The sequence below is a fragment of the Grammomys surdaster genome, unplaced genomic scaffold (assembly GCF_004785775.1).
Source record: "Grammomys surdaster isolate TR1022 unplaced genomic scaffold, NIH_TR_1.0 130, whole genome shotgun sequence".
Lineage (NCBI taxonomy): Eukaryota > Metazoa > Chordata > Mammalia > Rodentia > Muridae > Grammomys > Grammomys surdaster.
In genome coordinates, this window is record NW_021604588.1 from 7,867,740 (window position 1) to 7,928,687 (window position 60,948).

Below are 60,948 nucleotides of genomic sequence, written 5' to 3' on the forward strand. Positions count from 1 at the left end.
TGCCCCTCTCCTTCCCTATCTCCTTCCTTCCCTTCCTCCTTTCCTTCCTTTGACAGGGTTTTACTATGCATCCCAGACTGACTATGGACTCATGGTAATCTTCCTGCCAAAGCCTCTAAGTGCTAGGATCACATACACTTCTTACGTAACTAACAGAGGGCACGGAAGGCACAGTGGAGGGGTGTCTGGAGTATGGCAGACCCTCAGCAGAACTTTAAGAAAATGACAAAGGCTTCATGGTTAAGGTGGGGACTGTTGATTGTAGTGTGAGAAAATTCTTTCTTTTGCTTCCAGTGACTGTTTTCTTGTAGCAAGTGTGTCCCAGTTCACTTTAAAACTGAACCAGTTCCTGGGTCAAATGAACAATAATGTTCGGCACTGCGGGTTTAAATCTAGTGCTGGCTGCTCTGAGAGAGAATGTTCTAATTTTTCCCCCTGTTCAGATCAAGACATTGTGCACCTCTGAGAGTAAGAATACACATCTTTGAAAAGCTCATGTCTATTGGATAGAAGGCATGGCAAGAGGAAAATTTCTCATCTTACTGCAGTTCCCAGCTCCTGTAGCAAGAGAGATTATACCCAGGGATAGAGAAGCAAGCTAACGCTCCAGCTCGTGAACAGAAACAGCTCTTTAAAAAGCCAAGGAGGAAAAGAAAGAAAACACATACGTTTTTTATAACAGTATTTTTGGTTATTTAAAATAACGCTTAAATTTTAATATATTTTGACCATATTGCCCTTCCCCCAAGTCCTTCTAGATCCTCTCCAACTTGCCCAACTTTAATTTATTTTTCAAAGATATATATATATATATATATATATATATATATATATATATATATATCCCCAGACAAGAAAATAAAATAAAGCTATACCAAAGAAGAAAAAAATCACCAAACTTTAACCAAATAAAAACACACAGAAAACTGTGGAGTCCATTATATGTTGGCAATTACATATGCATACCCAGAACATAGTCTGTCCTGGAGTGGTTGCATATCCAGTGTTACTCTATTGGAGAAAACTGGTTTCCCCTCTCTCAGCAGGTATAAGTGGAAGTTCAGATGCCAACCTTTATTCTAGAGGTTGGGTTTTCATTCACTCACTCATTCATTCATTCATTCATTCATTCATTCATTCATTTTATTAAAAAAACAAAAAAACAAAAGAAAACATAATAAGGTAAAAAACTATCAGTTCAGAGTAGGACAAGACAAATCATCAGAAGGAAAAGATCCCAAGAGAAGGCACAAGAATCAGACCCATTCGTTCATTCACTCAGGAATCTTATAAAAACACTAAACAGGTAGCCATAATATATATATACAGAGGACCTGGTTTAGACCTGGGCAGGCCCTGTGCATGCTGCCTCAGTCTCTGTAAGTTCAGATGAGCTTTGCTCATGTTGATGTAATAGCTTGTTTTCCTGATGTCCCCCACCTCCTCTGGTGCTTACACTTTTTTCACCTCCTTTTCTACAGAGTTTCCTGTACCCTGAGGGGGAGGGATTAAATGGAAGAGACATTTCACTTATGGCTGAGTGTCCCAAGGTCTCTAACTGTCTGCACAGTGCTTGGCTGTGGCTCTCTGCATTTGTTCCCAAGTGCTGCAGGAGGAAGTTCTGATGATGGCTGATCATGGCACTGGCCTATGAGTATAGCAGAATAGCATTAGGAGTCATTTTATTGCTACATTTCTTTTAATTTTTTAGACCAGTGTTATCTGGTTTTCCTCTAGGTCCCTGAGCTATTTAGTCTCAAGCTCTTGGTCACCCAAGCAGTGTCAGGCATGGTTTGCCTCTTATGGAGTGAGCCTTAAGTCAATCAGTTATTGGTCGGTTACTCCCACAAGCTTTGTGCCATCACTACCTTAGTATATCTAGCATGCCACACCGTTATAGATAAAGGGTGTGTGGCTGTTTTGGTGTTTACATTTCTCCTTTGGCAGCTGCAAAGCACCTTCCTATACCAAAGACACTAGAACATAGGGGTGGAGACAGTATGTAGGCCCCAGTTCAACTTTTTCATATGTACTGAATTATGTAGGTGTTGTCTTCAGTAACAGGGCCTTGTTGTCAGTTTGTGGAGAACAACCTAGTCATGGCAACAGCCTGAATTGTTTGGGGATTCTTGTGGGGAGAAAATATGTTTTTATAAGGAGAGATAAACAAGCTATTGGAGATAAGCAGCTCCATACTTGTCTTCCTGCTGCTGGCCTGCTTCAGGAGCTGTCGATCTGGAGATGTCAAATATCTTGAAGGTGAATTTGTCAACGAACATGTGAGGGGTATGTGTGTTTGTGTGCGTGTGTGTGTGTGTGTGTGTGTGTGCACATGCTATGGTTTAAAGATTGTTTGTGTGTGTTTCTCCTGTCATCAAAAGATTTATATATAAGAAAAGGAAAAGAGGGGAGAGGGAAAGGGAAGGAGAAGAGAGGAGAAGAAAGGAAGGAGAAAGGAGAGGGGAGGGGAGGGGAGGAGAGGAGAGGGGAAGGGAGGGGAGGGAAGGGAAGGGAAGGGGAGGGAGGGGAGGGGAGAGAGGGGAGGAGAGGAGAGGAGAGAGATTTCTTTTATACCCAGCTCTTCCGCAAAGTCAGCAGAAACTGGTTCTGCCCTGAATCTTGTTTCTGCTGGGGGAGTCTCAAATAGCATCTATTACCTCTCTCCTGCCTCCCAAGCTACTAGGCCAGAACTGATAGGCTGTGCTCCTATCTGCTCCTCACTGCTGCTTTTAGCTCATTCTCACTCCTTTTACCTAATACGTCCCAGCTTTGAATCTCATCATCCTTATCATCATCCCTGCCTCTTCTTGTTGCAGACCTCTTTCAACCCCATGGTCACTCTCCTTATGTCTCAGAGACTTTTCAGCTCACGATTCACTGCTACTCTCTAAGAAAATGCGTCTTCGTTCCTGGCGATTTCAGCTCCATATTGATGATGCACTGAACACTGCCTTCACTAGTCTTTGGTGTCCTCCTCCTCCAGTGGATTCATGTTAACCCCACCTCTGCTAGTCTTCTCATGGTCAACCTCTGGTCCTGTCCCTTCCAAGATGCACAGCCATATGTCACCTCAAACATCCCATGCCCAGCTGTCAATCTGCTCCTTCCAGTTCACTCCCTGTAGTTCCCCTCTGCATCAAAGACTTCGCCCACTAGGACCTGTTCCATTAATTCTATCAATTACTCTTTGTCCTTCATCCCTTCAAGCTCTGACTTGCTTCATCCTCTTCTAGAGCCATGGTCTATCATAATGAAAACTCTCTTGTGCACAGCCTCAACTTCTTGTTTCTTCTTCAGCCCAAATTCAGTCACGAGTGCTGACAGGAATTGCTTTACCTGAAGAGCTCTGAATTTCAAATGGACCTAGAACTACTGCAATCCCACGCCCATGCCCTCTTAGTCTCCTAGATGGTAATTTCCTCAAACTTCCAGTGCCTTTCTTCATTCTTCTTCTCAAGTGATGAAAAATAGAAACAACTGGAAGATAAATTCTATTGGCTCCTATCCTTTCGAATGATGATTTACCAGCTTCTGAGGCATGTTCTCTTCTTGGTCCAGTGTTTCTGCAAGTGGACCACCCCATCTCCTAAGACTAACACCTTCATATGTACAACTAGTTCCTTCTTCCTGTCAGCTCTTCCCTCCCGTTGGATCGTTCCGTTGCACACAATCGTAGTATCCTCCCAAGCACATTGTCTCTTACTTTTCTTCCCTGTCACCATTGATGAAAATAATTCTCCCAGTTACTGAAGCCAAAACACATGTGGTCATTGATTTTTGTTTTTTGTTTGTTTTTTTTTCTTTTTTGAGATTTTAATATACACATTATCTTCAGCAGTATAATAAAAGCTCATTTGATAACATAATAAACAGTACTCCAATCAACCTTCTCAAGCTCAAAGGATGGAACCTGTCAATTCATATTTTGCTTCAAGTATTACAAACTCCATTCTTGTCAACATTGGGATTTTAATCTTGCCTAAGGTTGTTGTATTTCTCATGCAGATAAACTCTGCCCAGTGACTGAATCTGACAAATCAAGAATGCAAGCCTATCATCTGAAAAGTTCTTCAACAAAGTCCATGTGCTCACTCTTACATTTTATTTCTTTGGGTGCCTGCTGCCTGAAACTGTTAAAAGATGACTAACATAGTGGTGTGCTCAAATACATATTAGAGAAAATCATGTTGAGAGACTTAACATTTTCCAAAATCATTAGATTTATAATTGAATGATTTGGGCACATGTTTTAGGACTGTAGGGGCTGTAGATACTTTCAATGACTTCAGTCAAAAAGGAGTCCCCAGTGAGGAGGTAAGCTGGTATATGATGCTAAGATGGCAGTTATTCTGCATTCTTTCCAAGTTTTCTAATAACTTTCCCATTCTCCTTTTTAAAGTTTGTCCATTTACTGGATAAAAATATGGGACCCAAGTTTTGTAATATTGGCTTGAATGCTATGTCTAACAAAGATAATACAAGTAAATAACCAGATTTTTTTTTGCTTGTTTTCTGTTATTTTTACAGGGTCTCCTTGTAGGCCAAGCTAGTTTAAACTTTCCATGTAACCAAGGCTCACCATGAACTCTTGATCTCCACCTCCAAAGTAATAGGTAGTGGGTTTCAGACCCCGAACAAGGGACTGAGATGCATATTTTACCACCAAAACAGGCTTGGACACCAGGTTCTCCCAGCATCCCTCAGTTCAAGTATACCCTACTCCCTAACCCTGAACTTTCCAGCCCAGGTTGGGATGCCCTTCCCCATTTTGGTGTTATGGTCAAGTTTTCCCTACCCCTTACCCTGTGTGTGTGCATATCTCACTGTCCCTCTGTCTCTGTCTCTCGCCTCTTATCTGTCATCTCTCTGTGTGCACACTTTCTCTTTTTTTCTTTCCCCTCCCCTCTCTCCTTCCCTATGGCAACTTCACTGGCCTAGGTCCTTGGGGCCATCTTCCCAATAAACCTGCCTTCATACTTTTGATTTGGCTTGAATTGGCTCATTTAGCCAGAAGAGTAATAACTTACCAATAGGGTTACAAGTATGCACTACCAGGTTAATTGAATTTATAATCGAAAATTTTAAGATGGTATCTTAAAAACACCAGGAAACACCTGGTACCTTAAGATGATATCTGCCTATACAAATCTATAAGTACAAGAAAGCTTGTCTATCATACACCAAGGCACTAGATTCAACCCCGACTACCACAAAGGAAATACAAAATAACCTTGATTTTAAAGATGGTATTTTTTAAAGACCTTTTATTGATGCCCTACAACCTAGAAGAAAAATGGCTTCTTCATGTCTCCTCTGGAGTGCACATAGGATTTAAAAGTGTCTAAACCACACACATAGAAACCATAAACTACAAATTTATTTTCTTAGAGAGCCTGGTTACTTTTTTAAAGTATGGGTTTGCTAAAAGTTATTCTTACATGGTTGAAACTTTTTAAATTATTTCTAATATTAATAATTAATTAGTTTCTATTCTTAAGTATTAATAAAAAGTCTTTACAAAGCATCACTTTGCCTACTGCATTGGGTGTAGTTCCTGGGAGGAGAACTACATATTCTCCTAATTGTAAAAATACTCACCTCAAACAGCAAACACAAGAGCATAACAATAAGTTTGTACAATGGATGGAAAGTTTCAGGCCACATAGACCTAAAGTTGCAGTTACACTCAGTAGGACTTCCTCAAAATCTAGTGTCTATTGTGGGATAAATTCAGTTTTCTTCTTTCCTCAGAGGTTTCAAATAGCTGAGATAGGAAACTGAACATGATGGCTGGCTTTAATCTTTCCTCTCCAAATATTTTTCTTGATCTCAGTCTCTAACTACATACATTCAATACGGTTCAATGGATTTGTAATGAGCTTGCAAAATGAAGGGAATTTTCTCACTCATCTGCTTGAAATATTGGCTCGAGTTCATCTTTTTAAACAAAAATTAAGCTCCAAAAATGAGCACAAGTTCAGCTACTAAATCTCCTCTAAAGATCTTCCTAACCAGTGGTCCCATGATTTGGGTCATCCTGAGGCCTGTGCACCTAGCCCCACATGATCATTCTTGACTTCTCTTTCTTTCACACCAAATATACAGCCTACCAAGGAATGTGCTGGTTTTACTTTCAAAACCCAGTTGCTCCTCAGCTGTCCTGCTACTGTATATGAGTCTAAGCAAATAACATCTAGTATCTAGATTAAGACAGTGGTCTCCTACCTGGCCCCCATACGGCTACCTTTACTGCCCCATGCAGTAAGCAAAGTGATGTGTGAGCATAAGCCCACCATGTTAGCTCTCTCCACAAAGACCCACAGTGTTTGCCTCACTTTCTCAGAGTCAACACAGAGGCTGACAAGGCCTTTCCCTACTCATTTTCCCATCCTCATCCTTCCCCCTCTGACTCGCTCCAGCTCTGCTAGTCATCTATTTTGTTACAGACACTCCCTTTCCTTCTTACTCCTGGGAAAGTCTAGAACATTCTCTATGAGGCTTCTCACCACTTCTCCCTCTTCAGGAAACATTCTTCCTTCAGATGCCCATGACGGCCATGAGCCTTGTGCTTTCCCCTCCCTGTTAAGGTTTTGTGTTTTCCAAAATATTAGTTTCTTGGGGACATTTTACTTAACCTCACCACTTAAAACTGTACTGTCACAGTGCTTGCTGTTCTTCTTTACTATGTCTTTCCTCATAACCCTCACCTTCTAATACCCTGCACAACTTCAAGTTTTGCCTCTCCCCTACAGACACCATAAAGAAATAAAAAGAAAATTGATGGATTCATATCTATATTACCAGTGCCTAGTAAGTAGTTATCATATAACAGACATCCAAATTTTTGATAAATACTCTTAACAGCTCAGTTAGGTGATCTATAGTATCTTGACCAGTAGCTATACTCACCACTTTATCACCAATAGTCTATATTATAGACATATTATATCTATATTATATAATATGTATATAGATATAGATATATTATATCTATATTATAGATAATAGTCTATATTATCTTGTACCTGATCTAGCAGTACCACAAGCTTCTTAGTAGCCAATCACAATTCCTTGGCATCCTTCCACAGCACAAATCATAAAGACGGCCTTCCACGTCATCATAGTTTCCTCTCCTGTTGCTGTGATAAAAATATTCTGACCAAAGCAATTTTAGTGAAAAAAGGCCTATTTGGCTCAAAATTCCAGCTTACAATTTCATCACTGCAGGAGAGTCAAAGAGACGAGAACCTGAAGCAACTCATCATGTCACATCCATGGTCAAGAGTAAAGAAAAATTAACATTTAATAATTAACTAATATATGCGTGTTAGTGCTCAGCTAGCATGTTAGTACTCAGCTAGCTCCCTTCACTTACATAATCCAGGTCTCACTTTCTAGAAAATGATCCCACCAATCAGTGAGTAGGTCCTCCCATGTCAGTTAAGCCAGTTAAGAAAATCCCTCACCAGTATGTCCATAGGCCAACCGAACCCAGGCAATTCTTCACTGAAACTCCCCAAGTGATTCTACATAGTGTCAAGCCTACAAGAGAAACTAACCATCATACACATTGCATGTCTACGGACCTGATCTGTACTGTAGATATTGTCCTGACTACAGAGCCCTTACAAACCTAAGAGATAACCAGATGATTTTGTTTTAAGACAGTAGGTTTCGATGTCACTTATTACATAGCAAAAGCCTGTTAGCACATCCTTACAACATGACTTTCAGAAATTATGAACAATTCCCTTCTTAGTGAGTTAGATCTTCAACACTTCCCACTGATTTAGTCATCAATAAAATAGTTCAATCTACTATATATCTCCATCAGTTGAATAGGCCACCTATATAGCAGATGTATAGATAATAAAATGCACAACACATTATAAGAAGTGAAGCATATTCTTTGCTCACATAATAGTACATGGAAAGTGAGTGGTTTTCTCAGGGTTTCCATTGCTGTGATAAAACATCAGCTTGGGGAGGAAAGGGTGTATTTCAGCTTTAACTCACAGGTCCTACTCCATTTCTTAGGAAAGTCAGTGTAGGAACTCGAGATGAGAACATGGAGGCAGAAGATGATGCAGAGGCCATGGAGGAGTGCTGCTTACATGCTTGCTCCTCCTATCTTGCTAGTTTGTTTTCTCATGTACTTCAGGACCACCTGCCTAAGGGGTAGCATCACCCACAGTAATTTGTGTCCTCCTACATCAACCATTACTAAAGAAGTTGCCATACAGGCTTGCCTATGACCCAGTCTTACAAAGGTATTTTCACAGCAGAGGTTCCCTCCTCTCAGATGACTCTAGCTATGTCAAATTGCCAAAAATAAAATAAAAATAAAAAATAAAATTGTTCAGCACTGTGATCTTCCGTGCAGTGTATAGAATAGTCTAAGAGATACATGGCTGTCTTCAACATGTAGTTTCCAAACTCACCATGAAAGTTTTCTTTATTCTAACTGACCAAAAGAGGAAATAAACATTCAGGAGCACACTGAGAAAGTTTATATGGGATAATCCTAAAAGTGACCAATCATTTCATAAACATTCCATTATTAGAACTAACTAGATCACATGACCATAATCCACCAGTAAGGGACACTGGGAAGTGTAGTCAGCTATGTATCCAGGAAGTAAGATTGCCAGAGCTTTGAAAAGTGTAAAATAGGGAATTCTATTTAAAAGAAAATAACATTTATGTTGAATATTCATACATGTTATGAATATTCATATTTGTTGAATGTTCAAATAAAGAGGAATGAGGTCCCACTATGTAGGAGGATTTGCGGCAGCAGCCTCTACGTAAACACTGGGGGCTATGCAGCTGCAAAGGCATCTCCTTCAGGATAGCATACGAGGGAGACAGCTACAAGTCCTAATTGAGGACTGCCTGAGAGACCAAGGATTGCTGATGCAGACAATGCCAGCCAATCAGGAGCTGCCATTTAGAAGAGATGCTTTCTTGGGACCAATGGGGCACAGGTGGAGGGTATTAAAGGAGCTTGCCGCAGCATTCAGATGAGCTTGCTACAGCATTTCTCACCTGCTCTTGGAGTCTGTGTCATTGACTCTGTGCTACCTCACCTCCAACCCCCAAGGGCAGGTGGGGTTAGGCAGCAAGTAGTCTAGGGCACAGACAGCACCCCTACATATCCTTTATTCAAAACTTTACATATTAGTGTGTGCGTCTAAGTGTGTGTGTGTATGTGTGTTCCCGCATGAGTTGATTGTACCACATGCATGTAGGAGGTCACAGAGACCGGAAGAGGATATCAGATCACTTGGAAGTGGAGTTCCAGGTAGTTCTAGCCATGTGGGTGCTAGGAACTAAACTCGGTTTCTCTACAAAAGCAGTATTTTTTACATGAACCAACTCTTCAACCCCCTCACTACATATTTTTAATATCTCTGTATAAATTACTTTTTTATTGTCAACAGCAAAATACCTATCCAAAGCAAATTAAGAAAGAGAGGGTTTTTCTGGGTCCACAGTTGAGGATACAGCCCATCTTGGGAGGATGGACTGATAACAGGAGCATGAGGCAGCTGTTCCCATTGCACACACGGTTAGGAGCAGAGCAAGATGAAGGTAGGTACTCAGCTGTCTCCCTCGTATGCTATCCAAGACTCCAGCCAATGGAGTAATGGTATCTACATTTTCGTTCAGTCTTCTACCCCAACTAACCTCTAGAAATTGCTTCATACACATGCCCAGATGTTTGTCTCCTAGGCAATTCTCGATTAGTAGTTCTCAAACTGCTGACTGTGACTCCTTTGAAAGGGTCCTTTAACTTTCAAAGGCGTCACCTAAAGCCATTGGAAAAGACAGACATGTTCATTATGATTCATAACAGTAGCAAAATTACAGTTATAAAGAAGTAATAAAAATAATGTTATGGTTGGGGGTCACCACAACATGAGGAGCTGTGTTAAAGGGTTGCAGCATTAGGAAGGTTGAGAACCACTGGTCTAGATCCTGTCAAGCTGGCAACATTTACCACCACAATATCCCAGTCTTTTGACAGCATCTGGTACAGTTTGAATGGATCTTACAAAAGCTCGTGTTTGGACACTTAATCTTCAATGCTAATGATGTTGAGATGTGCAAGCCTTAGGAGGCAATTAGGTCATGAGAACAGAGCCCTTGTGAATGGATTATGCTATTATCATGGGAGTGGGCTCATTATTAAAAAATAAGTTTGTCACCAATTCATATTCAGGCCTCTGTCGCCATCTCACTGTTCAGCGTAAGATGACACAGTTAGAAGGCCCTTGACAAATTAGGGGAATCTTAGTACTGACTGCCCAGCCTTCAGAACTGTAAGGAATAGATGTTGACTATTTATAAATCACACAGGCTGTATTACTCCGTTACAGCCGCTCAAACCAGATTAGGAGAGCACCCATTTCAGAATGCTCAAGACTAGTAATGACTCAAAATCAGCAAGATTGCAGAGTGCACCAGTGAAATCACACAGGAATGGAAAGATCTGCTTATAAAACACAAATGCAACAAACCACGGAGAAAGGTAAGCAATGGCATCTCTAGTCCAGCTAAAGATAAGGACCACTTCTGGAAGGATTTATAACTTATTCACAGAAAAGCACCATTTAAACATCACAAGTGGATTCATTTGGTGGTTATTTGTTGACCTCCTTTACTCTCTGGCAAAATGTCTGACCTCATATGATGCAGAGGGGAGATAGAGGATGGTAGAGAGAACAGGTGTGAAGACCCCTCAAACTTTCCACCTGGAAGCTATCAACCCTCTTCGATGACTACTTCCCCTACCACGATAATAATTTTAACATCACGTTATTTCCAGGAACAGTAGTGAATCTGACCATTTCCATTTATTCACAACCTCCCAGCCTACCAGATGACTCCAACTAAGCCAGAAGTAACTGGTGACTAACTCAGGAAACATTGAATGTGATTGCTTGATTGACCAGGTCATAAAACTACCAGTTTGGATAAATAGAATTGAAAGTTTCCTTGTATAAAGGTTTAGCCTTGCCTCTCAAAAGCATTTCAGAATGTTCCTCATTATTAAAGGAAAGGTTAATTATTGGGAGAAATGAGGAAATAAAAAAATGTGACGATCAAGAAGTCTGACCAGGGTTCTACTGGAGACTTCACTTTGGCAAAACACCTCAATGCTATGTTTATTTTCTGAATTTAGCTAAACTTGACACTCTGGAGAGGCAGCCTATGTATGTATAAAGGTATCAAACAATGCAGTTTCTATTTTCATATCGTTTCCCACATTTCTGTTTTATTATAATTCTATTTCTGTAGCTCTAAAACCTAACTATGATGTGAGACTATTCTGGGGGTGTTCAATTTTTCTTTCTTTCCAACAGGACACACATTACCATCCATTTGCCTTGAGAGGCCAGAGTCAGAAAGAGGTAATGACTTCACTGAAGGAGGAATCCAGGACAAGCTTCTTTGTAGATTTCTTTTTTAATCTCCAGGCTCCTCCTCTTCCAGACCTATGCTATGGAAATGAAGCACAGAGGGCCATCATAATGCAGAAGACAAGTTGAGAGAAGTGTCAAAGGTCAGAGGTACCTTAGAAACAAAGTCAGGATTGAAAAGATAGGATTTTGGTGAGCACTTTAAGAGATGCTCAGTCCTACGTGGGGTGTGGGAATTCTATTTGTCTCATCTGTTCTTCTAGGGCAGACTTTAAAATAAAACCTCGGAACAAAAAAAATTAAATGTTCCATTAATAGCATAGCTTTCATAAATATTGCCTCCTGAAAACTCCGTCTATTTGCACATCCACAGCATCTCCTGTGGGTGTTTATTTTGCTGTTTGGAAGTAGTAGCCAACTCCATGTGACTCAGAGAGAGAGAGAGAGAGAGAGAGAGAGAGAGAGAGAGAGAGAGAGACATATGACAGTCCACCATCTCCATCCTGCTACTCAACCACAAAGGGACATCTGTTTGTTTGTTTGTTTTTTCCAGTTAAACTACAATGTAGCAAGAATGAAATTTGGCCAAATATGTTTGGTCTTCTCAGCTGACTCCAATCAATTCCAAGCTGCCTACCAAGCTAACATATATCTCAAATAATGTGAAATCTGCGGTGTCTACAGAGCACTGACTTCTGGACTGGGCCCAGTGAGCTCAAGCCAGAAATGTCAGCGTGCATCCCAGTGTTTTAGTGTCCCAGATGGGATCATTTCCACTAATATTCACCCAAAGAAACTGGATGATATTATGTTAATTTTCACTTTATCTAGGCCAGTGGTTCTCAACTGTGGGTCATGACCCCTTTGGGGAGGTCACATATCAGATATATATCAGACATATAAGATGTTTACACATGGGCTGGAGAGATAGCTCAGAAGTTAAGAGCACAGACTGCTCTTCCAGAGGTCCTGAGTTCAATTCCCAGCAACTACATGGTGGCTCACAACCATCTGTAATGGGATATGATGCCCTCTTCTGGTGTGTCTGAAAACAGCTACAGGGTACTCATATACATAAATTAATTTTAAAAAGATAATATCTACATGTGATTCATAACAGTAGCAAAATTACAGTTATAAACTAGCACCAAAGTAATTTATTTGTTGTGAAACTCACCATGACATGAAGAACTGTATTAAAGGGTTGCAGAACCACTGACCTAGACTACCAACATTTATGCAAGTCTTTTGGTGCTAAACACTATTTCTAAACTTTGGAATGTGTGACAATTACCTGAGGAAGAGACTATCACCATCTTTGTCTTTCTTCTTCTTCTTCTTCTTCTTCTTCTTCTTCTTCTTCTTCTTCTTCTTCTTCTCCTCCTCCTCCTCCTCCTCCTCCTCCTCCTCCTCCTCCTCCTCTTCTTTTCTTCTTCTTCCTCTTCCTCTTCTTTCTTCTTTCTTCTTTCTTCTTTTTCCTTTTTTCTTTCTTCTTTCTCCTTTCTTCTTTCTTCTTCGCTTCACAAATCAAAGGATGAAAACTGCCTGGCATGCCACATATTCTTAAGAAACCAAATGTCCTCTAGGGGATAGTCATGCTCTATCTTGAAATTATTTAGCTTTCTGGGTAATTTAAGTATTAAGTATTCAGTAATTAAGCAGCTTAGTATTTAAGTATAGGTATTACTAAAATACTAAGCCTATGCCCATACTAACCTTATGCAGACCACTTGTCAAAAGCATTAATTAGGCTCACTCACTGGGACATCCCTTCTGCATCAGTGGTACTTCAAAGCATCCACAGAAAAAGTCACACAGAAACATCACCAGCCTTGGGCTCTGCTACATATTCTCTCATGTCGACTTAACAAGGCAGTAAAAATACTCTTGTTTTTTCTCACTTACTCGAAAAGCATTTAGGAATCTTCAGAATTTCATGCCTAATATCATTGGGCACAAAAAGAATAAGAAATATAGATACTAACTCAAAGGCTGCACTGCGATAGCTTACCTTCATTTTGAAAGTTATCCCTAAACCTGAATAACAACTCAATAGAATGGTAGGTGCCTGGAGACTGAGTTTCCAATGCAAACCTCCATCCTTCCTCATGTTCCTGTTCATAGCCCCTATCACAGGTCCCTTTTGTAGAAAGATACTTTGCATCTTACATTCCTTTCTTATACTGACATAGAGATCTGTAAACCACACGTATCTTTCTTTGTAAGCAGATGGCAAGCCTTTGAGGGAGAGAGTGGTGGCTGTGCCTTGCCCATGTCAACTTCACTCCTTATTCTTTTTATGTATCCTAAAGGTCCTAAAGAAATATTATTGGATCAGTAAAAATGAATGTGGTATTCACGGTGTCTGCATTGCTTTGTGGAGTCCACCCATCTTCAGTCACTATGATTCCCCCTCTCACAGCATAAGACGTGGCCTGCATACTTAGCAGGGTCTCCAGAACAGCTGCTGAAGCAAATGGGATGTGAGCAGTTTACACTGGTAATCAGTACTGTACCTCCCCTCCTTGAAGAAAAGTATCTATTCTGCATCTTCACAAGCCACATTTGCAAAACCTTTCTGAGCTCTTCAAATCCTTTCTGTCCCTCTCTCTCTCTCTCTCTCTCTCTCTCTCTCTCTCTCTCTCTCTCTCTCTCTCTTTCTCTCAACTTCTCATTGATTTTTTGTGAAATTAGTAACATAGAGTTAGTCAGCCCACCAGAGCCACTGGGTCAGCTTTCTACCCCTGTCCCAGCAAGGACAGGACAAGGGCAGCTCTCCTGCTCTGGTGCCCTAAGCACTAGCTTTGCAGTGCCCACAACATCAGGACCAGCTCTATACTTCCCTGATGAGGTGCAGGCCCACTCTCCAGGGTGCTGAAGTTTTTGAGAGGTGGGGCCAGCTCTTCTATCCTGCTAAAGTGAGAAGCAGGGCCATATCTTCCATCCCTATGCCACCAGGGCCAGATATACTGTGCTGCCCATGTGAGGTACTCTTAACACTGAAATAATAGAGGGTTGTTCCCACTTTACTATTGGGAAAATTGAGAACGACAAGCAGCCACTGACCTGCCTACCTAGTAACTTATACTAGACTTTTTTCTCTCCACTCTGCTCTTCTCCCTAAGAGACTGACCCACATAGCCACTATCAGCATCTCTCGACTATTCACCAGCTTTTTCCGAGACCCCATACTGCCAGGAGCCAAACCCATGAGATTGCCTGCTGTTCTAAGAGAACCTCATGAATTTACCTGCTGTTCTGGAAAGCCTAGTCAGACAAGGTTAAGAAAGGACGTTCTCAGGTCTCAGGTCCCAGGAACTTGAAGGATGTCTGGTATTTCCTGGAAGCCAGATATGACAGTGGGATGGTCTTGGGCAATGAGGATTCAATAGTGGGGTATCCCTAAGCAATGACCCTTGCCTAAATTTCCCGTTTTGCTGTATCTTTATAACCTGTCTTCTGAAATTAAAGTTGCAGAGCTTGATCAGAACCCCAGACTTGCTCTCCTCCTTTGTGACTCTTGTCCCTTCATTCTTTCACCCCCTTCCCTAGGGTCTCGTCAAATCCCCGCAGGCCAGGGCACCATACCATTCCTTGTTGACTCCCCAGAACTTATCTTTGTGAATACTCTTTCAACTAAGTACTCTTTAATTGCCCATAAAAGATATACTGTCTGTCTTGCTGGAATCCCGAGAGCTATGTGTTAGTCTTGATTCTGCCTTCTAGCTCTTCCCCCATCGTTTGACCTCCAACTCCAAATACTTGCTAGTCCTGATACCAAATTAGAAGAAAGAACCATCTTCTCATTACACCCCACAGCTCCTGCTAATTGATACATGTAAAGGGCTGAAAAATTCCAGGAAAATCTCCCAGAATCAAGGCTGCTCCACTCTGCCAGTGAGCTCAGACGTCTGTACCTGCAGACAGCTCCAGCTTTCTCTCAGTAAACAAGTCTGCTCCAGCTGCTGCTGGGACATTAGTGGAAGCCAGACAATGCAATGACTCATCAGAGAGGCAGAAAGTCACTTGACCCCCCTGTGAGTCAGACAGATTCTGCTGTCAACAAAGCACTGATCTGAATAAAAACTAAACCAACCCTTTGCCTCATGTGAGTCCCTGGCAATCAAGTAGTTAAAAAAAAATACTGAGACTAAAAGCCTATGGGATGTCCTCCCCTACCTCCTCCACTCCCCCCCCCAAATACCCAGTCCTTCAAGTCCTCCAAGCTTCCTTTGTTATCCTCCTTTTCTCCCCAACTACCAAAAAATAAAAAAAGGATGTTTCTGAAAATGAATCAGATAGGGAATCACAAGGGCTGCACTTCCGAGATAAGGAGCAGAGGGCACCAGCCTGCCTGCCAGCCACTTTGCTTTAATCATTTTGTGGTACTTGGTACCCACGCCTCTGAAGCTTTGCTTCTCCATCTTTCCATTTTAGCTTTAACAAGAAACTCAATTTGAGAGACAAGTACCCTCAGCTGGCTTTTCATCCAGCTTCATCCTTAGTTCCTTCCTCTCTTGGTTAAGCCTCCTTCAGCTTTTGCAAATTTAACAGCCTTACCACTGACCTAGCCTTGCAAGCTTTTGAGTGTGAGAGTCACATAATATGTTGAGCATAGAATGTTCAACGAGATAACACTGTGCATATGTCAGGTGTCTATCATATACTGGGGCTTTTGCTTATCCATTGAATTGTCTTAATAACTCTGGCAGATAGCACATATGTGTATACTTTACCGAAGAGGACAGGCCCAGACAAGGTTTAGCTATAGTCATATGGTTAACAGTAAAAAGAAATTTCAGTTCAGGCTTACCTACCTATACACTCAGCTATTATTCCACTTCTGCGCATGTTTAATCACTTAAATTTCAGATATCTACAGCTATAAATAGAACCCTTCATCACAAATTAATACACCCCATTATTTTTGACACTTAGGCTTAGCACTTATTTACTGAGCACATACTGTACACTGATTGCTGTGCAGAACACCAGGAGCACAAAACTGGAACAAAACTTTCTTCTTCCAGAAAGCTCCTGTTCTGATTAGAGGAGAAGCTAACCAATTTCTTTTAAAGCGACTGGTTTCCTTTGGGACCTGGGATCGTATAAAATATTATCTGACCATCAAAGCTGAGGGACATCTGTTTCTTACTCTAAGACCCAAACCCATGGACAGTTGTAGGTGCACTTTTGGAAAAATTGGGAAAGGAAAGATGAAGAGGTCAGTACAATAACCTGACCAGAGCTTAAGGATACAAAAGTTTGAAAGAGAAACTATTTCCAAAAGTCTGGGGCATAAGTTACTGCTCCTCATAGCAGGGATCATTCATTAAACAAACATTTCTTGAACGCAGGTGGGCTATAAATAGTGCAAAGGGAAGAGAGTCAGACAAGTAACTCAATGTTTATAGCTCAACAGGAGAAAATCATAGCAGTGATTGTAACATCCCACGAGAAGACAAGAGAGGAGAATTCATGAATGGGGGTAGTACGGAAAGATCAAGGTATGATAGGAAGGAGATAGTAAGTAGTTCAAGTGAGGATTAGCCAAGGGAGGTAGGTGGGAAGAAATTTCCAGAAAAAAAAAAAACGGACATGGGTTATGTACAGGAATGGAAGTAAAAAGAACCTCAAGACCTTGCGTGGGAACCATTGAACATGTACCTAAGTTTACACCATTAAAGTCAGCCAGAGATGTAGCCTTTTTAATTCAATGCTTCTAAGTAATACAGTTGTGGTAGAAAATTAAAAAATAAAAAAGGGAAATTTGTTGAAAGTCATATTCCCATGCCTATCCCCAGCCTCCCTCTCCCCACACCCTCCCTCTCCTCTCACCCCACACTCCCATCCTCATCCCTTAGAGGGATACAAAGGGTGCTTATGCTTCCTCAGAACATGGACCCCAGGGCTCTGTGTGCTCTCAAGATTCATGCAGTCTTCATCATCACGTTCCTTGGGGAAATAAATTGTGCATTGCAATATTTTAGAAGAATGACTTTCTTGGGTTGCTGTTATTGGTGGTTAGTCTTCATGAATGGGCTGCCTCTGGGATGCAGTGTACTTCCATCTTATGAACAAGGAAGCAAGACTTGAAAAGGTCAGGGGATGACTTAGTTCTCCACTTCAGAGAAGAGGTCCTACCATTCACCTGATGACTAGAGCTGGAAATGCAAGGCTTTCTCTCCTCATCTCCAGTCAATCACCAACTCTTTTTGAATCAAAGCGTCTATTTTTCAAATTCATCCTCTTCTCTTCACCTCCATTACCAGCCCTGTGCTCTCACTCTCCCTCACATGGTCAATATTACAATATTGTGCTCTCTCTCTCTCTCTCTCTCTCTCTCTCTCTCTCTCTCTCTCTCTCTCCTCTTCAGGCTGTTTGTTGCCTCTACTCTGTTCTCCATTCTGCTGCTGGAATGATTTAACACATAAATCTTGGGTGTTTTTCTGCCTCAAAATTCTTCATGGTTCTCGGTTTCTAAGAATAGGTATAAATATATAGATACAATATAGATATATAACATATAAATGTAGACATTAGACATGTTTGTATGGCTGGTCCCCAGACACATTTATTAGCCTCTCACCACAAATAATGCTACAAAACAAAAATTCAATTTTCTAGAACTCTCCAGCTCTTTCACATTCTGGGTCTTTGCCAAGCTAATTTGTCCAGAATATTCACCCTTCTCAGCTAACAGCTTGTCCTCCAAATCATGTACTTGATTTTCTAGAAACGCCTTCTTGTCTCCCCCAAGCAGAGACAGACCCTTTTTTCCTATGAGTTGCCTAGATCTCCGACGGTTTAAATGTCTGTTCCCCCAATTCATATGTCAGAGAGGGGTGACTGGCAGAGTCCTTGCACTAAGATTAATTCATTCATAACACAATGAGTTACCAAGAGTGGGGACTTTATTATAAAATAAACTCTCTCTAACATAGCTGTTCTGTCTTGATGCTACACCCTGTGTCAGACTTCAGGACTGCAGAGTGTCATGAAGAAGAGCAAAGGCAGACTCTCACAGACTTGAGAACTGTGATAAATCAACTTGTTTTCTTGATAAATAACCCAGGAAGAAATGTTCTTTTATATCAATAGACAATATAAAGACACTATCCATATTACAACTGTCATCTCTGTATCTAATGGTTTGTGTTTCTCTGTCTTAAACTTCATCTTCTTTCCATGTAAAAACTGCTCTCTCTCTCTCCCTCTAATTTCAGGTCCACAGTCCTTAAGACAGCATTGATGATGTAATAGGACGGTCTGTGCTTCTGAGTATTTATTACATGAATGACTCTAAATCCCAAGCTCTTTTTATCCATTGTTTCAGGTTGTCTCCCTAAATACCAGTATTATCCCGAGTACAGTTCCACAAGGCTCATAAACATGAAAAGAATTACTTGTATTATGAATATATGGTCTAATCTCAATATGAATCAGGAAAGGTTCTGTGGAGACCATTATAGAAAACTGCAACCAATCAAAATGTAGAATTATAGAGTCAGTCCCAACTCATGTAAAGCACAACTCCTGCACTTAAGGCTCAGGCATCACTTCAAAAAAAAAAAAAAAGACTTTAGGAGCCAGAGAAACAGAGCCAGAACCTATACTCATAAATTTTCACCAATATGACTGCCTAAGTATGAACTGGTAAGGACAACACTGACAGACAAACTTGCATGGACAGGGAAAGCCCACCAGGCTTCAGCCTTACAGAGAACGGCAGACAACTGAGGGCTGGAGAAACAGGCTTTCCTAGGGAAAAGCACACCAACTGATTATCTGATACCAAATGGTCATCGCTGAGTAACATTATATAGACTAAGCAAGTATTTAGGTATTTAGAACATACATAGATAGATAGATAGATAGATAGATAGGCAGACAGACAGACAGACAGACAGACACACACACACAAACATACATGCAACAACAGTTAATGAAAAAAGAAGCAATAAATAAATTTGAAAAAAGTAAAGAGAGGTATTTTAGAGTGTCTGGAGAAAGAAAGAACAATGTACCTCTATTTTGATCTCAAAAAATTCCCATTGAAATATAACTTTTTAATATGTAAAATAAATAAATACTTCTCTTAAGGAAAGAAAGAAAGTGAAAGGAAAGAAAGGAAAAGAAAAGGAAGGTCCTCTATGACCCCAGTCATTATGAGGGTGCAGGGAACTTTCAGGAAAAGCAAAATTAGTTGACTCAGAAATTAAGGCAAATTTTACCAACTTCCCAACTTTGCTTTCAGCAGGACGAGACTCAAATATATGTAAGTGGACTTTTAAGCTTAATAACTTTTATTATTAATCAAGTGCTGATCACTGTTATGCTACTATATGGAGTGAAGAAGGAAATCCTATATTAAGAACCCGGGACCCTAGGTGAAATTACTACTACAGGAGCATTTCCTCTAGTTATTGATTCTAAGGGTTGTGGGACTGCGTGAGGGTATCCTGGGTCATGGTTGAGCAGGTGTCTAGAACCCCAAGACTCTGCATGAGTACCAGCAGGAGTTCGGCGCCCCCCCAGAATCCAGGGTCCTGAAAAACAGTCATGTCTTCATAGAATTATATTGTTCAGTCACATAGGCCAGACTATAGGCCTCAGGCCCTAGGGATTTACATACTAATGAAGGCCAGAGGGCAGAGCAAATTAAGCATGCCTCCCCCAGATCCTCCCCCAATCCTCCCCCTTTCTCCCTCCCTATATAACTCGGGACTGCCCTGAGTTCTGGGGGGTACGCCTAGATCCATCCACCATCCGCCAATGACAATAAACCTTTCTGGAACCAAGGACTTCCTCGTGTCATTGGGGCCTGCTGCCGCCAAGGCCTCCAGGCCGCTGGAACCATAGGATTCCTCCCGAATGTGGGCCCAGCCGCCGCATGGAAGCCCCTCCGGGCCCCCACCGCTGTGGAGGTCTCTAAATTTTCCCCACAAAGGGTTTGTGTGTAAGGGTCATTCCTGCAGCTGTCACACCTTCTGGACTCCAGAATTGCTTTCCTAACAAGCATCTATGTTGGGGAGGAAGAGGAAAAGGGGGAGGAAGAGAAGAAGGAGGAGGAGGGGGTGCAGTTAATATTTGAAGTTGTCTTCAAGTCCTTCTGCTATATATTCGTGTTTGAATTTATTTCTCGACACAGGGACTCATTATATATCCCTGGCTGGCCTGAAACTCACTATATAGACCAAGCCCACTTCAAACTTAACCGTGATTCGCCTGCCTCTGCCTTCTGGTGCTGAGATCAATGTTATACACTATTGTACCTGGCTGAACTTTTAAATTATATCATGCATAAATGTAAAACAAAAGTAAATATAAAGACAATCTATAATATTGTCCAGCTGCACTGTTGAGGGTTCATCCCAAGTATGTATCAATGCTCAGCCCAAGCATGGAGAGTGAGTGCCTCTAGATGAAACGTTCTCAACAGCTTCATTTAGGAAGATGTCCAACTTCAAAACTTCAGACTTCAGCAAGTATCTATTGTTTATTCATGTCCCAGGCACTGTGCTAGACTAGTTCATCCACATTTCCTCACTTCATCACCCCAGAAGATATATTATCAATTATAAATAATACAGCTTATGTGTAATTCCTGAGTCTGTGTATTGAAACTTAATCCACAGTGCAATAGTACTGAGAAGTGGAATATTTAATAGGTTATTATCTCATGAGAGCAGGATTGTAGGAGTGAGTGTTATCACACAGAATGAATTTCTCTTCCTTCTTCCTTCCTGCCTTATTCCCTCTCAACCTTCTATCTTCTGGCACAGGATCATGGAGCACAGAGGCCCTGTCCAGAGGTCAGTGCTGGGCTCTTACTTTTCCCAACCTGCAGAACTGTGAGCCGAGTGAATTTATATTACTTATAAATAATGTAATCTATCATATTCTGCCATAGTACCACAAAACACAGAAGGATTTACTACCAAGCAAGGTCGTTGCTATAATAATAAGTTACTGAAAATGAAGGAGAGGCTTTGGAACAAGGCCAGTGGGTGAAGGCCAGAAGAATTTGAAAGACTGGCTTTTAAAAATGTCTACATTTCTATACATGGAGTTCTCATTGTAATGCCAGAGGACTTGGAAGAAGGTAGGCATTTGGAAGGCATTGTGAATACCATATGTGACATGATCAGAATGTTGGTAGAACTGCGGATAGTAAAGGGCAATCTGGTATGCTGTCAGGTGAAAAGGAGTACACTATGAAAATCAAGTAAAAATGACCTTTGTCATAAAGGAGCAAAGACCATGGCAGAACTGCGTTCATGATCTAGCAAGTATGTCCAACTTATGGGCATTGTGACATAGCACTGGCATTTCAACATTCATGCTCAAGAAACACTTGATTAAATTACAAGAAGAAAAAACTAATGAAAGAAAGTAACAAGAAATAAAAAACCTACAATGTTTTAAATAATCTTTGGATTTTGTTAGACCACATATATGGCTATATTCAGCTTCAGGCAGCAGATTAAACACATCTAGGTCTCGAAGGATAGTAGACTGCACAGTGAGCTAGAATATTCAGTGGAAGAAACGTCAAAGCAAAATATTGCAGGTGCTGCATGGTGACCTTCATACTGGAACTGTAGAGTAGGGTGTTAAAGGAAGAAAATTATTTAAAGACAACACATAATATAAAAGAAATAATGCAAAACTTAATGGAAAATTTATAACCTGTCTAATTGAAAGTAAAGAAATATGTTTAGGAGCAGACCAAAAAATATGGCCAAGTGACTCTTTGGTAAAGAACTATCTCTGGCTCTGCCAGAGCCTGACAAATACAGAGGTGGATGCTCTCAGCCAACCATTGGACTGAGCATGGGGTCCCCAATGGAGGAGTTAGAGAAAGGACTGAAGGAGCTGAAGGAGTTTGCAACCCCATAGGAAGAACAATAATATCAACCAACCAGACCCCTCAGAGCTCCCAGGGACTAAACCACAAACCAAGAGTACACACGGAGGGACCCATGGCTCCAGCTGCATATGTAGCAGAGGATGGCCTTGTCAGGCATCAGTGGAAGGAAAGGCCCTTGGTCCTGGAAAGGCAAAATGTCCCAGTGTAGTAGAAAGCCAGGACAAGGAGGCAGGAGTGGGTGGGTGGATGGAGGAACACCCTCATAGAAGCAGGGGTGGGGATGGGATAGGGGATTTCCAGAGGGGAAACCGGGAAAGGGGATAACATTTGAAATGTAAATAAAGAAAATATCCAAGAAAAGAAAAGGAAAGAAAAGAAGTGGAAAGAAAAGAAGAGAAAAAACAACCATCCCAGAATAGAAGACCCTAGAGCTGTATCTCAAATTTTAGAGGGGAGGGAGGGCTGCCTGCAGCATCTGGTCTAGCGCCCTGTCTTAAGAACAAGGGTTTCTTGTAGACAGGATAAATTTTGGGTCAAAATTTTTGGGGGTGCATTGGTGTCCCTATCACTCCAATGGGTTCCTGCCTGGCTACAGGAGGTGGCCTCTTTAGGTTCCACATCCCCACTGCTGTGAGTCTCAGCTTAGGTCACCTCCATTGATTCCTGGGAGCCTCCCCCATCCCAGATCTCTAGCAGGTCTCTCGCCAACCACTACACTGCAGATTTCCATTTATTCTCTTGGCACTCTGGCCCTCTCCTGTCTCTCCCCACACCTGATCCTGAACCCCCTCCCAATTCTCTCTGTGTCCCCTCTCTCACTCAATTCCTACCCTCCATCTGCCTTTTCTGACTATTTTATTTCCTTTTCTAAGTTAGATTCAAGCATCTTCACTTGGGCCTTTCTTCTTGGTGAGTTTTACTGGGTCTGTGGAGTGTAGTGAGTATCCTGTATTTTATGGCTAATAGCCACTTATAAGTGAGTACATACCATGTATGATGTTTTTTTGGGTCTGGATTACCTCGCTCAGGAGGATATTCTCAAGTTCCATCCATTTGTTTGCAAACTTCGTGATGGCTTTGTTTTTAATAGCTGAATAGTATTCCATTGTATAGAAGTACCACATTTTCTTTATCCATTCTTCAGTTGAGGGACATCTATATAGGTTGTTTTCAGTTTCTGGCAATTATGAATAAAACTGCCATGAACATAGTTGAGCAAGTGTGCCTGTGGTATAGTGGGGCATCTTTTGGGTATACGTCCAGGAGTGGTATAGGTTGGATCTTGAGATCGAACTAGTCCCAGTTTTCTGAAAAACTGTCAAATTGATGTCCAAAGTGTTTGTTCAAGTTTGCACTCCCACCAGCAACAAGGAGTGTTCCCCCATGCTCCATAACCAATCCCTGACACTATTAATGATACTAGGTTATGCTTGCAGACAAGAGTCTAGCATAGCTGTCCTCTGACAGGCTCTACCCAGCAGTTGATTGAAACAGATGCAGAGCCCCACTACCAAATATTGGATGGAGCTAGGGAACTCATATGGAAGAGTTGGGAGAAGAATTGAGGGCTCTGAAGGGGATAGGAACTCCACAGGAAGACAGAGTCAACTAACCTGGACCCTTGGGGACTCTCAGAGACTGAGACACCATCCAAAGAGCATACCCAGGCTGGACCTAGCTCCCCCCTCACCCTGCACATATGTAACAGATGTGCAGCTTGGTCTTCACGTGGGTCCGCCAACAACTGGAGGAGGAGCTATCCCTAAAGCTGTTGTCTGTCCATGGAGTCTGTTCCCCTAACTGGGCTGCCTTGTCTGGCCTCAGTGAGAGAGGATGTGCCTAGCCCTGCAGATACTTGATGTGCAAGAGTGAAGTGATACTGGAGGTGGGGGGCTCCACCCTCTCAGAGGAGAAGAGGATGGGGGACAAGGGGAGGGATTGTGTGAGAGGAAGATGGGGGGGAGGGGCAGTGATCCAGATGTAAAGTGAGTGGAAAAAGAAGAACAAAAGTTTCAGGCAGATATTCTTGGGACCTCAGCAGTCACTCTCCTGGGCTGCCTCAAGTGTCTGCTCTCCAATCCTTGACACAAAACCTCCTGGATGTCCCAGATGCTCTCAAGTGTGCACAGATACAGCTCATAGCTCTATAGGGCCACATATTAAGCCTTGACTATGTCCACATGAAAAATTATTCTGTAAGATGCAAGGACTTTGGAGGCATACTACCTGCTTCTAGAGTTCTGAGGATGTTATCCAGAGACTCCCATAGAAACATGTGTCAGGAATGGAGCCACTATGCAGAATCCCCATCAGAGCAATGCCCAGTAGGAAACGGCCTGCCACTGAAACATTACTCTGGAAGAGCTGTAATCATAGCACTGCATACCCAGAGAGTGGAGACATGCTTTAAACTCAGTACAAAACAGACTGAAGACAGAGAATTATTAATAACATTTATAGAAGTGAGATTTAAAAATTTTGCCTACTGCCTCGCAGAAATAAGTGATGGGGAAAGACTTTCAGTGGAGGCCTTGTGAGTTTTTTGTCATGTTCTGTATATCGGTCATGACCTTCTGCAACTGTATGCGAAGAAATCCAGCTTTTGTGACTTAACTAAAAAGTAGCTTATATTTTTAATAACAGAAATGCCTGATGTATGGAATCCAGACTAAGAGGCTCCACAGTGTCACCTCTGTCTCTCCCTTCTCTCTCTCTCTCTCTCTCTCTCTCTCTCTCTCTCTCTCTCTCTCCCTCTCTCTCTCTCTCTCTCTCTCTCTCTGTACTGACTGACATCCTTATTTTATCACAGATGTTCAGCCTACCTCCAGGAATCATCACTATGTTCCTAGCAGAAAATGAAAATAAGGGTGAAAGCTAAAAAGTCACTTAAGAGATGACTCCATCCACTGAACAGGCTTTCTCAGAAACCCACGTGGATGGAAACCTGATCTCACATTTTATTGATCAGGACTGTGTCACAGAGGCATCTGTATTTCTAAGCTGTATAGTATATTTTAAATTGTAAATTAATAATAATAATAATTTCTCATAGACAAAAGAGAATGAACTTAGAAATGACAACAAGGAACATCTGCCACATGACTTGAACTCATGTGCCCTCACCCTAGAACTACCACGCGATTGTGACTTTTACATAAACTAACCCAATATTAGGAGTCCCCAAACACAGTATTTTCAAGTTGTGTTGTCTATCTTCCCCTTTCAGTGCAAAAGCGGTCTTCTCTTAAATGAGTATTTATAATCAGTTAATGGTTTCTGGAAGAGGGAGAAAGATTGTCTTCAGTAGTGTAGCCATCGGTAAGGTACCCATGCTTCCATAAGCAACCCCAGGAAGTAAAAGCTCAGAACCTAACCTTGAAACTGTTATGTATGAAAGAGGACTTAGCTGCTAAAGTTTCTAGTCTAACTATAAACAAACTATATCACCTGTCTACACCAGCTTCTTAGAATTAGAAGGTATTACCTGTCCACATCTATTACCACAAAGCAAAGGCCCAAGAAAAGATGGAAGAAATAGAGAGATTTTCTTTTTGTATTGAGATTAAATGATTTTTCTAATCTTAAAAAGGAAGCCAGGAGCAGACTCTCTTCCGCAGCTAGGAGGAGGGTCTCAAAGCCCACCCCCAATAGTGACACACTTCCTCCAACAAAGCCACACCTCCTCCAACAAGGCCACACCTCCTAATAATGCCACTCCCTGAGTCAAGCATATTATAACCACCACAGCAGGTAAAATACAGATTAAAGAGCCTCCTGCACACTTTGTCTTTCACTGGATGCACTTGAACTCAATTCTGAACACTGGCACATCACCAAGATTTGAGCAGGAATCTGAGGAGGGCTCAAGAGATCAAAGGACTCCTTGGAGGACTCTAAACTCTCAAAGGTCCTGAAGTCAATAGCCCTACCAACATCTCTCTCTCAAAAAAAAAAAAAAAAAAAAAAAAACAACTCGTGGCCCAAAAATGTTACTCCTGAGTGTTCTTTCAGGTAAAAGGGCATGACTCTCATCAGACAGGAAGCTAAGGACTGCCTCTAGAAGAGCCCCAACCTGAACTTTCAGCACATTCAGCATATGTTACATGAACCGAAGTAAAATTTAGCTGAGTTCAGTTAGCCATAGAGGCTAGCCTCAGAAGCATCATTGTGTGGAATGGGACAACAAAAGGTGTGGCTGTCCCTAAAATGTGTGTCCAGGGACCACCTTTCTGTTCTGGCCGTTTGGTCCATAGCTCACTGGGCCACAGAAGGCCTCCTGGGAGAAGGACTTGAGTCTCTTCATGATGGCTGTGTTTTAGGAAGAGGCCTTTAATCATCCTATCTGGTCAGCAGGAGCAACGTATGCCATGGATCTCTCTTAAGGGGGAAAAGTTCTTTCTAATAGTTTTATGGCTTTTTCCTACCTAGTGACATTTATAGTTCAAAACTAGTTCCAATTAGAACTTCAAAGTTAGGTTTCTGACTTCAGGGAACAGAGTAATTGCCACCTACTATTGATGTAGCTATAGTTATTACTTTTTGCCCAAATTCTTCTTTTTCTATTATTTTTATTGGATATTTTCTTTATTTACATTTCAAATGTTATCCCCTTTCTTGGTCCCCTCCCAAATGCCCTATCCCATCCCCCCTCCTGCTTCCATGAGGGTGTTCCCCCACTCACCCACCCACTCCTGCCTCCCCGCTCTGACATTCTACTACACTGGGACATCTAGTCTTCCCAGGATCAAAGGCCTCTCCTCCCATTGATTCCTGACAAGGCCATCCTCTGCTATATATGTAGCTAGAGCCATGGGTCCCTCCATGTGTACTCTTGGTTGGTGGTTTAGTTCCTGGGAGCTCTGGGGTGTCTGGTTGATGGATACTATTGTTCTTCCTATAGGGTTGCAAACTCCTTCAGCTCCTCAGTCCTTTCTCTAACTCCTCCATTGGGGACCCCATTGGGGAGCCCATTGGGGACCCTGTGCTCAGTCCAATGGTGGGCTCCAAGCATCTGCCTCTGTATTTGTCAGGCTCTGGCAGAGCCTCTCAGGAGACAGCTATATCAGGCTCCTGTCAGTATGCACTTCTTGGCATCCACAATAGTGTCTGGGTTTGGTGACTTTATATGGGATGGATCCCCAAGTAGGGCAGCCTTTGGATGGCCTTTCCTTCAGTCTCTGTTCCACACCTTGCCTCCATATTTGCTCCCATGAGTATTTTGTTCCCCTTTCTAAGAAGGAACCAAACACCCACACTTTGGTCTTCCTTCTTCTTGAGATTCATGTGGTCTGTGAATTGTATCTTGGGTATTCTGAGCACTTGGGATAATATCCACTTATCAGTGAGTGAATACCATGTGTGTTCTTTTGTGATTGGGTTACCTCTAGTTCATCCATTTGCCTAAGAATTTCATGAATTCATTGTTTTTAATAGCTGAGTAGTACTCCATTGTATAAATGTACCACATTTTCTGTATCCATTCCTCTGTTGAAGGACATCTGGGTTCTTTCCAGCGTCTGGCTATTATAAATAAGGCTGCTATGAACACAGTGGAGCATGTGTCCTTGTTATATGTTGGAGAATCTTTGGAGTATATGCCCAGGAGTGGTATAGCTGGGTCCTCAGGTAATAATATGTCCAATTTTCTGAGGAACCGCCAGACTGATTTCCATAGTGGTTGTACCAGTTTGCAATCCCACCAACAATGGAGGAGTGTTCCTCTTTCTCCACATCCTCGACAGCATCTGCTGTCACCTGAGGTTTTTTTATCTTAGCCATTCTGACTGGTGTGAGGTAGAGTCTCAGGATTGTTTTGATTTGCATTTCTCTGATGACTAAGGATGTTGAACATTTCTTTAGGTGCTTCTCAGCCATTCGGTATTCCTCAGTTGAGAATTGTTTGTTTAGCTCTGTACCCATTTTTTAATAGGGTTATATGAGTCTCTGGAATCTAACTTCTTGAGTTCTTTGTATATTTTGGATATTGCCTTCTATCAGACGTAGGATTGGTAAAGATCTTTTCCCAATCTGTTGGTTGCCGTTTTGTCCTATTGACAGTGTCCATTGCCTTATAGAAGCTTTTCAATTTTATATGGTCCCATTTGTCAATTCTTGATCTCAGAGCATAAGCCATTGGTGTTCTGTTCAAGAACTTTTCCGCTGTTCCTATGTGTTCAAGGCTCTTCCCCACTTTCTCTTCTATTAGTTTCAGTGCATCTGGTTTTATGTGGAGGTCCTTGATCCACTTGGACTTGAGCTTTGTACAGGGAGATAAGGATGGATCAATTTGCATTCTTCTACATGCTGACCTCCAGTTGAACCAGCACCATTTGTTGAAAATGCTGTCTTTTTTCCACTGGATGATTTTAGCTCCTTTGTCAAAGATCAAGTGACCATAGGTGGGTGAGTTCATTTCTGGGTCTTCAATTCTATTCCATTGATCTACCTGCCTGTCTCTGTACCAATACCATGCAGTTTTTATCACTATTGCTCTGTAGTACAGCTTGAGGTCAGGGATGGTGATTTCTCCAGAAGTTCTTTTAAATGTAAAAATACTATGAAGGCGGAGAAATTAAGAGTCTACAAACTGTTAAGAGTCCTGCTGGAACAAGCAGGGCAAGACACTGGATCTCTGAAAGGGTGTCTGTGGTGTTCAGGGATTTCAGAAGTGTGGGACTTTCCTGCTGAGTTCTTTGGGAAAGTCAGAAAAGGAACAGAACTCTATAGTAACTGGCCATTCAGGCACTTGCTTAATTATTTATTAAGAGCATTATGCTTGCCAAACCCTGAACTAAGTGCTTGGAGGTGGCAGACTTTAGGGGAAATAATGCATTCCAGGTGGTGCTGGCACACCTTTAATCCCAGCACTGTAGAGACAGAAGCAGAAGGATTTCTGTGAGCTTGAGGCCAGCCTGGTCTACTGAGTTAGTTCCAGGACAGCCAGGGATGCACATAAAAACCCTATCTTGAAGGGAAAAAAAAGAAAAGAAAAGAAAAGAAAAGAAAAGAAAAGAAAAGAAAAGAAAAGAAAAGAAAAGAAAAGAAAAGAAAAGAAAAGAAGTATGTTAGTCTTTAAAAGGAATGAAAAACCAGGCTCAACTTACAGTACTTAAGAAAGAATAAGAGAAAAGCCATGGTTTGCAAAAGCAGGTAGCAGACAGCAACCGATGGGTTCTTAGGAGTTCCCTGGCATAGGAAACCACACGCCTTGACTAGAATCATACTGATCTTTGAAATTTGAAACTGGCCTAGTGTCCAGCCTTACATACTTTTCTGATGAAGCTCAGATTTAGGAAAGAAAGACTCCTTAGAATGTACTTCCCTCAGTTAGCTTAAAACTAAGGCTTTACAAGCCATGGTCATGTCAGACAAAGGAAAAATGAGAACAAAAAATGTTCATAGTAAAATTGGATTCTTTTCTAGATTAAGTTTCATGATGTGAACTTTATTTCCAAGAAATACGTAGTGTCAGGGACAATACGTTTCTCTCCCAGGTGAAATATAAGACAGAATACATTCAGCAATAAAGTACAATACGACAATCATTGGAGATAGATGAGGGAGAGGAGTCGTGCGATGGAGGCAGCTTAGTGCCTCGTGAGCTTGCAGGCAATGGACCTGAGATAGGAACAGACACGAGGCCTGGCAGACACCATGAGGTAAAGAGACATAACTGAACATCTAAGGAGATCTGTAACTGCCCGAGCTGCCTCACGTTCGGGGGTCACTTTGTAACGGCCCGTTCTGCTGCTCCGGTCCGCGGGTCAGGCCCAAGCAAGAGAGAGAGTGGGGACAAGAGACGAAAAGAATGGAGACAAGACAGGGAGTCTGATCAAGTCTCTCTTTTATTGAAAGAAAATCCTGGGTATTTATACCCTTTACCACGTGCTGAAGGCACTACACGTGCGCCTAGCTAGCAGTGTGGAGACCACGTGTGCCTAGCTGCTGGCGGCATTAAACAGCAAGACAAGATATGTGAGAAAAACAAGATGTTTATCAGAGTGTGCTCAGCTGTTGCAGGCTGATGAAAACAAGTCTCTTGTCAGGGTATATGGCTCGAGATGGCTGTAAAGATGATAGCCACTTTCGGCTAGGTGTCGGCTCCCAACAGAGATTGACTAGAATTTTTGGTTCCGAGTTTTCTGTTCTGCCTGAAAAGACTAAAATAATTCCAAGAGTTGACATAGGGTCAGGAGTAGCTCTTTTGTCCTGACTGGAAAACCCCACGAGGCATAAGGTAATAAAATGTTTTACCACAAAAGTGGGATAAAGTTGACTTTACATGCTACTTCCTATTTCCATCTAGCAAAATTCATGAACAATACCCTGAAGGGTTAAACTATCTTTCAGTACCTGATCTATATCTTGGGAAAAAGCTCAAGACTATTCAGAGGCACACACACATATCTAGCATCTAATAATATTGAGTACACAATATTCAGTATCTAATCAATAATAAAAAGTATATCAAAAATAAGAAAGAGAAGTATCCATAAAGAGAAGAAAATTCAACACCAAATGTAAGACATAGCTGACAGAATTAGTAGAAAGTGGGTATTGAAGTCATGGTTGTAATTGTGTAATATGCTAAAGACTGAACATGGGTGAGGTATCTATGACTAACTATTGTATGACAATTTTCCTGGGAGACACATGCAAAACACACACACAGACACACACACACAATCTCACACACACATGCACACAGATACACACACACACACACACACACACACACAATCTACTCACCCCAGTTAGAGAATATGTGACAGACCAAAATACAGATACCACCAAAGTTCAACTTGGTGTACCAGTGAGTTTTACTCGGTTACTATAGGAACATGGGTGGGTGTAACTGCCGTTTCTTTTGTAACGGCCGTCAGGTTCTACTACTTTGTAAAGGCCGGCCGGTTCTGCTGCTCCGGTCGGCAGGTCAGGGTCTAGCAAGAGAGAAAGTGGGGACGGAGGAAGGGGAAAAAAGGGGCGAGAGACGCAAAAGATAGATACAAGCCAGAGTCCGGTGGAGTCTCTTCAAGTCTTCTTTATTTTCCTCTCTTCTTACTATATTCTCACTCCTTCAGTCTCCTCTACTCCTCTACTTCTTCCTACTACTTACTACCTCTACCTCTTCCTCCCTACTCCTCTACTCCTCTACTCTCCTATAGAAGGGAAATCCTGGGTATTTATACCCTTTACCACGTGACTTGCCCTCGTGGACAATCTCAACTGAAGCCACTACGTCACGTGCCTTGTAGCCATGGATACCAGGAGCACCTGGCAGCTGGGGGCACTAAACAGTGTAACAAGATGTTTATCAGAGTGCGCTCAGCTATTGCAGGCTGTTGAAACAAGTCTCTTGTCAGGGTATATGGCTCGAGATGGCTGTAAAGATGATAGCCACTTTCGGCTAAGAGTCGGTTCCCAACAGGTGGGGATGACTACAAAGCAAGAGGACTCAAAGATAGCTGCACTGCTGAAGAAGACCCTTCCCCCTAGAACCTAGAACATCCGCATAGCCTGCAGGCAGCTCAACAAAGAGAAGAATATTCTCAACAAGGGGAAAGTGGTTCAGGTGGTCTGAGTCTCTTCCAGAGAGCTGACCTTGTGTCTCAGTTACAGTTTCTATTGCTGTAATAAAACACCATGACCAAAGCAACTTGCAGAAGGAAGTCTTTATTTGTCTTGTTTCCACATCGTCATCAAAAGAAGTCAAGACAGGAACTCAAGAAGGTCAGGAACCTGGAGGTAGAGGCTGACGCAGAGACCATGGAGGGGTGCTGCTTACTGGTTTGTTTCTCATGGCTTACTCTTATAGAATTCATGACCACCAGCCCTGGAATGGCACCACACACAATGGACCTGGCCCTCCTCCATCAATCACTAATTAAGAAAATGTCCTACAGCCAGATGTTATGGAGGTATGTTCTCAATTGAGGACCCCTCCTTTCACATAACTCTAGCTTGAGTCAAGTTTACATAAAACTAATCAACACAGTTTATCCGAGAATCTTCTTTGCAGCTTGCTCCTCTGAGAGTGACTCTCATCAGCCCTTATTGTTTACTCTTAGGAATGAGGGGCCTAGTGAATCTGATCAGTTTCAGGGACTTCCTGGAGCTATTTTGAGTTGTACACAGTCTGTCTTAAGGAGCTTCCCTGAGAAATGGAATGTTTTAATCTCTAGGAAGCTGCTACATAACACAGACCTTCTAGATAGGAGACAACTATAATACTAGAAATTTAAAACAACAACAACAAAAACAAACAAAAAACAAACAAACAGGGGCTAAAGCAATGGCTCAGAGCTTAAGAATAGGTACTAAAATACTCTTCCAGCAGATCCAAGTTACATTCCCAGGACCTGTGCTGGGTGGTTCACAACTGCCTGTAACTCCAACTCCTGGAGAGCTGATGCTTTGTTCTGTGCTGTGCTGGCACCTGCACACATGTGCACATAGCCCCCCTCCCCCAACATACACACATGTACATAATTTTAAAAATCTTAAAAACATAAAGATACAAGGTTTTTCAGTATACAATTGAAAAAAAACAGACAAGTGATAAGATTAATGGCAGGTTAAACACTGCAGAAGAAAACACAAGTAACTTTAAGAACATAACAGAAGTATAAAATGAAATGTGGGGAGAAAAGATGAGGGAAAATGCATAGAACACAAATGAGCTACAGAGCTGTAGAATCCCATGGTGTGTGCAATCAAAAGAGCAGGAAATGAGGAATGAAAAGAGCAAAAAAAAAAATTACTTGATGAAACAGTGGGGAAAATTCAAACTTGATGAAAATTATAAACTTGTTATGCAGGCGCTCCCAGGCTTGTGATGGAGTTACATCCTGATCAAGCTCTTGTAGCTAGAGATGGATTTGAACACCTAACATCACAGCTTAGCAACACAGTGCACTAGGGTGTGGTGGTAATTGACCCTGTGATAGTGTGGCTCACAGTGAGCAGCGTTTTGACAGTGTGCTCGCTCACTAGCCTAGGAAAACATCTAAGTTTAATATTTAAACCATAGTTTCACCTAAACATATTAAGTTAGAAAAAGTTACAATGGAATCCTTAAAAATCAAAGACCCTCTGTCACCCGTGAGGGATCTACATTCGAGGATGACAATTCAAAGGGAGAGGAAGGGAGGATAAGAGACAGTAATGTCACATGTTACCACATGCAGAATCCAGATTTAAATACAAATATGACAGCAGAAGTGGACTGCTCTGAGGGGAGAAGAGGACCGAAATGAGGTTGGGAGACAAAAAGTGGCAACAGACAGGTAAGCATGCACAAACTACAGTGATATACATGCGTGGATGATGACACATGCCCTGGGGAAAGCTCTTTGGCAGAATCTTTAAAAAGGAAACATACACCATAGGACATTTTCATTGCCATGTTAGGTATTTACCTAAAGAAAGCAAAGGATATAGCCAAGCAAAATGTGGTCATGAATATTCATAACGGCCTTACTTGTAATGGTCCAAATCTGAAAGTGACCTACATACTCACCAAAATGTAGATGGATAAAGATCGTGTGGAATAGCCACAAGGCACAATGCTTCCAGCAATGAAAATGGATGAACTGAAATACACAGCAGCTTGGTGGAGCACAGAGGGGTTCAAGCAGAAGACAGCAGACTGCCTCGAATAAATGTATACGTTCCTGACCACATACAACCTACCGAAGCAGAATCAAGAAGAGAAAAACCATGAATGCCAAAATCAAAGCAATAATTTAAAATCTCCCATCTAAAAGTAAAGAAAATCTAGTTTTGAAATCCATAAAATATTTAAAGAACTAACTCCTATTAAAATTGAAATGGAAGGAAGTCTACTAAATGTATTTTTTTTAGAAGGCTAGTATGACCCCTGACACAAAAACAGACAAAAGCTGGAGCTGAGGGTGCATCCCTGCCATCTCCACACTTGGAGGTGGACACAGGAAGATCATGACCTCAAGGTCATTCTCCACAACAGAAGGAGATAGAAAATACCCTGGGACACATGACAGCCTGTCTCAAAATATAGATATTTTAAAGCAAGATAAACTTTTTTCCTTAACTGTAGACCCAAATATGACAAGAAGGGACACAAAAATCCTCAACAAAATACTAGCAGAAAACTGACCTCAAAGTCACATCAAAAATACTATTCTACAGCATTTGGGAGGCAGAGGCAGGTGGATTTCTGAGTTTGAGGCCAGCCTGGTCTACAGAGTGAGTTCCAGGACAGCCAGGGCTACACAGAGAAACCCTGTCTCGAAAAAGCAAAAAAAAAACAACAAAAAACAAAACAAAAAAACAAAAAACACTATTCTAGCTTTACAGTGTTTTGAAACAACCTATAGTATGCGCTGTAGACACTGGGGACCTGGTAGTGACTCGGTCCATGCTGCAGCAGCTATCTTCGCTGACACTAGAACTCAGTTTCTTCGGTCCTCTACCATGGACTGAAGATCAGCAACTCTCCAAGAATCTTCTATTGGAACTGCTGGAGCATGCAGCTTCAAGGGACTGGGTTCTTTACTAGGTTCTCTGCGCACCACCACACACCCAGCAGACAGACAGCCACTGCTGAGCTACCCAGTCCCTACTGTGTAAGCCAATTTAATAAACTTTTTATAACACATAATCATTCTACTGTTTCTGCTTTTCTAGAGAACTCAGACTGATACAGCAAAACAGAGTCAGAGGCACCCAAAACTGACTTGAGAATATTCTACAAAGCTATCCTAACCAGCACAGCATGGTACTACATAGAGCTATACACAGGCAAGTAGAATGAAGAATAGAACCCCTGGCTTTTTTTTAACACCCTTACAGTGAGAATTTTGTTTCTTTAAAAGGCTAGTTATATGACTATGTTTTTATTTTAATCCCAGGAGTAGGATGTAGGGCTGCTTCAGATTGTCCCACAGCAGCTAACTATGATTTGTTACATGCTCTGGCAAAGGTGTGAGTCTGCCAGCTGAAAATAATTTACACTTGGAATTCTGGGAATTCTTGAGAGGATATAATAATGCCAGAGACCCAAGAGGTAACAGCAGCTGCTGCTCCCCCTGCTGCTGTTCCTGCTGCTGCTTTTGATGTTTGCTAGATTGCTAGTTGCTGGTTGCTTTGGCTGTTTGCTGGATTGCTGGTTGGAGATATCCTGACAATGAAAACTGGACTTACCCCAAGGAACTCAATGCCCATAATCAGCAGGAAGAAATCTAAAAAGATCTATGCTGGAGTTATGACTCAGTGGGTCAAAAGCACTGTCTGATCTTCCAGGCATCCTGAGTTCAATTCCCAGCAACCACATGGTAGCTCAGAACCATCTATACTGGGATCTGATACCCTCTTCTGGCATGCAGGCATACATCCATATAGAGCATTCATAACCATAAATAAATCCTTTAAAAAGAGATCTATGCCCCCTTTCTCCTCTAACCTTCTTTCTCGCCTACCTAGTGTTTGTTGTTGGAGGCTGGAAGGGATTGGGGTGGAGAAGGGTGATAGATATAAGAATCCAATAAAGTAGCCAAAAAGTATGGTTACACAACCTATTACATACTATCAAATTACCATAATGTACCCCATAAATATGTATAATATTTCTATTTAGAAAATGAAATGCCTCCCATCTTGGCAAGAATCATGCAGGTACGTCAGCTTGGACCCTCGTGTGTAGTTTTGTTTCTTACGTTGCTTTCACTTTAGACTTCTTTTCTTACTGGCATTCCCCCATGACTCTGCCTTCTAAAATCAAAGGTATGGAGCAAAGAGATTGCCCAGATTTGCGCCATTGGAAGCTGACTGAAACAGATACACTGTATCCATGTACAGCATAAGGGGGAAAAGAGAGGCCAGAGGAGAGTGGGCAGAGCATTCGAAGACTCGAGAGGAATGTGGGCAAGGTAGGAGAGTGTCCTCAAACCTAGAAGAATCGGAAATACTGTTCAAATGAAACTGTCTTGATTTTTACCCTTCCACCCGGAATGTTATAGACACCATGGAACTTAAATGTGATCTCTAGTGCCATCTACTGGGAAGCATGGGGACCAGCAGAATCTGGAGTTGGGGGACAGAAGGCAGGGATCAATGAGTCACTTTAAGGAGGCAGCTTTTCTTGCGACTGGCTCCTTTTCTGCCTGTCCTAATAATTCTCTAAGAGGCTCCTAGGAAAGGATCTAGACCATTTGGTTTCAGGACCCATCCACTTAAGTTATCAGTTGCTCCACTGTCTCTACAGGAGCTGGTATCTCTTCCCTTTACATATCCTTATCATGATGGCATGGGATATCCTTTCAAACAAACAAACAAACAAACAAACAAACAATCCCTAATGAACATGAAAAGGGGAAACTCAATTCACCAATCCTATTTCTTAGCCATGATTTAACAAATCTGCAGGAACCAATCAGCAAGGCAAGCCACAAGAGAGAACGTGAACTGACAGTGGTTTACTAGGAGCCTGGAGCTCCATTAAGCAGACAGTGTGCTCACGGTTCTGTTATGGTGGGGCAGGGAGCTGCTTGCTCCACAGAGGAAATCACCCTCTGCAGTAAGCACGTGTCCTTAGCTGACTCAAAGGACAGCTACTCCAGGCAAAGAACTGAGGAGTAGGCCAGGGTTAGGGTTTCTATTCAGTTAGGGTTTCTATTGCTACAACAAAACACCATGGCCAAAAAGCAACTTGGGGAGGAAAGGTTTGATTTGGCCTACACTTCCACATTGCTGTTCATCATCAAAAGAAGTCAGGACAGGAATCCAAACAGGAAAGGAACCTGGAAGCAAGAGCTGATGCAGAGGCTATGGAGGAGTTCTGCTTACTGGCATACTCACCATGTCTTGCTCAACCTGCTTCATTATAGAACTCAGAACCACCAGCCCAGGGATGGCACCACCCACCATGGACTGGGTCCTCCCCCGTTGATCACTAATTGAGAAAATGGCTTACAGCTGGATTTCACGGAGGCATTTCCTCAACAAAGGTTCTTTTCTCTCTAATGACTCTTAGCTTGTGTCAAGTTGACACACAAAACCAGCCAATACAACTGACCCCTTGTCAACTTGACACACAAACACATCACTATTAAGCCTCAATCCTTACTTTCTTATTCATCCCCAAGATCCCACATTAAAAACATCAATAATTCTTAAAAGTCCCACAGCCTTTACAAATTCAAACGCATTAACATTCAGCCCCTTTAAATAGCCAATTTATTTTAAAATTCAGTCTTAAAATTCAAAGTCTCCCCAGTAAAATAAAATAAACCAAATACTTTCTTACTTCAAGAGGGAAAAATCAGGGCACTGTCACAATCAAATCAGAGCAAAACCAAACTCCAACCATCCAATGTTTGGAATCCACTCTGGGATCTTCTGTATTCTAAAGGGTTACTTCTCCAGCCCCCCCCTGTGCAGCACACATAGCATGTTTTATAGGCTCCAGTTGGGTTCACTCCACCTCTGCTGCTATTCTTGGTGGCCATCCTGTGGTACTGGCATGTCCAAAACACTGGAGTCTTCTGCTGCGGCTGCCCTGCACTTTCACCAATAGCCTCTCCTAGGCTTTTTCATGGTGCCAAGCCTCAACTTCTTTGCATGACCCCTTCATTCCAGGGCCTTCAAGTGCCACTGAGGCTGCACTTTCACCACTGGCCTCTCACAATGTCAAGTTTCAGCTGCTCTCCATGACTCCCTTCATGCCTTCAAAACCAGTACTACCTGGATAACTCTTACACATTACCAAGCCTGGCTGCAAACATGAGATACACCTTCGCTGCTACCAAAACACAGCTTCTCTGTGCTCCAAGAACACTTCCCAGATTTCACCTCAGTGATTCTGGTCTCTTCGTAATCACTGCTAATTTCTGAGCTGCATCTGACCAGCTTCGATTGTCCCAAGAATGCAAAGGTTTCACTTCAGTGGTGTTCTCTTGTTAACTGTGACTGACTCTTCAGCTCCAGCTGACCAGAATGACACACTCTCAATTCAAAAGACCAAATGGCCCTAATAGTCTGTAAATTTTCCTCTGCAACTTCACAAGCCAGGCCTCCATCTTCTGCACTACCTTCATTTTTTTTTTACAAGATTAATGTTTATTTTTTTCACAGTCCACAGAGGCTTTTTTTCTTTTAAATATTTAATGTTTAGTGTTCTATCTGCATGTACACCTGCATGCCAGAATAGAGCACCAGATCCCAATATAGATGGTTGTGAGCCATCATGTGGTTGCTGAGAATTGACTTGGGACCTCTGGAAGGACAGACAGTACTCTTAACCACTGAGCTATCTCTCCAGCCCCAGCTCTCAATAGTCTTATCTTCCAAGCTCCTAAAAGAACTCAACACTCAATGGCTTTGCTAGCCCAAGGTTCTAAAGTCCTTCCATAATCCTCCCCAAAACATGGTCAAGCCTATCTCAGTCAATACTCCATCACGCTGGTACCAACTTGTCTTAGTTATCGTTTGTTTCTATTGCTGTGACAAAGCAACACAAAAAAGCAAGTTGGGGAGAAAAGGGTTTATTCAGCTTAAACTTCCACATTGCTGTTCATCACCAAAGGAAGTCAGGACAGGAACTCAAAACAGAGCAGGAACCTGGAGGCAGGAGCTAACATGGAGGGATGCTGTTGACTGGCTTGCTTGCCTATAGAACCTAGGACAATTAACCTAGGGATGGCACCGCCCACAATGGGCTGGGCCCTCCCCTATTGATCACTAATTGAGAAAATATTTTCCAGATGAATTTCACTGAGGCACTTCCACAACAAAGGCTCCTTTCTGATGACTCTTAGCTTATGTCAAGTTGACATACAACCAGCCAGTAAAAATGCTGACTGCCGCTGGTGTTCCTGGTTCCCAGAGTGTGTCCAATCAAAGTAGTCTTCAACTTCAGTGACCTTTAAACCTGCCCAGATTAGCTTCCTAGGACTGATTGTGGCATGCTACACCGAGCTTAGATTAACTCAAACACTGCCAAACATCCCTGTAATTCAGTTGGCCTTTGGAAGCTAGGAAATCTAAGAAAACTAATCAGGTGCTCACCAGAATGAGAAGAAGAAGAAGAAAGTTTTGTAAGGAAAAACAGGTTTGTCCAGAGGGAAGAAGATGAGAGAATAATGGGCTGGGGAAATATAATCAAAGAACATTATATGTGTATGTAAAGAATAAAGTTTTTAAAAATTCACATACAGTCATTTGTCTAACATTAATGCAAAATCAAATCATCCTTGTTTTGTTTGTTTGTTTGTTTGTTTGTTGAGACAAACGTTTCTCTGTGCCTTGGCTGTCCTGCAACTCACTCTGTAGACCAGGCTGGACTCAATGGAGATCCACCTGCCTCTGCCTCTCAAGCACTGGGACTAAAGGTGTGTGGCACCATGCCCAGCAGCAAACCATTCTTTAGTGGGAAAGATGGGACATAGACAGTGACTGTCCGTAAAACCTTCTCTGCAGAAGCTAGTGAGTGTCCAAGGACTCAGATAAGGGGTTGAGTACAAGGCCAGCAGCTGGGGCACACACGGTCCTCAGTGGTACACATTTCCGTTGTGTGGGAAATGAAGCTGAAAACTGCCTCTTTCAATTATTATAAAAATACTTGAGATAAACCAACTTTCAAGGAAGAAAGTTTATTTGGCTTAGTGTGGAGGTTTCAGGCTACCAGTGAGCAGACCCATTTGTCGTCCTTGTGCCTGTGGTAAAGCAGAGCATCGTGAAAGGGAAGATTTGATGGGATAAGCTCTTCACATGATAGCAGCCAAAGACCAAGAGGCAGGCCAGTGTCCTAACGGCCCCTTCCAGGACACACTGGTGACCCAATTTCCATCTACAAAGTCCCTCCTCAAAGTTCTACCATCTTCTAAAGGAGCCACAGGGACTGGGGAGCCAGCTTTCAACATAGGACCTTCAGGAAGACATTAAATACCCACAACACCCCAATGCGCAACTGTAACTTGTCCTTGGTCTTCCTCAGCCTCCAGAAGCAGAGGTGACCAACCCTACTCTTCTGCCATAATCAGACTTTTTCTTTTGTTTTTCAAAAACAGGGTTTCTCTGCATAGAATTGGCTGTCCTGAACTCACTCTGTAGACCAGATTGGTCTTGAATTTATAAAGATCCATCTGCCTCTTCCCTCTGCCTCTCAAGTGCTGGGGTTAAAGGCCTGTGCTACCACCACCTGGCTTTCATAATCAGACTTTAAAAAAAAAAAATTAAACATCTATCACCCAGGTGCTGCCTCCCCTCTCAAAAGGTGGGAAGCATGTAGCTGATTATGTGACCAAGAAAACCTTGAGGTCGAAAAGTACTGTGCATCATGCTTTCCAGCCGCCCAGGAGTTCAAGTCAGTTTGGACAGAAAGTTTGCCTGGCCCCAGGGTTCACACAATCTTCACGGTCTTCAGCATATCTGACAGAACATAGGTGTCATCCCAACCCTGTCCAGGCTTCCTCAGGGTCCGCTCCAAAGCCTGGGCCATTTCCAGGAGCTCTGATGTAGCAAGTTTCTGTTCTGGATGCAGCTGACAAAACAGGATCTCATTCACTTCACCTTCAATTCGCCGGACATACAGGAGAGGGAAGGCTGCCTTGAGTCCAGCCAGCACTGAGTCCTTTAACCCCAAGTCCCGACACACAAGGTTAAGGATAAAGATACCTGTAGAGTAGGAAAGGAAGAGAAGACTGAGCACAGATCCAGAGACATGCATCAAGGAGAAAACAAAGTCCTGTAACAGGGAGGTGGGTGAATGAAGAAAGCCAGTAAATCTTGCAGAGATACAGCACTCAAAAGCATGAACATTGTGAATATGTGAAGTGTAAGAAAACTTCAGCCTTATTTCTTGATGTTTTCCACAGTATTACCATATTTTAATATTCTCCAGGCCTAAGAAATCTTTTCATAAAAAAGAAATTAATACCTTCCAGAAAAAAATAAACATCAATTCCACAAGGATGTTATATTCTTGACAAACACACACAAACACACACACACACACACACACACACACCCCACATGAGTATTTGCTATCCAGTGAGAAGGCCAAGGTTATCCTGACTTCTGGCAGTCAAGGTTCTAATCAACCCAGTACAGCAGAGGCCTTTAGAAATGCCAAATACCTAGGGGGATGAGGACAGAGGTTTCAAGTGACAAAGAACTAGAGCTCCAGCTCTGTCACCTTTCAAGTCACTCAACCTAAGTTCCCTCATCTGAAAGTGGGCTCCTGTGAATACTAAATAACACAAAGCCAAGAGCAGGGTATCTGGAAACCAATCGAGCGCTAGTGAGTCAGCAAGCTGCTTCAGTGTGAACCGCTACACTTCACCATGAACTGCTGCCATGATCTACAAAAGCTTAGCATCCTCACAAACCCTGCACAGCTCCAGCCCTACATAGCTACCTGCAAACATGGTTACCAGGTAGCACATTCCAGACTATTACCGGCAATACTACTTATATCACCTCAAACAGTGGTGCTGGACAAATGAACTCTAATCTAGCAGAGTCACATGATCCCAGCTAGCAGTAAAAATGGACAATACAAACACAATGCTATTATTGAATCTCACAAACCTCAGGTTGAGTGAAAGAGAGCAGACACTTTTAAGAATTTAATACATATGACTCTGTCTATATCAAGGACATAAACTAAGCTGTGATGACAGTTTAAGACTAACCCTTTAGAAAGGAAGAGTTACTGAGGAGATAAGGAGGTAGACTCCCAGAAACATCTGGGAAACATCTTCGTTTGGTGCTGGTAGATAATCAGTTTGGGAAAACTAAGCAAAGCACACATTTAAATGCAATTTTTATTAAAGAATGATTCATGTTTTATTTTTTATTTATGTGTATACATGTATGTGGGGAAAGTGCATGCTGTTAGTGCAGACACCTAGCATCCGGAAGAGGGCCTCAAGTCCTTGCAGCTGGAATTGGAGGCAGGTGATGTGGGTGCCAGGAACCTAACTGAATCCTCTGTGATAGCAACAAATGCTTTTAACTCTGTACTAACTCTCCAGCCCAAATAATTTGTTTTCAAAGGACCCTTCCTTCTTTCCCTTCCAGCCTCTGGTGTTTCTTACCGTCATGAGACAGGATGTTTTTGACTTTCTGCAGGAAACGTTGGTCCACAAATGCTGGGGGAGGACAGCTCATGCCCAGTGCTGGGTCCTTACTGTCTACGTCAAACATTATCACATCATAGTGAGGTCGTGCTGGGAAAGAGAAGAACGTGAGGCCTTGTCTTTAAAGGATAAGATGACATCATCTGCATTTCTATACACACCCTGCTCTGAACCCTGTTGTGAGCAGCTAAGTCTGAAAGACGACGTGAGTACTCTGCCTACTGAAGACACGAATGTCATGGTTTAGACCAGTCTTTCTCATCAAAATTTAAACTATCCTACAGTACAGGTGAACGTTCCTCTGAATCTAGAAGTGCCTTCCAAAGACAGATATGAATAGGCTCATTTCGACATGAATGATACATGCTATGCTTGTGGTTTTTAATGCTGGAAGAAATGAGTATCACCTTGGGAAGTTTCTACATACTTGGAGAATGTAGGCTGCACACCCAGCCATGTCAAATCCCCAGGGCAGTGCAAGAAGATATGAGAGAAGCTGAGAAGCCTGTGGTATTTTTTGTCGGCTCACTAGGTAAATCAAAAAGTATAATCAAACCTGAGACCCAGTTACCTAGCCAAAGCAGCTCTAGGCCTTTAAGGGCTGACCAAGCATACAGTTGCTGTAAGCAGCATCATAGGATCCTACAGATAATGTTGTAGGAGTAAGAGACCTATAGAATCTGGCACTTTAAAGAAAAGTAATGTGTACTTTATCCTAGGTCCAAGGTACAAAGTAAAGAAACACTGCACTAGCATTTCACAACCTCACACGGCTGACATTTTGGACAGAAGATTTTCTGTCCAAAGTGGTAGTAACTTTCCCTCCAATTTGTGACATCCATCTTGGCAGACCTTGCCAAATGTCCCTGAGGCTGGAAGTCACTGATTTGTGCAAATGCAGTTGTACTCTATTTCTGACTTCATGTACAGCTGAATGATTTATTTTTTAAAAAAAAAAGAAAAACGAAAACAATCTCAACATATGCTCTATCTTTTCTTCCTTTTCTTTCCTTTTTTTTAAAAAATTGGATATTTTATTTACATGTCAGACGTTATCCCCTTTCCCCACTTCTGCCCCCCCCAAAACCCATCCCATCCCCCTCCTTCTGCTTCTATGAGGATGTGCCCCCACCCACTCCCACCTCCCCACCCTCAAATTCTCCCACACTGGAGCATCTAGCCTTCACAGGACCAAGGACCTCCTCTCTCACCTATGCCCGACAAGGCCATCCTCCCCTACATATACAGCTGGAGCCATGGGTCCCTCCCTATGTGCTCCCAGGATGATGGTTTAGACCCTGGGAGCTCTGGTTGGTTGGTATTGTTGCTCTCCTCATGGGGCCACAAACCCTTTCAGCTCCTTCAGTCTTCTCTCTAATGCCTCCATTGGGAACCCTGTGATCAGTTCAATGCTTAGCTGTGAGCATCTGCCTCTGTATATGTCAGACTCTGCCAGACCTCTAAGGAGACAGCTATATCAGGCTCCTGTCAGCATGCACTTCCTGACATCCACATCAGCGTCTGCCTTTGGTGACTGCACATGGGATGGATACTCAGGTGGAGCAGTCTCCAGATGGCCCCTCCTTCAGTTTCTGTCCACATTTTGTCTCCGTATTTGTTCCCATGAGTATTTTGTTACTCCTCTAAGAAGGACCGAAGCACCCACACTTTGGTCTTCCTCAAACTCCAGCTTCCTTGAATTGGCAGGAAGTGGCAAGGCTACAAGATCAGAAGGTAGGACTAATGCTCTGTTTTATTGGTTGCCACACCCAAGAAAAGCTAAATCCATAGCCAAATGAGCAGACAGGTGAAGGGCTGACAAGATGTGGATGGCCCCTCCTGGAGATGAACTTGAGAGACCCCTGCAGGCCTGGCAACCTTGGACTATCATTCTGTAGCTAACATTCCTCCACATGCTCTCAGCAGTACCTTCTCCTCCTGCCAGGCTGGTAATGTAGTCAAGACCATCTGCAATGTGAACCTTCATCCGGTCACTCTGTGAGAAGCCAAACCACTGGGTGGCCACTTCCAACATGGAGGGGTCAATCTCAACAGCATCAATCCGGGACTTCGGGAAATGATCATGAACGAAGAGAGGGAGGCTACCCCCACCCAGGCCCACCACCAACAATGCCAATGGAGTCTCTGTAATAAAAGAAGAGAATTTCATTTTGTGATCTAGTTACGGAAAAGTTCTGTATAGGGAGAACAAAAAAGGGAGTTAAGATTGTAGTTCTGCCCAGTGATAAACGCAAGGACCTAGCCTCCCTGTCTCATCCTAGAACCTGAGAAGTCTCCTGACATTTGACCTTTCTATCCTGGCCTCATTTTGACCAGATTAGGACATGAAGCATATGCTATGTAATTGGCTGACACACTGGCGAGAGCTCCTTGAGAGTTACTGGATCTATTCCCATCCCAGAAACTGAGGCACAATCTTACTCAGAGCCATAAAGCACTATGAATGCAACGTCCCTAGCCCAGCTCCTAACTCAAGGGGCCAAAACTACCTTTTCAGACACCCCAACAAAGTAAAAATAATCCACTCAAGTTCTTTAAAGCACAGAAAATAAACACCCAAATCCCAGCCCTAAGCACAGAGAACCACAGTAATAACAAGAGTACTAAAGAAAGAAAACAAACAAGCCAACTAAAAGGGGCTAGACCCCACAATTAAATCAGCACAGTTAGGGAATTCAGGTGAACTCGTCCATGAGTGAACACATCAAGCTTCTTAGTAATGACAAAATTATCATTTTAACTATAATTAAGATTTATATTTTGAGCCAGATGGTGGTGGTGCACACCTTTAAAACCCAGTACTTGGGAGGCAGAGGCCATCAGATCTCTGTGAGTTCAAGTCCAGCCTAGGAGTCCTGGAACAGAGTGAGTTACACTCTGTGGAACAGGTTCCACAGAGAAATCCTGTCTCACAAAAGGAAAAAGAAAACAACCAAACAAAGGAATTACATTTTGTGCTCAAATAAGTCACTATCAAAAAGTCATATAATACCCAATGCCGTTGGAAACGAGATGAGATAAATGTGCCATCCAGTTAACATGATTATACACACGTGAAAATTTACAAATAACTTAAAATTTTATGGATAACTTGAAATCTGTAAGCTTCACATACCTTACTGAATATATTTTATACTTTAATTTTAAAGCAAAATAACAAAAACAAAAACCCTTATACCCCAACATAGGCAGCTATTTCAAGATGGCAGGCTGTTTGAGACAAGTTACCTCCAAGATCATTAATGGGGACCTGGCCAAGATGAGGGAGGATGGAAACTGATGGCATCTATCAGTGTCATCTGTCAGATGGCTACATAGCAACATGCTCACTTGTGCAGGCTGACACACCCTGACTGTAGAAGGCACTGCCATCTTACCTAAGAGCAGCTCTGGGTTTCTCAGCAGGGCAAGGCCAGCAATCATGGCTTTATGGTGTTCACAACAGAGGTAATTCTTATCGATGGACTGCCCTGGGGCAGGCGGGAAGTCCTCAGAAATATCAGCAGGTCGCTGTTTCTTCTTGTCCTTTTTCCGTTTCTTCTGGGCTAAAAAAGTGAGTCTCATTACTGAAGTCCCATGCTACCAAGGCTAGTCCTTGGAAATCAAGGGTAATGCTAGCAACAGGGTGCTGCAGCAGCTTTAAACAGACTCAAAGAGCCAATTCTAAAGAAAGCAGATTGGTTGCCATCATACAGAAGGCCTGAAATTGGGTATTAAGGAAATATTTATATCATAGAAACTGGCAAGTTCTACAAATCAGACTCTCTCACAAAGACACAGCTGTTTTAACATTCACCATACAACACTACATACCAAGTGGCCAGAAAAGGTACACAGGAAAGGCACATTCAAAACCTGGAGTAACCAAAGGACCTTCCTTCTGCAGCTGTAGGACCAGGGACAAGAGGGAAGCTGGCTTATTATTCTTTTACAAAAATGTAAAGTCACTACTACCTTCTCAACACCAATTACTACACCAACACTTTTTACTCTTAGCGCCTCTCATCACTGCTTCCACTTCTTTGTCTGTGAAGGAACTGTGCATTTCTGGTATTCAATAAAGGACCCAGTTATTAGGTGGTGCAGGTTAAGACATGAACTTAAGACTGCTTGTCTCCCTTGTCTATCACCTTCCTACTATCTCCTAGACAGCACACTACACCAGCCCATCAAAAAGGAAATCAGTAAAGTTTATCTATCTTGTTGGTTTTCTCCAAGAACCAGCTCTTGGTTTCTTGATTCTTCATATTGTTCTCTTTGTTGCCAATTGATTGATTTCAGCCCTGAGTTTATTTCCTCCCATCTACTCCTCTTGGGTGTGTTTGCTTGGTTTTTCTAGAGCTTTCAGATGTACTTTTAATTCATTAGTATGAGAACTCTCCAATGTCTTTAAGAAGGCACTTAGTGCGTTATGAACTTTCCTCTTAGCACTGCTTTCACGGTGTTCCAAAAGTTTGGGTATGTTATGCCTTCATTTTCAATGAATTCTAGAAAGTCTTTAATTTCTTTATTTGTTCCCTGACCCAGTGATCACTGAGTAGAGAGTTGTTCAGTTTCCATGAATATGTAGGCTTTGTGTTGTTGAAGTCCAGCTTTAATCGATGGTGATCTGGCATGATGCAAAGAGTTATTTCAATCTTCTTGTATCTACTGAGGTTTGCTTTGTGACTGATTATATGGTCAATTTTGGAGAAGGTTCCATGAGGCGCTGAGAAGAAGGTATATTCTTTTGTGTTTGGGTGAAATGTTCTGTAGATATCTGTTAGTTTCATTATCTGTTTAGTTTCTGTCTCGATGACCTCTCCATTGGTGAGAGTGCCATGTTGAAGTCACCCACTATTAACGTGTGGGGTTCAATGTGTGACAATGTTGGGCAGTGGTGGTGCACTCAGGAGGAGGAGGCAGAAGGATCTCTGAGTTCAAGGGCAGCCTGGTCTACACAGTGAGTTCCAGGAAAGCCAGGGCTACATAGAAGAAAGCCAGCCTCAAAAAAAAACAAAAACAAAAAAGCCCAGAAACTTGACAATGAAAAAACATGAAACTCAAACTGAAAAGAACAAATTTTTTTCTTCAGCAATTTGAGGTGCAGGACAAGATTATCATAAGCTGCAGGCAGAATTACCAAATGAGAGCTGTGAGCCTGCAAGCATGGAACATGCTCTAAAGGCAAATCATTCTAACAGTACTGGACATGGGTGAATCCAGGACCTCAGGACCTCAGGAGTCTGAATTCTCCTTCCAACTTCTTCCAGCCTTGCTGAGAGGACAGCATGGTCAAGCAAAAACAATGACTGGGAATCAAGGCACCTAATTTCAGATTTCTCTTTTTTTTTTTTTTGGTTTTTTTGAGACAGGGTTTCTCTGTGTAGCCCTGGCTGTCCTGGAACTCACTCTGTAGACCAGGCTGGCCTCGAACTCAGAAATCCATCTGCCTCTGCCTCCCAAGTGCTGGGATTAAAGGCGTGTGCCACCACCACCCGGCATCACATTTCTCTGTGACCAAAATGAAGCTATACTTGAGAAGAGGAGAACAGGAACATTTACTTTTTAATCTAAAGTAATTTTTTTAGACAAACCTCATTCTGTAGTCCTGTCTAGCGAGGAAACTGCTTTGTAGGCCAAGCTGGCCTGCAATGCTCTTCTGCCTTCTGAGTACTGGGATTAATTCGATAGACCATCAAGGCCAGGTTAGTCTACTCTAAATGTATGATTTTAAACTGGTCACTAGACAGGCAGGCAGATAGGCAGGCAGGCAGGCAGCGATAATACAAACAGACATAGCCAGGGAACAAGAGCAGGTAAAACAAACTAGTGATTTCTCTACTGCTGAGATATTTATGTAACATAATAGACATACTTAAGAGTGCTCCTGAGTGGTCAAGAACACTGGCTGCTCTTATAAAAGAACAGAGTTCGGGTCCCAGCACCCACACCAGACAGCTCATAGCTGCCTGTTAATTCTAGCTCGGGGACCTAATGCTTTCTTTGGGCCTCCACAGGGCACCTGTATCACACGCATGCAAGTGTGCACACATACAAACACACAAAAAAAACTTTTTTACTTAAAAACAAAGTAAGCCATAGAAAAAGAAAATGAGTGCACCTGAGGGAAGTCTGGATCTCACTGGCCAATACTGAAACATTAGGCAGCTGTGACCACATTCATTAAAATATAAAATAAATTCAAATTCAAGCCAGTGTGGTGGCTTATGCCTGTAATTTCAGCTTAGGAGACAGAGGCAGGACTGCTGAAAGTTCAAGACCACCCTAAAGAGTGCCACTATCTTAAAAATAAAATACATAAATAAGTAAGAACCAATTTTTAAAAGACATCAGTCACACCAACCATATTCCATGTGCTCGGCAGCCATTTGTAATTCGGGGTTACCATACTGGAAGCTCAGGAGGTAAGCATTTTCTTCATAGCCCACAGTTCCAGTGCTGGGATAGATGGCAGCTAAGGCACCTCCCTCTAGATCCCTTTGAAACAGCTTCATCTTACAGAGGGACAAAAGGATGGAGGAGGAGCAACTTATAAGACAGAGTCCCTTTACCCTGAGGCACTAAAGCCATTACCTGGCTTATTCAGCCTCACCATTCCTGTTCCCTATCGTCTCTGAGCTAGGTGTTGCTCACAGCGTGAACAAACACTACTGTTTGCTTATCTCCACTAGTACCCTGCCCAGACCGGGAGAAAGGAGAACCCAGAGAGCCCTGGGCCTCCAGTCATAGATCCAGGTCTGCCCTCCAGCTTGGCTGAGTTCTCAGTTCTTCTGAATACTCATCCACCTCCAGCTGGGTTCCATGATCACATCTGCGATTCCTCACCTCTGTGAGACACATCCTTCAGCAGCCTGGCTTCCGACTGCACCACGTTCCTGTTGCTGAGGAAGATGAGGCGCCGAAAGTACCGCCTGTCTTCCCCTTGCACGTCCTCAATGACATAGTCACCACTCAAGACACTGTGGTCTTGGTGCTGAACAGTCCGGACCCCAATGTCCCCGCCCACAGACAGGAAGGGCACCTAAAGGAGACAGAGATATGACAAAAACATCAGCTCAATTAACAAGCATGTGATGTTCTCCACCCTGCTTTGGTGTAAGCATGAGGACTTCCCCACGTCAAGGACAGCACAGCTCCAAAGACTTACCTTTCTACTCCAGTGCCCTTCTGGCCCTTTCGAAAGAGCTCGACTAGAGGTTTGCTTCACTTTAGAAACTCAGATGAACTCATAGAGATCCCCTAACCACTACAGACCTGCACCTGGTGCTGCCCAAGAAAGAAGTAAGATTTCCATCAGTAAGCACATGGATTCCCCAGAGCCCAAGACAATAACAAATGAGAGAGAATTATCCGGAAGGAGCTGTAATGTGTGAAAAGGAATCTGGACAAGAACAGAAACAACAAAAGCTCAGGGGAAACAACAACTCCTCCATTCCCCAACTCAGTCTCATCTCTGGCCCGTCAGTCCACATCTCAGGAGAAGAGTAGATCCCCTAAACTTGCTCCCTCCCTCCCTTACTTCTGTCTCTTAAGGAGCTCATCGGCGTATTCTCTGTCAGTAATTCCTGCCCTTGCAGATCTAGTGACGAGAGAAGCTCTCCAGAGAATCTAGGCCTTCGTGAGATGAATCTCTCTAGTTGATAACAATCCCAGAGTGTGACAAAACAAACAAACCAGAATCATGGTCAGCCCAGTGGACAGGACCACAGGATAGGAACCTAAGTAGATCCATCACTATCACGCTGACCCTCCGAAGCCCTTCTCTAGAGTCCAGTTCTTACAGCAGACCTGTCATTTTTTTGTGGTGACAGATGCCAACTGGTAAAGCCACTTCTTAGTAGAACTTTGTTTCCTTTCCAGCAATGCTAACATCCTGAAGTGAGCTGGTTGGGTCCTCTCTCTTTTATATCCTCATGTGTCCTGAGACACAAAACAACTAGGGAAGTCCATTTCAAACGTGGGGAGGAGGGGCTGGAAAAATGGCTCAGGGGTTAAGAGCACAGGCTGCTCTTCTAGAAATCCTGGGCTCCGTTCCCAGTAGCCACAAGATGGCAGGTTGCAACTGTCTATAACTGTAGTCTAATGGGATCTGATGCTCTCTCCTGGTGTACAGACATACATGCAGAGGAAAGATCCATATACATAAAATACATAACTAAATCTTTTCTTTTTGAAAAATGAAAAAAACAAAAAAAAAACCACAGGCCCAACCTCAACACCTAGAGTGGCTCATCCCTGACAGGGATTCTCCAGACTATGGTCAGGCTCTAGTCCTAATTTTCTTCTTTAATTTTTTTATAATAATTTATTATTATTTAATGCACACTGATGTATTGCTGGCATATGTCTGTATGAGGGTGCTAGATCCCCTGGAACTAGAGTTATAAACAGTTGTGAGCTGCCATGTGGGTGCTGGGAATTGAACCCAGGTCCTCTGGAAGAGTAGCCAGTGCTCATAACCATAGAGCCATCTCTCCAGCCTCTCAATTATGTTAGCATACAAAGTAATGGGTTTCATCATGGCCTCTTTATGATCTCTGTCATTATACTTTGTTCTCATTTGTTACTGTCCCTGGTCCTAGCCTTTTAAAGGCTCCTGCTGCCTTTCCTGGATACCAGTGGGACTCCAGAAACCTGTGAGAGCTGCTGTCAAAGTTTCAGTACCTGCTGGGGAGGCATCCCAACTGGGGCCAGCTCCATGACTCTGGTTGACAACTCTGCCTGAATGCTTTCCATGCCATCATACTGCTGGCCTCGATGAAGAGCCACTGTGACCAGCCTCCTGAAGCCCGCACTGGCTGCCAGCTGCTTCCGGCCCTCTTCCATGCCAAAGAGCCACTCAGTCTCGCGACCCTGGGGTACTGGAATAGACAAAATTGGTTCAAGGGAATGCTGGTGAAATGTTCAAGCCCCACAATCAATATGTCCACATGGCAGAGCCAGTCACTGCTCAGGACCAGCTCCCTTCCTGTGACTCACTGAGAGGTTAGCAATTCCCAAAACAAAGCAACCCATCAAACATGAAGCAGGACTAGGGGTGATACAAGTGTGGGTATGTCTGAAGGGAGGGGAGACAGGCAAAGAACACATACATACATATATACACACACACACACACAAATGCACATGCGCACACACAAAACAGATAGTGCTGTTTTTCCATGCAGGCCTAACTCCAAGCTGTTTACAAATACAAATAATGGAATCCTCACAATGGCCCAAGATGAACGGGCACTATTTCCAACTTTGAAAATGAGGAAAGAGAAACACAGAACTTAAACTACTTGTCTAAGTACATACTGCTAGCGGATGCAAAGCTCAACTCAAACTGGATGGTCTAGCCCATTGCCGTGCTCCTATCCGCTCCTCTGTTCACTGAGGTGGGACAGTAAGGATTATGAAATACTTGGAAAGGTGGCTCAGTTCTCAAGAAACAGATTTCCAACATAACCACACCTTGCATTCACCTAGAACGTTCACATTTCTTCACTTCTCCAACTCTTCTCATCCCGCCATCCCTCTGGCACCTTTGCTTCTTTACACAGCAACAGCTGACATTCATACAGCACTTACCACACGGCCAGCATCACTTCTAAGAGAGTTTACACTTCCCAACTATTCAAGAGTCGCAGTTCCATTTCATTTACAGGGAAAATAAGGCACACAGGAAATAGTCACCTTTGCTGTGTCACATCACCAGGAAGTACCTAAAACTGGGACTGGATCCCAAGAGTCTGTGGCAGAGCTCCATCCTGCCTGCTACCTCGTACTGCCTCCTTAAGTCTGCAGAGTGGCTTTCCTCCTGGTGTCCAACATAGCACATGCTGGCTAGAACTCAGCCAAGATATCTGAGCTGGCACCGACCAGCCCAGCCCTGCCTCCATCAATCCACTTCACCGAGGAACTAACCTTGCTACGCAATGTGTAACGGGTCTAAATCTACACTTACTACCTCCTGCCTACAACCTCCATTCTCAAACTTCGTTAAGCTTTTAGAATGGACTATAAGAACAAGTTCAAGTCTAAGTTGGTTCCAGAGAGCTATTACTCCCTCTTCATTAGACCTTGGCTAATATAACCTTAAGATAAAAACAGGAATGATATACCCATTTACCAATACCCAAGCCCAGCCCCAGCAAGCCAGCCCTTCCAGGGGGAAAGGCAAAGTAAGCCCTAGCCCCGTAAGACAGCCCTTCCAGGGAAAGAGGCAGAGCAATCCCAACTCACTGATGAAAATGGCAAAATGATTGTCCCTCGATGGTTTCACAGTGGGGTTGTCCACCACGTGGAGGGTGTAGCGTGGCTCCCCCGTGTCCCCATTGCACAAGTCCAGGGACACACTCCCCAGCCCGGCTTTGCGGCGCAGCTGACTACACAGCCAAGCATAGTGCTGCCGCTCCTGCACGGCCTCGGCCAGCCGATCGGCACTCTCCAGCCGTACAGGCTTGCCCTGCTCCTGAGTACACAGCTCAAAGATCTGAAGGGCAGAGCCAGGGACTGGCCTGAACTTGGTCATGACGAAGGCAAAGACAGGCAGGGAGAACCGAGGCTCTGCTTCAGACACCTGGTCCTGGCTGTTGGCCACTTGGTGTACCCTCACCATCCACCCCTCCCGAGAGAAGTGACCCACTGCTTTCTTCAGGATGTGAGCCTGAGCCAGGGAGATGCAGAGGTAGCGACCCCCCACCTGCAGGACACGGCCAACCTCAGCCAGCATCCTGTCCACCTGACGCAGAGTCTTCTCCTCCTCATCTGTCAGGACAGCGTCCAGTGTACCCTTATCCAACACCACCTGGAATGCGGCATCAGGAAACTCCATCTGGGTCATGTCCATCTTCAAGAAACTCATGTGGGGCCGTCGGCTGGCATTGCGTTCTTTCATTTGCTTGATGACAACCTCACTGATGTCGATGTTCACTATATCCTGATAGCCCACATCATAGAGTTGTTCACTGAGCTCTGAGTTGCCACAACCGATCACAAGCACCTGGAGGGAAAAAAAAACACTAAAGTGACCAAGGCAAAGAAATACACTTCAGATATCTCAACGACTAAAAAGTCTCACTTTGGCTATTTCATATTCTCCAAAGACAGAGGTTCTACTGTGAGGAGAAAGAAGTACTCCAATTAACTCTAGAAGCCATCTTGAAACTAGCAAGGCAGGCGCATGCAATCCACTACGCCCAGCATAGCCATGCCTGGAATCCAAAACAAAATTGTAAACGTTCTTAAAATACTGTGGGTTTTTTTTATTTTTTATTTTGGTAATCTCTCTCTCTCTCTCTCTCTCTCTCTCTCTGTGTGTGTGTGTGTGTGTGTGTGTGTGTGTGTGAGAGAGAGAGAGAGACTTGGTTGCCTGAGTCTTGTAGATGACAACCTCTTCTTACAATGTCAAAAGCTAGACACACCTGGGAGGAATTCTCTACTCCAAACGGTATATTGCCACAATAAAGGTCATGTGAGAACAGGCTGTGTGATGTGCACTATTCAAAACTTTAATGTGCCGCTTGGGAGATGGCTCAGGAGGTTAGAGCAACTTCTGCTCTTGCAGAGGACCCAAGTCCAGTTCTCAGCACCCACACAGCACAGCTCATGATTGGCCTAGAACTCCATTTCCAGGGAATTTGGTAGCCTCTTTTGGCCTCCACAACCTCTTGTACTCACATGCTGCACATAAACCCAGGCAGGCAAACATACATCTACATAATAAGGGAATCTTTGTTTTGAAGTTTGTAAGAAGTTGCAAAATCCAAAACCCACGTTGCAACCTCGTTTTTTACCGTTAAAAATGTAGGCTGACTGAACTGTTTCTGACCACCCATACTTCCTATTTCCAGACAATAAACTACAGTTTGTGAGGATTCGGAACCTGCTCTCATCCCAGATTCCATCTCATGCTATTTAGCTATTTCTCTGAAGCCAAACCTAAAATAAAAATTGATGTCTCTCTTTGTGGCACATTCTCCCATTTATCCTTCAAAAATTCGGTTGTTACCATCTCTAGAGGGAAAAACATAGTTCTGTGAGAAGTGAGTAAGCCCTGGTGCCAGACAGACCTGCTTTTAAATCTCCATTTGACCACCTACTACATGTGTGCCCTCTAATATTCACCTAAAAAAAATATATATGCACAACTACCCACCTGAATTTGTCGAGAATAAAAGGCCTGAGCATAACAGACTTCCCTACCGCCGCTACAACGCCCCCACACCTACTATTTAACTTGGAATTTAACTTGAAACTTTTCACTTTCAGAGTGTGTGCAGTTTATGCCTTCCTGCTCCTGGAGCTTGCCGGCCGGGCACAATGCCTGAAATTTGATGACCACTCGGCAGTGACTTAATAGACATATATACCAATTAAGCCCCACAACGCTGCCTACTCTACACTTGTGCACCGTGACACAACACCCTTTCTGTCTTCAGATGAAGTCACCATTCCAAAACGGATTAAGGATGAAGTTTTAACTGAAAATCTTTAAAAGGCTATTTTTAAGGTTGTCATTTAGCCAAAATGCTAGACAGAATCCTAAAATTACGGATTCGAGTGGGGTCCCCACGCCTGCCTGTCTCCTAAATTTAGGATTGCTATCTTCAGTCCCCACAGAGGGCCGCCTGGCCGCACGCCTTACCTTTTCCTTGGGCTTGATGTATTTGTGCAGCACCTCGCATAGCTCCAGATAGGTTCCATACCATTCGAAAGCTTTCCTTCCTCGCTGCTGGAAGAACTTCTCCCAGTAGTCAGCAGAGCCAAACTCCTTGGAGCTTTTAGGTAAGAGATTCATGTTCCCACCGTGAGCTGCGCCTTAAGACTGCTCCTGGTGACAGATCACCCCAGGAAGCACCGGGATGCAGCAGTGAGAATCTTACCCACTACAGACCCCATAGATTCATTCTGCACTCAAATCCCAACCGAACGCACGCACGAACGTACCACTGAGCTTGCCACGCGCCGCCCCCTCTTTTTGCACCCTCAGTCTGCGCCCCACGTGTAGCAGCCCCACGCTCCGGCAGCTACTCTCAGAACCCAGAAACCATATCCGGGCAAGAGGTCTTGTGATTGGTCAGGCGCCCAAACCAAGCCAGTAACTCATTGGTCACTGCGTCTCATTCCTGGCACTTCATTAGCTGGGACTCTGTCTCGGGGACTTGATCATAGGCGCCGCGCTCTACCCAAGCGGTAGAAGTGGGCGGGGCGTCCTGCGGGACTCCGGGCGGAAGAGGATGACTTCCGGGAGCCGGGAGCGGCTGCGCGCGCAGCCTCTGTGAGCCGCGCTCTATCTCCAGCTGAGGGCTTGTTGATAATGGAGCTGCCCTGCGCAGGAACAGGGGTCTCAGGATCTCTTGTTCAGGAAAACGTGAGCTCATCTCCTCTCCCCGGACTTACTTTGCCACCATTCTTGGTCAATTCAGAGGAAAATGACTTGACTACTTTTTCTGCCCCAAAATACAGGGCTCTGCTATCAATACAGTAACAACGTTGAATTTCAGGAGGAAAGATTTAACCGATAATTAAGAAGTGCCTCCTCCCTTTTCCCCTCCCCTCGCCCCTCAAAACACAGTAACCATTATGAAGATGCTCATTTTATCATTGGCTTCCTTAAATTGTCATTCTGATGTCAGTTGTAAAGACACATTTTATGTGTCTGATGAACAATACCATCCTTTTAAATGTTCGTTTTATGAAACTATCCCAAGGAAGTTCCTAGTGAAGAGCTGCTTTTGAAAAGACGATGGAAGAAACAGCTTTCACGATAAAGGAATAAAAGATGGAGCTCAAATATGAGTGACCATAGCCCAGGAACACAGATTTAGGTTCCTGAAATACCATGTATCCATGAGGTAGCAATTGCATGCACTACTAACAACACAGAAAGTAGTAAGATGGGACACTTGCAAATCCATTGGTGAGTGTATTGTAAGATGATTACAACCAAGCAGGAAAAACTAGAGGTCTATTCATACTTTCCGAAGATCTTACCTAAGGATCACAAAAGATGTTGCCAAGTACAGAGGAGGACACTAAATAACTATTAAAGGGCCTGAAGATATCCTAGGATAATATGGCTCTGGAATTGCAACCTTTTAACTTCTTCACATCATTGAAGTTGCAATCAATGAAACTTTGAGGACATAGCTCCATTCCAGAGATTCTTTTTCACAGCCTACACACACAGTGCTAGCACAGACACTGAACAAACATAAGTTTTAAAGTAATCTTCAAACATTTCAGAATCATCTATTGGACTTGTTTTTATTGAAGAAAGTTTCATATGATATAGTCTGATCGTGGTTTCTCCTCTCCACAACTTGTCCCTGCTCTTCCCCACCTCCTCAACTCCATGACCTTTCTCTCTAAATAAAACACACAGTAGTTTGTTTTTTTTTTTTTTTAATATCTTTAATACCAGCATTTGGGAAGCAGAAGCAGGTGGATCTCTGAGTTTGAGGCCAGTCTGGTCTACAAGCAAGTCCAGGCCAGCCAGGGCTTATTACACAGAAAAACCCTGTCTCAAAAAAAAATAATAATAACATTATTATTATTATCATTATTATTATTATTATTTATAGAGTTCTGCCTGCATGTATGTCTACATGCCAGAAGAGGGCAGCAGATCTCATTATAAATAGTTATGCGTCACCATGTGGTTGCTGGCAATTGAACACTCAGGACCTCCAGAAAAGCACCCAGTGCTCTTAACCTCTGAGCCATCTCTCCAGACCAAAACACACAGAATTAAACAATGAAAGAATGAAGAAAAAACACACAAAGAGAAACTACCCATCAAAAAAAATCACTTCTACAAAAAAAAAAAACAAGATTAAGATTAAAAACCATAATATACAGGCAAAAGACCATTAAGGCAAACGTGTCCAAACTAAGCAATATGAGACTAAAAGTCTACAAAAATATCCTTGAGTTTCTTTTGTGTTAGCCATCTATAGCTGGCCATGGGGCCTAACCTTAAGTGTGGTTGATAAATCGAAAGAGAATTAACTTTTCATTTGTAAGCTGCTATCAACTACAAGTAACTTCTTGGTTAGGTATTGATGCCAGTGCCGGCTCTCACCTTCAGGACTGGGCTCCCCCATGGCTCGGACCTGTGCAGGCTCTGTGCATGCTGCCACAGTCTCTGTGAGGTCATTCCCATGTGCACCAGTTGTATTACATCTGGAACACACTGGTTCCTTAGAGTCACCCATCCCTTCTGCCCTTAGATTCTGTCTGCTTCCTCTTCTGCCTAGCTCCCTGACTCCTGAGGGGAAGTGTTTGATAAAGTCATCCCATTTAGGACTCAGTGTCTATGTCAGTTAGGATTTTCTTGCTGTGAAGAGACACCATGACCACAGCAACTCTTATAAAGACAAATATTTAATTGGGCTGGCTTACAGTTTCAGAGGTTCAGTCCATTGTCATCACTGCAGGAAACATGGCAGCATGCAGGAAGACATGGTGCTGGAGAAGTAGCTGAGAGTTCTACATCTTGACCTGAAGGCAGCAAAAGAAGACTGTGTGCCACACTGAGCATAACTAGGGTATATGAAATCTCAAAGCCCACCAATACAGTGACACACTTCTTCCAAAAGGCCACACCTACTCCAACAAAGCCACATCTCCTAATAGTGCAGTCTCCTTGCACCAAGAATTGGTTCAAGTGCACATGTGTCTATGAGGGCTGTTCCTATCCAAACCACCTCAGTGTCCAAAATCTGTCTCTGCTCATTATCTAGCTGTGCGTCTCTGTGTTAGTTCCCATATGCTGTAAGAGGAAGCTTCTCTGCTGGTGGCTGAGCAAAGCACTGATCTATGGTTATAGCAGAATGTCTGTAGGAATCATTTTATTGCTATGCTACTTTAGCAGAACAATTTGTATTTAGCTTTCCTTTAGGTCCATGACCTATCCAGTCTAAGGTTCACTGCTACCAGCAGTGTCAGGCATGGGTTTCCTCTCATAAAGTAGACCTTAAATCTAATCACAGGGTGGTTGGTTTCTCTCACAATATTTGTGCACTAGCATATCTTGCAAGCAGGTCACCATTGTAGATTGTGGGGTTTGTAGTTGGGTTGATAGTTACCTTTCTCCTCTATCAGTGTGCAGAGTACCTTCAAGTACCATGAACATTAGACAGTTGGGGTGAAGGCTCCCTATAGGACTTCTTAAAACAGTTGATTGATGATGTCTTAGTTAGGGTTTTACTGCTGTGAATAGACACCATGACAAATGCAAGTCTTATAAGGAACAACATTTAATTGGGGCTGGCTTACAGGTTCAGAGGTTCAGTCCATTATCAAGGCAGGAGCATGGCAGCATCCAGGCAGGTGTGGCTCGCGTGTAATCATCTCGCCAGCAAGAACGCACGCGGACACACATCAGGATCCTTCCGCAGCAAAACGTTTATTCCAAATACAAAATGGTGGAAGACCCCAGGCCCGGAAAAAGCACTGTTTATATACCCTTAGAGCGGTGTGCTCACCTTTGATTGGCTGCTTACTCGTTGCGCGGCAAAACGCCGTGGGATGGGCTTTGACTTTGGCGCGCTTTTACCATAGCACATGCGCAGTTTACTTGTTTACTAGGAAGAGCACCGGATGCCAGCGCCATGTTGCAATGGCAGATTTTGCCAGCGCAAGCCGCGGCTTCCTACAGGCAGGCATGGTGCAGGCAGAGCTGACAGTTCTATATCTTTATTTGAAGGCTGCTAGCAGAACACTGGCTTCCAGACAGCTAGGATCTTAAAGCCCACATTCACAGTGACACACCTACTCCAACAGGGCCACACATAATAGTGCCAGTCACTAGGCCAAGCATATACAAACCATCACAGATGAGTTACTCCACTCCCAGCCCCCAGCAAAGTTTTGATTCTTTCGTTGAATGGTGAGACCCAGAGGTCTGCTCATGTCGCCAGGTGATGCTTTACTGATGTTACCCTTGAGCATCTGTCAGATCCTTGTAGGCATGCCCCTTGTGGTCCTATTGCTCCAAGACCAAACTTTGAAAACCACTGCTATAAAATGTGATTGAGTCATGAGTGAAAATGGATATGAGACAGGATAGAAAGGCAGGACAAATTAAGGGGACATGAGAAGGAAAAGAAGCCCCACCCCTTAGAAAGTAGTTCTGTTTCCCACTAGCTGAAAGTCAACACAAAACAACAACAACCTTAACACAGGTGATAAGTCCAGAATTACCTACAGAGATTGTGCTAGTTTTCCTAAAAATATATCAAACAAAGATGTTTTATTTAAAATGCCAAACAATGATGCGAAAAACAACAAACTGCTCACACAGGGCCTTGGGTTTAACCATGTCAGCATTCCTCTCTCTTCTCTAAGCCCAAACAATACACCGTATAAAGCTACCTTAACAACTTCATTTATTTAAAAAAAAAGTTTAAGATGTGGAAAATAAACAAACTAGCCCATATTTCGATACTTAATTCTATGGTTTTGCTTAATTGTTGATCCTCTGAAAATTATAAATTACGTCCTCTGAGCAGTGAAATGCAGCCATAAACTGTAAAGACACCTGAGTGGTACTCTCTTGAGAAGGTCACACCCACACTTGGGTATATCTTGGCTTTTCTTAGGTATCTTTTTCTAAAAACAAGTACGCAAATCTAACTTGTATACTATCTACCACTTATGCATAATAAGTGCACTAATTTGGCCTCACTCTGACTTGTCTTGGCAATCTTTTCTTCAGAGCAGTCAAGAATCTGTGTTACCTGAGTGGGAGTCCCTGAGGATCAAAACTCCTCGGACCACTGGTGGCAGTTCCAGGATCTGTCTCCTCAATGCTGCTGATAGGTTTAGCTCCACAATTTTAAAGGGTTAACCCAAAAGTACCCTACAAGGATCATGAAGGACTATTTGTCTCCTATTTCACTCTCTTGGGTCCCTCCCTCTCTACCCAAACTAAGAGCTGAAGAGCCTTTGATATGACCTTATCTACTTTATTACACAAGGTACCCAATAAGGGAGATGTAGGGCTTTTCATAAAGCCCTTATTAGGAGTCAAAGGCATCACTCGTACTTGAAATACTATGAGACTGCAAAGAAGCAAAACACACAGCACTCACCAACATGAGGCCTCATCAGTTCCCAAAGTGTGAAGAATGTCTAATGTGAACTATTACTTGTAGTAGGCATGGTTAAGATATAGATGAGTGGGCTGGAGAGATGGCTCAGCAGTTAAGAGCACTAGCTCCTCTTCTGGAGGTACTGAGTTCAATTCCCAGCAACCACACAGTGGCTCACAACCATCTGTAACAGGATCTGATGTTCTCTTCTGGTGCGTCTGAAGATAGCTACAGTGTATTCATCTAGATAAAATAAATAAACAACTCTTTTTTAAAAAGATATAAATGAGCAACAAGCAAGACAGTCATGTGAAAGACATTAAACAATTACAAACATCTTCAATCAGGGTAGTGAAAAAGGAAAAATACAACAATTTTATAGCAAATACTTTTGAGACATCTTTCTTGTCTAAGGAAGGCCAAAG

At 42.9% G+C, this 60,948-nt stretch overlaps 1 protein-coding gene and 1 pseudogene across 2 annotated transcripts; both read right to left on the bottom strand.

The window, feature by feature from the left end:
• Window positions 1-5,796: 5,796 nt before the first annotated feature.
• Window positions 5,797-6,036, bottom strand: LOC114612898 (annotated as a pseudogene).
• Window positions 6,037-40,416: 34,380 nt separating this feature from the next.
• Window positions 40,417-55,562, bottom strand: Eef1aknmt (eEF1A lysine and N-terminal methyltransferase). 2 transcript variants are annotated; one of them, XM_028760983.1, is made up of 9 exons: window positions 55,374-55,404; window positions 55,072-55,257; window positions 52,668-53,427; window positions 51,105-51,301; window positions 49,266-49,461; window positions 45,815-45,982; window positions 44,346-44,561; window positions 42,375-42,506; window positions 40,417-40,950 (listed from the first exon to the last, which is right to left on the bottom strand). In XM_028760983.1, the coding sequence occupies exons 2-9, from the start codon at window positions 55,222-55,224 to the stop codon at window positions 40,676-40,678; spliced, it is 2,097 nt and encodes a 698-aa protein (XP_028616816.1). In that variant the 5' UTR covers window positions 55,225-55,257; window positions 55,374-55,404; the 3' UTR covers window positions 40,417-40,675. The 2 variants fall into 2 exon arrangements, with proteins under 2 accessions (XP_028616816.1, XP_028616806.1); XM_028760973.1 differs by having other exon boundaries at window positions 55,072-55,562.
• Between the last annotated feature and the right edge of the window lie 5,386 nt (window positions 55,563-60,948).

Coding starts and splice junctions, on each gene's coding strand:
- Eef1aknmt (XM_028760973.1), bottom strand. CDS start 55,224: ATGAATCTCTTACCTAAAAGCTCCAAGGAGTTTGGCTCTGCTGACTAC. Junction 51,302..52,667: donor TCATTTTGCCATTTTCATCA/GTGAGTTGGGAT, acceptor TGTCTATTCCAG/TACCCCAGGGTCGCGAGACT. Junction 44,562..45,814: donor AAACCCAGAGCTGCTCTTAG/GTAAGATGGCAG, acceptor CTTTTATTACAG/AGACTCCATTGGCATTGTTG.